General features: G+C 42.5%; 2 protein-coding genes across 4 annotated transcripts in view; one reads left to right on the top strand and one right to left on the bottom strand.

The window, feature by feature from the left end:
* Positions 1 to 21,301: 21,301 nt before the first annotated feature.
* On the top strand, positions 21,302 to 39,201 carry LOC124016181. Its single transcript, XM_046331718.1, has 8 exons — positions 21,302 to 22,233; positions 33,161 to 33,257; positions 34,032 to 34,109; positions 34,670 to 34,863; positions 35,077 to 35,199; positions 35,240 to 36,113; positions 36,204 to 36,369; positions 36,617 to 39,201. Exons 1-7 carry the CDS (start codon positions 22,165 to 22,167, stop codon positions 36,347 to 36,349), a joined length of 1,581 nt encoding a protein of 526 aa, XP_046187674.1. The 5' UTR covers positions 21,302 to 22,164; the 3' UTR covers positions 36,350 to 36,369; positions 36,617 to 39,201.
* A 21,046-nt stretch (positions 39,202 to 60,247) lies between these two features.
* LOC124016205 (interleukin-3 receptor class 2 subunit beta-like) overlaps positions 60,248 to 72,089 on the bottom strand; it is a 22,402-nt gene continuing 10,560 nt past the window's right edge. For all 3 annotated transcript variants that reach the window (XM_046331745.1, XM_046331747.1, XM_046331746.1), the window contains exons 6-14: positions 69,220 to 69,364; positions 67,392 to 67,527; positions 67,063 to 67,217; positions 64,951 to 65,078; positions 64,542 to 64,725; positions 63,275 to 63,371; positions 62,560 to 62,629; positions 61,833 to 61,942; positions 60,248 to 61,719 (exon numbers count right to left, since the gene is read on the bottom strand). In XM_046331745.1, the coding sequence (XP_046187701.1) occupies positions 60,963 to 61,719; positions 61,833 to 61,942; positions 62,560 to 62,629; positions 63,275 to 63,371; positions 64,542 to 64,725; positions 64,951 to 65,078; positions 67,063 to 67,217; positions 67,392 to 67,527; positions 69,220 to 69,364 (1,782 nt within the window). In that variant the 3' untranslated portion in view covers positions 60,248 to 60,962. The remainder of the gene's footprint in view (positions 61,720 to 61,832; positions 61,943 to 62,559; positions 62,630 to 63,274; positions 63,372 to 64,541; positions 64,726 to 64,950; positions 65,079 to 67,062; positions 67,218 to 67,391; positions 67,528 to 69,219; positions 69,365 to 72,089) is intronic.

The raw sequence follows: 72,089 nt of genomic DNA, 5'->3' as shown, positions 1-72,089 counted from the left end.
TGCTAAAGCAGTGAGTAAAACAAACTTAGGAAGGAGGCTTCTGATGTTGACATGCATGAAACCAAGGCTTTTTCGATCACAGAAGTCAATAAATGAGGGGGCCTGGGGACATGCAGGGCCTGGGTTTACCTCCACATCACCTGCGGAACAGAGGAGGAGTAGAATGAGGGTGCGGCTAAAGGCTATCAAAACTGGTCGCCTAGAGCATTGGGGACAGAGAATAAAAGGAGCAGATTTCTGGGCATGGTACAATATATTCAGGGCATAATGCGCAGACAGGGGTATGGTGGGGTGCGGGTACAGCGGAGGTAAGCCCAGGCACTGGGTGATGATGAGAGAGGTTGTATCACTGGACATGCTGGTTGTAATGGGTGAGATCACTGCATCTGTGGGAGGTGGGACGAAGGAGGTATCAGGGGTATGAAGAGTGGAGCTAGGGGCTCCATTGTAAACTAAAACAATGATAACTAACCTGAACAACAGTATACAAGGCATATTGACATTTGAGAGAGACATACAGCGAGGTATACAGTAATCACAGGTGTTGAATTGGGAGAGCTAGCTAAAACAGTAGCTAAAACAGTAGGTGAGACAACAACAGCTAATCAGCTAGCACAACAACAGCAGGTAAAATGGCGTTGACTAGGCAGGGAGGTTCGGATTAACTACACACAGAGCCTGAGTGCGGCTGGGGCCGACAGATAAAACATAAACAAGCAGAATGGAGTACCGTGATTAATGGACAGTCCAGCATGCATCAGCTATGTAGCCAAGTGATCAGTGTCCAGGGGGCAGCGGTGGATGGGGCAGGGAAGCTAGACTGGCGAGTATTATCCAGGTTAAAAAACTGGCTGGCTGTGCAGAAGGTAAAAGGTAAAAGCCGCTAGCAGTGGCTAACAATGACTAAATAGCTTGTAGCTAGTTAGCTGGTTAGCTTCTGGAGGTTCTTGAGTGTGTTCTAAAAATAAAAAATAATAGCGATTCCGTATCACATTGGGTGAGGCAAGTTACCGGAAGGTATAAACGAATTAAAAATCGAAAAAAGATTGAAAGTAAATATGGGTCCAGTGAGTGGTTGGGACGCGGCGATTCAGACGGTTAGCAGGCCTGTGCTAACAAGCTAACAGTTAGTAGGCCGGGGCTAAACAAGGTAGCAGTTAGCGGACCGGGGCTAAACAAGCTAGCAGTTAGCAGGCCGAATTAGCAAGCAAAGAGATAGCAAGGGCTAGAAAGTTAGCCTTTGGGGGACGTCGCGATGGGGTGAGTCTGTTTATGCCTCTTCATGCGGTGACATCGATAGACCGGTCGTGGGTCCGGATATTGTAGCCCAGGAGTATGCTTCGGTGGTAGCACAGGAGCTCTGGCCGGGCTAGCTTCAAGCTAAGTGGGTGGAAACGCTAGCCAGGAGTAATCATCCGGGGTTGCGGTTAGTTAGTTAGCTAGTTGTGAAGATCCAGCTGAAAATGTTCCGTTTGCGGTGGATAAAACAAAATAGGTCCGTTATGCTCTGGTTAGAGTCGCGTTGTTCGAACTGGCGAGAGCTTTCCAAGCTAAAGGTTAGCTGATGACCGGTTAGCTGAAGACCGCTAGCAATGGTTTGCTGACTGATAGCTGGTAGTTAGCTGGCTAGCTTCAGTTGAGGCGTTCCGGATCCGAAGTACTTTAGGAAAAAAAAGCAGATCCGCGCTACATTGGGTGAGACAGGTTGCAGGAGAGTATTTAGAAGTTGAGGTTTAGCTAAATGTTTTAAAAGATATGCGAAGAAAAATATGCTTAAAAAACGATATATACAAGGGACACGACACGACAACACGTCTGACCGCTACGCCATCTTGAATTCACATCACCTGGTTTCAATGATGCTTCTAGAGACAATATCTCTCTCATCATCACTCAATGCCTAGGTTTACCTCCACTGTATTCACATCCTACCATACCTTTGTCTGTACCTTATACCTTGAAGCTATTTATATCGCCCCCAGAAACCTCCTTTTACTCTCTGTTCCGGATGTCCTAGACGACCAATTCTCAAGGCTTTTAGCCGTACCCTTATCCTACTCCTCCTCTGTTCCTCTGGTGATGTAGAGGTGAACCCAGGCCCTGCAGTGCCTAGCTCCACTCTTATTCCTCAGGAGCTCTCTTTTACATTTACATTTACATTTAAGTCATTTAGCAGACGCTCTTATCCAGAGCGACTTACAAATTGGTGCATTCACCTTATGACATCGAGTGGAACAGTCACTTTACAATAGTGCATCTAAATCTTAAAGGGGGGGGGGTGTGAGAGGGATTACTTATCCTATCCTATCCTTTTGATGACTTCTGTAACCGTAATAGCCTTGGTTTCATGCATGTTAACATTAGAAGCCTCCTCCCTAAGTTTGTTTTATTCACTGCTTTAGCACACTCTGCCAACCCGGATGTTCTAGCCATGTCTGAATCCTGGCTTAGGAAGACCACCAAAAACTCTGAAATCTCCATCCCTAACTACAAAATTTTCAGACAAGATAGAATGGCCAAAGGGGGCGGTGTTGCAATCTACTGCAGAGTTCTGCCTACTATCCAGGTCTGTACCCAAACTATTTGAACTTCTTCTTTTAAAATCCAACTCTCTAAAAACAAGTCTCTCTGGTGAATCTCTGATCCACTTCTACGCAGACGACACCATTCTGTATACTTCTGGCCCTTCTTTGGACACTGTGTTAACAACCCTCCAGACGAACTTCAATGCCATACAACTCTCCTTCCATGGCCTCCAACTGCTCTTAAATACAAGTAAAACTAAATGCATGCTCCTCAACCGATCGCTGCCTGCACCTGCCCGCCCGTCCAGCATTACTACTCTGGACGGTTCTGACTTAGAATATGTGGACAACTACAAATACCTAGGTGTCTGGTTAGGCTGTAAACTCTCCTTCCAGACTCACATCAAACATCTCCAATCCAAAGTTAAATCTAGAATTGGCTTCCTACTTTGCAACAAAGCATCCTTCACTCATGTTGCCAAACATACCCTCGTAAAACTGACCATCCTACCGATCCTCGACTTTGGCGATGTCATTTACAAAATAGCCTCCAATACCCTACTCAATAAATTGGATGCAGTCTATCACAGTGCAATCCGTTTTGTCACCAAAGCCCCATATACTACCCACCACTGCGACCTGTACGCTCTCGTTGGCTGGCCCTCGCTTTATACTCGTCGCCAAACCCACTGGCTCCAGGTCATCTACAAGACCCTGCTAGGTAAAGTCCCCCCTTATCTCAGATCGCTGGTCACGATAGTAGCACCCACCTGTAGCACGCGCTCCAGCAGGTATATCTCTCTGGTCACCCCCCAAACCAATTCTTCCTTTGGTCACCTCTCGTTCCAGTTCTCTGCTGCCAATGACTGGAACGAACTACAAAAATCTCTGAAACTGGAAACACTTATCTCCCTCACTAGCTTTAAGCACCAGCTGTCAGAGCAGCTCACAGATTACTGCACCTGTACATAGCCCATCTATAATTTAGCCCAACCATCTACCTCTTCCCCTACTGTATTTATTTATTTTGCTCCTTTGCACCCCATTATTTTTATTTCTATACTGCGCATTTTCCCACTGCAAATCTACCATTCCAGTGTTTTACTTGCTATATTGTATTTACTTTGCCACCATGGCCTTTTTTTGCCTTTACCTCCCTTATCTCACCTCATTTGCTCACATCATATATAGACTTATTTTTCTACTGTATTATTGACTGTATGTTTGTTTTACTCCATTTGTAACTCTGTGTTGTTGTATGTGTCGAACTGCTTTGCTTTATCTTGGCCAAGTCACAATTGTAAATGAGAACTTGTTCTCAACTTGCCTACCTGGTTAAATAAACGTAAAATAAAATACAAAAAAATATATAAAATATATTTTTTAAACCCACTTTTCAGCGAAAAATAAAAAACAACATTCATCTTGGGCTGTGAGAATGCATATGATTATAATGCTAAATAAAAATGAACAATATATTGAAACTTGGTAGGCTTTCAGTTTGAAATTGGTTTCAACGTAATCACAGACCCAGCCTCCAGGAATCTAGACCAATAGAAATAGTATTACCGGTACTCCACAGAACATTGACTTAAGTGAGAATGTCCGTTCTAATAATGATATTTCTATGCCTAGACGTCCGGCCTTAGAGTGATCTCTCATCTGAAAGGAATACCAGATGAGGGACTATGACACTGACAGTGTCATCAGGAAGCTGCACTCTAAACAGGAAGGACAGCGGTGGGGAGAGTGGAGTTGGGGGGGGGGTGTAAGGGAAGAGCCTTCAGACTGACCAGTAGAATACACACCTGTGTCCGTCCCTGTTTCTATTTCTGTGGCGTTCCCTCCCAGTCAGGCTGTCTCCTGGTCTCCTCTACACACTCTCTCTCTTTAACTGTTTGGGTAGTTTTGATGTACATTTACATTTATTGAGGTTTGTGTTTATCTCCGACAATGCCTGTATGTTGCTCAGACCTGGGAGGTTGGGTGAAGGTTGATCATAAGTAGGGGGAAGGTTGGGAGGAGGTCAATGGGAGGTTGAGTGGAATTTTAGGGAATGTTGAAAAGGAGGTTGATGATAGGTTGAAATAATGTTGGAGGGATTTTGTTTGGGAGATGGGGGGGCAGTGAGGTAATGTATTTCCTGTCAAAGGAACAGTCTGTATAGGATATTAATATACTGTGGTACATTGTGGAAGCCCCCCCCCTCCCCCCTTCAACCAAGATAGGGAGGAAAGGCAGTCAGAGGATATACTGTACAGTCGTGTCCAAAAGTTTTGAGAATGACACAAATATTAATTTTCACAAAGTCTGCTGCCTCAGTTTGTATGATGGCAATTTGCATATACTCCCGAATGTTATGAAGAGTGATCAGATGAATTGAAATGAATTGTAAAGTCCTTCTTTGCCATGCAAATGAACTGAATCCCCCAAAAACATTTCCACTGCATTTACAGCCCTGCCAAAAAAGGACCAGCTGACATCATGTCAGTGATTCTCTCGTTAACACAGGTGTGAGTGTTGATGAGGACAAGGCTGGAGATCACTCTGTCATACTGATTGAGTTCGAATAACAGACTGGAAGCTTCAGAAGGAGGGTGGTGCTTGGAATCATTGTTCTTCCTCAGTCAATCATGGTTACCGACAAGGAAATAAGTGCAGTCATCATTGCTTTGCACAAAAGGGCTTCACAGGCAAGGATATTGCTGCCAGTAAGATTGCACCTAAATCAACCATTTATCGGATCATCAAGAACTTCAAGGAGAGCGGTTCAATTGTTGTGAAGAAGGCTTCAGGGTGCCCAAGAAAGTCGATTCAGCTGCGGGATTAGGGCACCACCAGTACAGAGCTTGCTCAGGAATGGCAGCAGGCAGGTGTGAGTGCATCTGCACGCACATTGAGGCAAAGACTTTTGGAGGATGGCCTGGTGTCAAGAAGGGCAGCAAAGAAGCCACTTCTCTCCAGGAAAAACATCAGGGACCGACTGATATTCTGCAAAAAGTACAGGGATTGGACTGCTGAAGACTGGGGTAAAGTCATTTTCTCTGATGAATCCCCTTTCCGATTGTTTGGGGCATCCGGAAAAAAGCTTGTCCGGAGAAGACAAGGTGAGCGCTATCATCAGTCCTGTGTCATGCCAACAGTAAAGCATCCTGAGACCATTCATGTGTGGGGTTGCTTCTCAGCCAAGGGAGTGGGCTCACTCACAATTTTAACCTAAGTACACAGCAAAGAAATAAAGAATGGTACCAACACATCCTCCGAGAGCAACTTCTCCCAACCATCCAAGAACAGTTTGGTGACGAACATGCCTTTTCCAGCTTGATGGAGCACCTTGCCATAAGGCAAAAGTGATAACTAAGTGGCTCGGGGAACAAAACATCAATATTTTGGGTCCATGGCCAGGAAATTCCCCAGACCTTAATACCGTTGAGAACTTGTGATCAATCCTCAAGAGGCGGGTGGACAAACAAATTCCCACAAATTCTGACAAACTCCAAGCGTTGATTATGCAAGAATGCCAGGGTGGATTGCAGAGGTCTTGAAAAAGAAGGGTCACTACAAAATATTGACTCTTTACTTCAACTTCAAGTAAATTGTCAATAAAAGCCTTGACACTTATGAAATGCTTGTAATTATACTTCAGTAGTAGCATCTGACAAAAATATCTAAAGACACTGAAGCAGCAAATTTTGTGGAAATTCATATTTGTGTCATTCTCAAAACTTTTGGCCATGACTGTATACTGTACAAGTACTCAGGACAGGTAGTCAAAGGAGGGCTGATATATGTACAATATAAAATTATTACATTGTTGTGGTCCATTCTGTATTTCTGTATAATTCTGTATTTAGAAACCCAATACAGTAACAGTCCCTATTGCACAGATTAAATGTCAGTCTTTAGTAAGGCATGATCTAATCCAAAACCAGTGTTGACATCAGTATAGGGAGGAAAGTGGACACCATCAGCAAACAGAACACGTTGACATCCTGAGACAGCCATGACTTGTCATTTACCCTGCAGATCATTGAGGCTTAATATGTTGAGCAGGAAAATGGGGATAACAAGTATTGGCATCATTTCCTTGTCATATCCTTCCTTTCCTAAGGACCCAATGATCAGTTCAATGGATGGTGGGTGGAGTGCGGGCATGTGCAAGACCACAGGATCATAGTGCAGGCATACGTGTAGCTTGGGAAAATGCCATTTACAGTGGGGCAAAAAAGTATTTAGTCAGCCACCAACTGTGCAAGTTCTCCCACTTAAAAAGATGAGAGAGGCCTGTAATTTTCATCATAGGTACACTTCAACTATGACAGACAAAATGAGGGAAAAAAATCCAGAAAATCACATTGTAGGATTTTTAATGCATTTATTTGCAAATTATGGTGGAAAATAAGTATTTGGTCAATAACAAAAGTTTCTCAATACTTTGTTATATACCCTTTGTTGGCAATGACAGATGTCAAACGTTTTCTGTAAGTCTTCACAAGGTTTTCACACACGGTTGCTGGTATTTTGTCCCATTCCTCCATGCAGATCTCCTCTAGAGCAGTGATGTTTTGGGGCTGTTGCTGGGAAACACAGACTTTCAACTCCCTCCAAAGAATTTCTATGGGGTTGAGATCTGGAGACAGGCTAGGCCACTCCAGGACCTTGAAATGCGTCTTACGAAGCCACTCCTTCGTTGCCCGGGCGGTGTGTTTGGGATCATTGTCATGCTGAAAGACCCAGCCACGTTTCATCTTCAATGCCCTTGCTGATGGAAGGAGGTTTTCACTCAAAATCTCACGATACATGGCCCCATTCATTCTTTCCTTTACATGGATCAGTCGTCCTGGTCCCTTTGCAGAAAAACAGCCCCAAAGCATGATGTTTCCACCCCCATGCTTCACAGTAGGTATGGTGTTCTTTGGATGCAACTCAGCATTCTTTGTCCTCCAAACACGACGAGTTGAGTTTTCACCAAAAAGTTATATTTTGGTTTCATCTGACCATATGACATTCTCACAATCTTCTTCTGGATCATCCAAATGCTCTCTAGCAAACTTCAGATGGGCCTGGACATGTACTGGCTTAAGCAGGGGGACACGTCTGGCACTGCAGGATTTGAGTCCCTGGCGGCATAGTGTGTTACTCATGGTAGGCTTTGTTACTTTGATCCCAGCTCTCTGCAGGTCATTCAATAGGTCCCCCTGTGTGGTTCTGGGATTTTTGCTCACCGTTCTTGTGATCATTTTGACCCCACGGGGTGAGATCTTGCATGGAGCCCCAGATCGAGGGAGATTATCAGTGGTCTTGTATGTCTTCCATTTCCTAATAATTGCTCCCACGGTTGATTTCTTCAAACCAAGCTGCTTACCTATTGCAGATTCAATCTTCCCAGCCTGGTGCAGGTCTACAATTTTGTTTCTGGTGTCCTTTGACAGTTCTTTGGTCTTGGCCATAGTGGAGTTTGGAGTGTGACTGTTTGAGGTTGTGGACAGGTGTTTTTTATACTGATAACAAGTTCAAACAGGTACCATTAATACAGGTAACGAGTGGAGGACAGAGGAGCCTCTTAAAGAAGAAGTTACAGGTCTGTGAGAGCCAGAAATCGTGCTTGTTTGTAGGTGACCAAATACTTATTTTCTGCCATAATTTGCAAATAAATTCATTAAAAATCCTACAATATGATTTTCTGGATTTTTTTTCTTCAAATTTTGTCTATCATAGTTGAAGTGTACCTATGATGAAAATTACAGGCCTCTCTCATCTTTTTAAGTGGGAGAACATGCACAATTGGTGGCTGACTAAATACTTTTTTGCCCCACTGTATATCTTTCATCTCTCAAGGGGGGAACATTGTAGTTTGTACCATCACTCATTCATATATCTTTATGTACATATTCTTTATCCCCTTACACTTGTGTCTATAAGGTAGTAGTTTTGGAATTGTTAGCTAGATTACTTGTTGGTTATTACTGCATTGTCAGAACTAGAGGCACAAGCATTTCGCTACACTCGCATTAACATCTGCTAACCATGTGTATGTGACAAATACATTTGATTTGATTTGATTTGATTTGTAGATGAGGGGGAGTACATCAACTGTAGGCCAGGGTTTAGTAGAATACTTAGTAGATGGCTGCAACGCTGGCAATACAGAAAATAATCACACTGTACAATCCTGATGAGACAAATCTTAAGCTATAGCCTCTCATCTTGCAGCTTGAGTGGAGTGTGTGCCTGTATTTGGTTTCCAGGGAGGGATAGACATGGAAATGGAGGAGCAGGTACAGTATAGTATGCATCTGATGAGAGAGGGATTTCCCCACAGACAAGAACAGCACTCAGAGGAGTGGAGGACAGAAGAGCCTCTTAAAGAAGAAGTTACAGGTCTGTGAGAGCCAGAAATCTTGCTTGTTTGTTTTTCATTTTCTCTGTCATAGTTGAAGTGTACCTATGATGAAAATTACAGGCCTCTCTCATCTTTTTAAGTGGCAGACCTTGCACAATTGGTGGCTGACTAAATACGTTTTTGCCCCACTGTACATTAGCCAGCATACAGGGAGGCATGAAGATAGAAAAACGTTCAGGAGATTAAAAAGTTGCAAATTACTTTGGGCAATTAAGCCTGCAAATATTAGAGGAGCTTGACTCTTGGTTCATATCCAGAATAATGAATTTGGAAAGGGGAGACTTGTGTCGAAATAACATGCATACCTTCCGGTCTGCGAGCATCTGTTTGAGTTCCTGTCTCATTTCTGCAAATATATCCTTTACGGTCTCTCTCTCTGTCTTTTTTAGTTCTTATTATCCCTCTCTATTTGCCTGTCTGGTAGCCTAATCCTTCACTCCTTCTCCTCTATGCATTACTACAGACACTGTACATTCCAGTAATGCCTGCCTCTCTTCTCTCTCTCTCTCCCTCCCCCACTCTCTATTTCTCACTCCCCCCTCTTTTGCGCTCTTTCTTTCTCACTCTCTTTCTCCCTCTCTCACTCCCTCTCCTAGACGCAGTCGTTCTCTTGGCTCTATTTTACAGTATTCTGCAGAAACATGACTACCTGGACCGTCAAAAATGTCATGTGTGCCACATTAACCCGCTCCGTCACACTCTTCACATCAGCACACACAGCAACTTCACCTCTCCATCGCTGACCAGGAGAACATACTCAGTCAAATGAATGACTGGTAGACACCCTGAAATCCTTTACTGGTGCCTTTTAAAGAAAAAAATAGTATCCGAGTGTTTTGCTATTTAGTAGTGCTAAACATTTCTGTAAACTACAGTACATGTAGGTGCATCCATGTGTAACGTAAATGGACAAGTCATGGACAAGTGAATTCACCATAATGTACAGTTCAGTTTGCCAAGGCCTCTGAAGAGTGATGGAATACATATACAGTGTCTTCAGAAAGTATTCACACCTCTTGACTTTTCCACATGTTGTTGAATTACAGCATTAATTTAAAATGGATTACACATGTAGATGTTGTGTCACTGGCATACACGCAATACCCCACAATGTCAATGTGGAATTATGTTTTGAGAAAAGTTTTTGAAATGAATCAAACGGTTAAAGCTGAAGTGTCTTGAGTCCATATGTATTCAACCTCTTTAATATGGCAATCCTAAATAAGTTCATTAGTAAAAAATGTGCTTAACAAGTCACATAATAAGTTGTGTGGACTCACTCTGTGTGTAATAAGAGTGTTTAACGTGATTTTTGAGTGACTATCTCATCTCTGTACCTCAATTATCTGTAAGGTTCCTCAATCGAGCAGTGAATTTCAAACACAGATTCACCCACAAAGACCAGAAAGATTTTCCAATGCCTCGCAAAGAAAGGCGCCTATAAGTAAATGGGTAAACCTTTAAAAAGCAGACATTTAATATCCCTTTGAGCAGTAATTAACTAGACTTTGGATGGCGTATCAATGCACCTAGTCACTACAAATATACAGGCATCCTTCCTTACTCAGTTGCCGGTAAGGAAGGAAACAAAGTGAAAGAAAAGGAGGTAGCCTGTACAGAATAAAAAATATTCCAAAACATGCATCCTGTTTGCAATAAGGCACTAAAGTAAAGCTGCAAAAAATGTTGGAAACAAATGACCTTTATGTCCTGAATACAAAGCGTTATGTTTGAGGCAAATCCAATGCAACACATCACTGAGTACCACTCTTCAGATATTCAAGCATATTGGTGGCTAAATCATGTTGTGGGAATGCTTGTCATCGGCAAGGACTAGGGAATAGAGCTAGTGCATTGGCAAAATCCTAGAGGAAAACCTGGTTCAGTCTGCTTTCCAACAGACACTGGGAGACAAATTCCCCTTTCAGCAGGACAATAACCTAAAATACAAGACCTGAAAATGGCTGTCTAGCAATGATCAACAACCAACTTGACAGAGCTTGAAGACTTTTTTAAAGAATAATGTGCAAATATAGCACAATCCAGGTGTGCAATGCTCTTAGAGACTTACCTAGAATGACACACAGCAGTAATCACTGCCAAAAGTGATGCTAACATGTATTGACTCAGTGGTGTGAATACTTATGTAAATTAGATACAGTGCATTCGGAAAGCATTCAGACCCCTTTAACGTTTCCACATTTTGTTACGTTACAGCCTTATTCTAAAATTGATTAAATAGTTTTTTCCCTCATCAATCTACACATTACCCTATAATAACAAAGCAAAAACAGGTTTTTAGAATTTTTAGCAAATTTATAAAAACTGAAATATCACTAGTATATTAGTATTCAGACCCTTTACTCAGTACTTTGTTGAAGCACCTTTGACAGCGATTACAGCCTTGAGAGTTCTTGGGTATGACGGTACAAGTGGGCACAACTGTATTTGGGGAGTTTCTCCTGCGTTGTCTTGGCTGTGTGCTTAGGGTCATTGTAGGGGCAGCAGGTAGCCTAGTGGTTAGAGCGTTGGACTAGTAACCAGAATGTAGCAAGATCGAATCCCTGAGCTGACAAGGTAAAAATCTGTTGTTCTGCCCCTGAACAAAGCAGTTAACACACTGTTCCTAGGCTGTCATTGAAAATAAGATTTTGTTCTTAACTGACTTGCCTAGTTAAATAACGGTGAAATACAAAATTGTCCCAGTCTGAGGTTCTGAGCGCTCTGGAGCAGGTTTTCATTAAGGATCTCTTTGTATTTTGCTCCGTTCATCTTTGCCTCAATCCTGACTAGTCTTTCAGTCCCTGCCGCTGAAAAACATCCCCACAGCATGATGCTGCCAGCACCATGCTTCACCGAAGGGATGGTGCCAGGTTTCCTCCAGACGTGACGCTTCGCATTCAGGCCAAAGAGTTGGTTTCATCAGACCAGAGAATCTTGTTTCTGAGAGTCTTTAGGTGCCTTTTGGCAAACTCCAAGCAGGCTGTGCCTTTTACTGAGGAGTGGCTTCTGTCTGTCTGGCCACTCTACCATAAAGGCCTGATTGATGGAGTGCTGCAGAGATGGTTGTCCTTCTGGAAGGATCTCCCATCTCCACAGAGGAACTCTAGAGCTTTGTCAGTGTGTGTAGATCGCTGAGGAAACATTTTTATTTAATCAATTGATTAAATAATGTGGAAAAAGTCCAGGGGTCTGAATACTTTCCGGATGCACTGTATTTCTGTATTTCATTTTCATTACATTTGCAAAAAATGTCTAAAAACATTTTTTCACATTGGCATTATGGGGTATCGTGTGTAGATGGGTAAAGACAAAGAAATCCAGTCCATCCATTTTGAATTCAGGCTGTAACAGGAGTAAATTTGTAAGTCGCTCTGGATAAGAGCGTCTGCTAAATGACTTAAATGTAAATGTAAATGTAAATCAAGGGCTATGAATACTTTATGAAGGAACTGTAGTTCTGCTGTTAGCTGCCTACTGCTGCTGTGCAGTAATACTTAATCATATGAGCATTTTGTCTGTTTCATAAGAATCATGCATGTAGACCACATTCGTCTATAGCAGTAGTTAACTCACCTGGGGCGAGACGCAAACTATTGCCTGCCAAAGTAATCTGTGCACTATCCTAAAGAGCTCTAGACTTGGAATATTTCTTCTTGGATGCAAATAAGGCTTTGGCTTGGGTTCAATTGACAACCTGCCCATCTTCTCTCAACGTATACAGAAAACACATCCACATAAGAATTGGTTTTGTCTCAGCAGGGAATTCTAGCCGAATAATTTTTTATTCTCGTTTTTATCAAGATAGCCACATTCCTCCATCCAGCGAGGGAACCTGAGCCATGTGAACAGTAATGGTGGTGCTAACATAAAAGGTTGAGCTAATGAATCCCCGCTTTCCATTTGGTGTATTTGATACTCTGTTATCAGCAGGCTAGGCACGTGCAGTGGTAAACCTAGCCCCAAAACTAATGGAGGATCCGTCTGTGGAGGTCCACAAGGCTCCCTACTGAGACATTCTGTCAGTTGGAGCTGGACTGGTCGTGGATCAAGGGCAAGATGGAACAGCATAAGCATGGAATAGGCCAGATATCACCTAGAATCGATTTTTAAATGCTTTATTTAACCTTTATTTAACTAGGCAAGTCAGTTAAGAACAATTTTTATTTACAATGACAGCTTACCCCGGCCAAACCCTAACCCGGGCGATGCTGGACCAATTGTGTACCGCCCTATGGGACTCCCAATCAAGGCCGGTGGTCATAGCCTGGAATCGAACCAGGGTCTATAGTGACACCTCTAGCACTGAGATGAAGTGCCTGAGAGTGCTGCGCCACTCGGGAGCCCCAAAATGAATGATATGGCCTGGAATAGGGATAGTATAAACAGGATATGAACAAGTTTTCCATGTGGATATAGATAACACATGGAACAAGGCGATATCCCAAAGTGGCATTGTAGTCCACATATCTGAATATATTGAAGGGGTCAGGTGCTGCTGATACTTGTGTCAGTGAACTGCTTCATTTTTTACACCAACATTGAAAATAGGCTCCAATTTGTGAACAGTGCCACAGCCTTCACACCCTGTCCTTCATATTCATCTGAGCTCAGTGCAGCATTTCTAGTGTTGATTCGGGTGTTAAATGAATTCTGAATGTGTTCAATTAACACTAATTTGTTTTTTGTTTTTAACTGTTAATAACAAGTGCTATTATTTCCCAGGATGCTCTATTGCAGTTTGATTTTTAGAATTGTTTGTTTCCGTATCTATGTTTTTGCATGCACATTGATTGATTAATTAATCGTACTCAAATATAAATAACATACATTTTTCTAAACTAATCCAATCTGTTACTTGGACTTATTTTAAATGCTTTAGGTAGTCTCATATATTCAGTCATTCTGAATGCAGGTTGTGGGTGAATACAAATTCCAAATGTTGAATATCCCCACTCTGGAATCCAATAGGAATTATACATCACTTTGCAAGCCAGCATAATGTGACTTGCAGGCCTGATATTGCCTATAAACCATGAGTTTCAGGCAACTGTATTTGGGTAAAAATAGGCCCTCAAAATAAGGCCTAATTAAATATGTGTTTTATTGTACTAAATAATATACTTTTAATGATAACATATTCACTTAGGATCTCAATTGGTGGACACAGGCCTGCAAATGAAAACATTGTCTTTGTTCACTAACAAATACAGTCATGGTGTTAAATCTACAGTTCACTCGAAAGACCAGGCACTCTGGGAAATATGAAAATTAGGCTATACACTAAGCAGTGTGTTAATTTAACAAATCAAAAGTATGGACCTGTATAGACACTGGATCAGTGTTAAATTTAACACTCCGTTTTGATTTAACACTGGATAATTTGCAATGTGGAAGGTACAGTAGGGCAAAAAAGTATTGTCAGCCACCAATTGTGCAAGTTCTCCCACTTAAAAAGATGAGAGAGGCCTGTAATTTTCATCATAGGTACACTTCAACTATGACAGACAAAATGAGAGAAAAAAATCCAGAAAATCACATTGTAGGATTTTTTTTTCTTTATTTGCAAATTATGGTGGAAAATAAGTATTTGGTCAATAACAAAAGTTTATCTCAATACTTTGTTATATACCCTTTGTTGGCAATGACAGAGGTCAAATGTTTTCTGTAAGTCTTCACAAGGTTTTCACACACTGTTGCTGGTATTTTGGCCCATTCCTCCATGCAGATCTCCTCCAGAGCAGTGATGTTTTGGGGCTGTTGCTGGGCAACACGGACTTTCAACTCCCTCCGTGTGGTTCTGGGATTTTTGCTCACCGTTCTTGTGATCATTTTGATCCCACGCGGTGAGATCTTGCGTGGAGCCCCAGATCGAGGGAGATTATCCGTGGTCTTTGTATGTCTTCCATTTCCTAATAATTGCTCCCACAGTTGATTTCTTCAAACCAAGCTGCTTACCTATTGCAGATTCAGTCTTCCCAGCCTGGTGCAGGTCTACAATTTTGTTTCTGGTATCCTTTGACAGCTCTTTGGTCTTGGCCATAGTGGAGTTTGGAGTGTGACTGTTTGAGGTTATGGACAGGTGTCTTTTATACTGATAACAAGTTCAAACAGGTACCATTAATACAGGTAACGAGTGGAGGACAGAGGAGCCTCTTAAAGAAGAAGTTACAGGTCTGTGAGAGCCAGAAATCTTGCTTGTTTGTAGGTGACCAAATACTTATTTTCTGCCATAATTTGCAAATAAATTCATTAAAAATCCTACAATATGATTTTCTGGATTTTTAAAATAATTTTGTCTATCATAGTTGAAGTGTACCTATGATGAAAATTACAGGCCTCTCTCATCTTTTTAAGTGGGAGAACATGCACAATTGGTGGCTGACTAAATACTTTTTTGCCCCACTGTTTATCTTTCATCTCTCAAGGTGGGAACATTGTAGTTTGTACCATCACTCATTCATATATCTTTATGTTCATATTCTTTATCCTCTTACACTTGTGTCTATAAGGTAGTAGTTTTGGAATTGTTAGCTAGAGTACTTGTTGGTTATTACTGCATTGTCAGAACTAGAAGCACAAGCATTTCGCTACACTCGCATTAACATCTGCTAACCATGTGTATGTGACAAATACATTTGATTTGATTTGATTTGTAGATGAGGGGGAGTACATCAACTGTAGGCCAGGGTTTAGTAGAATACTAGTAGATGGCTGCAATGCTGGCAATACAGAAAATAATCACACTGTACAATCCTGATGAGACAAATCTTAAGCTATAGCCTCTCATCTTGCAGCTTGAGTGGAGTGTGTGCCTGTATTTGGTTTCCAGGGAGGGATAGACATGGACATGGAGGAGCAGGTACAGTATAGTATGCATCTGATGAGAGAGGGATTTCCCCACAGACAAGACCAGCACTCAGATCAAACAGAGGATCCTACATCTGTCCGCGTCACAGAGACACCTGGGACCATAACAATTCACATCAAAACCATGAAGGGGAGAGAGAGGCATAAATCATCCTCTACAGAAGTGACAACTTAATAACCACATCACATTCATACTGTATGGAGCATGGACACACATATTCCTACAAAACACACACACACGTTCATACCAACATACACGTACAGTACATTCTTATACCTCTTGCCACATACAGATACGTAACACACAACATAAAACAGAAAGGTAAACGTTTGTATGCGTGCATGAAACAACGATGGATAGTTTTATAAGAGGGATAGTTTTATACACAGCAGATAAATGAACAGCATTCAGCTACATTAAATCTGCAATGTTGAACACCTTTGCACACTCACTGGCCTTGTCTAGATCCCATTTCCTCCAAACAGAGAGAGCTTTATCGGCCATTGAGAAATGACAGCACTCGCTAAAATATTTGAAGGCTTTTTCCGAGATCCAAAGGGGGTCAAGGGTTCCCGGGCTAACTTTCCATTGCTCTTGGTATTTACTTTGATTCCCTTTTTCCCATCGTGGCTAGAGTGGTTAAATAGCTAGCACACTGTATTAAAACGCCTCAATACAAATGTCCTTAATATCAACATAAATATGAATGTTGCTAAGCATTAAAAGCTACCCTGTTTTGGGTTTGTTTACTTTTTTTCCGTCAGAGTGGGGAGGTTGGTGTTGGTGTGTAGATTGTTGTTGGCAGTGGATCCTCGGGCCAGTTCAGAGTTGAGTTAAGGTCAGTCCTCCTGCCTAATTATGGTCCATTAACCTTTGGTGTTGTTCTTACCTCCAGCCCTAACATATGCCTCGACTCGTATTCCACTTCAGTCCCCCCATTCCCCTCTTAAACCTCTACTCTGACCCCCCACTAGAACCCAAATACTACTTCTTCCCCAACGGAGACTTTTGAGGGTCAAAGGATGATGTCCTCCCTCTCAGACGAGATGGTCTACACAAACAGATGTTAACAGATGTTACAGCTGTTACTGTATGATACGGTTCAGTAATTAAATGACTATCGTGGTTATCTTGTCTCTCTTATTTCTCTCTATTTTACACTCTTCTTTCTCGCTCTCCCTCGCTCGCTCTCTCTAACTCACTCGTCCTCTCTCTTTCTCTCTTTCTCTTGCGTTCGTTCCGTCATTATCATGACTAATACTTCCACCAGTGACTTGACTCATAATGGATATGCCATACAGCTCGTGGCCTTGGATAAATGTGTGAACGTTATGTACATAGGACTACATACACACACATATACACATATATATATAGCTCAACAGCTCAGTTTCCTCCATCGATTGCAGGGAGAACAGACACAATGGCTTCATATTATTCATCAGGCTTTAATTAGGCACCTTCCGGCAGCAGCCCTACTGGTGGTCATGTGTGGTCAGCAGAGACTATGGAACTAGTCTATATTCTTTCAACGCAACCTCCGAAGGAAATGGAGAACTTGGCCATAACTGCAGGCACCACATATTATGGAGTGTGTTTCCATTGTAATTATGGAGTGTGGTGCTGTCTGGAGTTTGGCATGCTTTCTTTCTGAGGAAGTATAAGGTGACTCCCTACATACTGTATGAAACTGAATTTAAATATAACATAATTATAAAGCTCATATAAGTTTGTCCTGAGCCCATGTTTAAGGACAATGATCACGATGTGATACGAGAGCAAAGGTCCATAAAGGCAGAGAGCATGAAAGAGGCTGGAGGGAGAATAGAGTTCAGCCTTGACACAGTTTAGCTCATCCAAACGAGCTCATCCAAACTTCACCTCTGGCCCTCTCTTTAAAACCACAATGTTTCACTGAACAGTTTTTCAATCGGGACCGATTCCTCTAACACCCACACAGCTTCTATGAGCCTCAGCGCAAAATGCCAAACACAGTCACATCTCTGTCTTTGAGCAATGAACATTTCCTCCCTGACCGCAATGTGGTTTTGTCCCTGGCAATTTACAGCAAAGCACTGTATTATTTTCCCATTATATTAATGACATACTTATCTGCTAACAAGTGATGTGGTGTTTCTCAACCCCATTGCTGAAGCTCACTCTTGTGAGCTAGTTCTTTTGGCTGTGACTTCTTCCTCTCTCTTTTCTGCCTTTTCTTTTTCTCTCCTCTTTTTTCCGCTTTCCCTTTCTACAGTATAACAAAAACTGTAAAACAAGTGACACATGTTTTAATTTGCAATAATAGAGATGTATCAACAAATCGAATCAACTTGTAAGCATTGCATCCAGTCCATAATGTTGGCTCGCTATTTTGGGGTTTAAGTCTAAGTGAGTCTACGTTTGCTGAGTCACAGGCAGTATTGCCCAGAAATGTTCCATAAACATGAGCAGATACTGTAGGAAAGGTTATAATATCTGAGACACCCCATAATATAGCCCATAATGTCAAAATGGAGTTGTGTTTTTAGAATTGTTTTACAAATTATTTAAAAATGAAAAGATGAAATGTCTTGAGTCAATAAGAATTCAACCCCTTTGTTATTGCAAGCCTAAATAAGTTCAGGAGTAAAAATGTACTTAACAAGTCACATAATAAGTTGCATGGATGCACTCTGTATGCCATAATAGTGTTTAACATTATTTTTGAATGACTACCTCATCTCTGTACCCCACATATACAATTATCTGTAAGGTCTCTTAGTCAAGCAGTGAATTTCAAACACAGATTCAACCACAAAGACCAGGGATGTTTTCCAATGGCTCACAAAGAATGGCACCTATTGGTAGATGGGTAAAAATAAAATAAAAAGCAGACATTGAATATCCCTTTGAGCATGGTAAAAGTTATTAATTACACTTTGGATTGTGAATCAATACACGCAGTCACTACAAAGATACAGGCGTTCTTCTGAACTCAGTTGCCTGAGAGGAAGGACACTGCTCAGGGATTTCATCATGAGGGCAATGGTGACTTTACTACTCTGTGACAGGATAAAACTGAGGATGTATCAACAACATTGTAGTTACTCCACAATATGAACCGAAATGACAGATTGAAAAGAAGGAATCCTGTACAGAATAAAAATATTCCAAAACATTCATCCTGTTGCAATAAAGCACTAAAGTAGAACTGAAAAAAATGTGGCAAAGTGTTATGTTTGGGGAAAATCCAAAGGCAACACTTCCCTGAGTACCACTCTTCATATTTTCAAGCATATTGGATGCTGCATCATGTTATGGATATGCTTGTCATCGACAAGGTCTAGGGAGGATTTTAGGATAAAAATGAACGGAAAAGAGTTAGGCACATGAAAATCCTTGAGGAAAACTTTTACCCGTAGAGAACAGCCTACTCAGATGAATGGTGCTCATTTAATGAAGTTAGACCAAAGTTGAATCAATGTATGCAAGGTCACATAATGATAGTATTCTACATAACATAACCAAAAATAATAGCATAGTATAACGTTACTGTAAGACAAAAACACCACCGCAATTTTCTTTCATGTTGCCAAAAGTAGGCTATGCTACAGTTTGTCAGTGGTGTAAAGTGCTTAAGTAAAAATACTTTAGAGTACTACTTAAGTAGTTTTTTGGGGTATCTGTACTTTACTATTTATATTTTAGATTACTTTTACTTTAATACATTCATAAAGAAAATAATGTACTTTTTACTCTTTACACTTTCCCTGACGCCCAAAAGTACTCGTTACATTTTGAATGCTTAGCTGGACAGGAAAAGTGTCAAATGCATGCACTTATCAAGAGAACATCCCTGCTCATCCCTACTGCCTCTAATTTGGCGGACTCACTAAACACAAATGCTTAATTTGTAAATTATGTCAGTGTTGGAGTGTGCCTCTGACTATCCGTTAAATTTAAAAAACAAGAAAATCATGCATCTGGTTTGTCTAATATATATATTTTTTATACCTAAGTATATTTCAAATCAAATATTCAAGTAGCATTTTACTGGGTGACTTTCACTTTTATTTGAGTCATTTTCTGTATAAAGGTATCTTTACTTTTACTCAAGTATGACAATTGGGTAATTTTTCCACCACTGCAGTTTGTTAACACCACCGGCTCTAAAATTCACCCACTGTACAGTACATGATTCCAAACAACATTGTAGGCTACTTTGAAACAACAGTGTATAACTCAAGAAGTTATAAGTTCATATCCCCATGAAACTGATAGAGATCAAATGATTGGTATGCAGATTCTGCATGGATGTTTAATGGTAAAACTTGAAGAAATATCTTTCACATCTTTTGAATGAGGTGGTGTTTTTGTCTTACTGCAAAGTTATACTGTGCTATTACATTCTTTTGTGTAGAATACTATCGTTATGGTTCTGTTATGTAGAATGGTTCTGTTATGTAGAATACTATCGTTATGTGATCGTGCAGACATGGATTCAGCTTTGATCTAACTTTATTAAACAAGCACCATTCGCCTGAGTAGCCTGTTCTCACCGCATAAAGTAGAGAACATACACATGTGCAGAACATGATCTGCACATGTGCAGAAGATTCAGGATATTTAGTCTGCCAGAGTTGTACCGATTAACTAAGAATAAATATTGCATTTATAATAATAATTAGAAAAAAATGTTCTCTTGCTTCAGAGGATTTGCTTTGATTTTGTTGCCTGTATGCTTTAAGTCTGGCCTATTTATTTGAATATTCACAAATACAGTAAGTGAACTGCTACTGTATGTTATGCAGCATTTTTTACAGTAATATTCCAAAATACACAAAGTATAAATTTTTCCCACAATGCAATGTAATTTATGGTAATATACTATTTTCAGTTTATGTTACTGCTGATTATACAGTAATTAACCATGACATTAACAGGATTTGTTTTACAGTACTTACAAACATCTGTGCTAACAGGCTATTAAAAGTATGCTGAAATCGCAATTTCCTGGTTGCTAAAATTCGAATTAGTTCACCTAATTTCAGTTTATTTGACAAACAAGCAAGTGTAGAGTAGTGTAGAGAATCTTTGTACCATCTAAACCGCTGTGAAACATATTTTCCATAACCAAAAATATTGTATTTTCAGATGTTTGAAGTTGGTGTACAAAACCGAAAGTAAAAGATGCAAAAACGAAACTTAAGAACGGAACGCTTAGAAATAGGGCACGTAGAACATATCTACCGCTTCTTAAACTTGCTTTCAATGAGAATGACAGATCTATAACACACATTTCTGTGTGAATTTGGTTGGGTCGCCCAAAAAAATACATATTGCAGCTTTTAACACATGATTGCAGACATAACCTCTTGCAATAACTCATACGAGACTTCTCCTTTAAGTCCTTTCCCTCAAGACGTAGTAGCCCAGTCAGTCATTTTTGTATAGGTCCTGCCTTCAGGGGGCGGGAGAGATACTGTACAAACTCTAGGAAATCAGCTCTCCTGTCCCATGCGCCAGCGGCGTAATCAGGAGGGAACAGGGCTGACGCGCACCGCGCCACAGAGAGCTTTGGCTATTGATAAGCCTGTGACGAAGGAGCGGACAGCAAACTCCCATTGTATGCTACCACACTTGTGCTGCGCTTAGAGGCGCACCGTGCGTTATAAGGAGAGAATAACCTCATGTAAGGCTACAACGCGTGGAAAAGGAACATAAAAAGGGATTTTAATCAACTTGAAAAGTGTTGATGTCTCGAGGGATAACCTAGCATTAGCCTATACTAATGTGTAAATAACATTTGACTGATCTAGTCTATAATATTGTTTGGAAGCTTTGTTTTATGTATGCAAGTAATTTAAATTGGTCAGAAGATGTTTTTCTCATTACATTGATTTTTTTTTGGATAATGTTTGAAGTTTATTTTAAAGCCATCGGCTATAACATTTGATGTTTTAATTTCACACTAGGACTTTTACTGACTCGAATTGTGTGATACCAAACTATCTGAGACTATCATCCTGACCGCAGGAGATTGTGTTTGGAACACACCACAAAAAGATCTTTGGGGATTTAATACATCAATTCAAGATGGACCAAATCATCTTTAAAAAAGTCGCCTTACTCCCCTAGTCCCCTGACAGTGGAATTTCGAGCTCGGTGGACGTTCTAAGTGGGAAGCGTATAATTGAGTAGGCAACAATTGCTAATTGACTGGATATACTTTGCTGAGACAAGCGTGGGTGTCCGTCTGCTCGCAACGCCAGGAGTTCCAATTCCACAGAGCGAGCCGCTGTCCCTGCGCTTAGTGCTGAGGGAGAGACTCGTGCTGTTTCCATAAATGCTTGGTCTATCGCGGAGAATCCAGCCTGGGCAGCAAGATGAGCTCGTGGGTTTGGGTTCAGCTGCTCGCGTTGTTTGCGACATGTCTGCGGTCGGGCAGCGCAGAGGTATGTGACGGAGTCAATTAATTAAAAATGTAGGTCTACTTGCCCATTCAACAGGTTGTTGTCAAATATATGTTTTTCTGTTTAGTTCATTTTCTTTGTTTCATTTCACTGTGAATGTTAATATTAGGTACCATTATTGAGCATATTTCATACCAGGGCCCAATTATTGACCATTGTTGAATTTCAGGATCATTGTATTTTAACAACGTTTGCACTGGGGCTTGTGTGCTCTCTAAACAAAAGGCACCAAGGTGTTACATTCAATATTGTTTTGTACAAAATAAATGTGAACCAGGCCCCTCGCCCTTCCACTTAGTGTACTGGCCTACAACCACATGTGCACTTGTAATTATGAAAGTATATAGCAATTAAGCTGCGTCTTGTAAGTTAAACTGCTCATCATCTAAACCACACCTTATGCCAGCTCATCTCATGGCTTTAATGCATCTATATTAAATATATTTTGAAATGGTCCTGAGTTTCACTTCAGGCTGTGAGGGCCTCGTGGCGAGGACATCCGATTGGGCCCTGCTTGGCAAGGTAACCATAGAACAGTTACAGCACATGGCAGACCCATCTACAGAACATAAACTTCTTATCGTCCAGAATCCCAAAGTGAAAATAAGAATCTTTCTCCATTAACCTGCATTTTCTGTGGTACGCTTGGGGCACATGCTCTGATGATGCGCTCATTCGTTGGGCCCCATAACTCCCTAACGCTTGTCCACATGCTCATGATCAACATGGGCCCCTCTCCAGATGTCTAAACTCATAAACCTGTCGATAAACATCATTTGAGTGGAAGGTGGAGGCCATGTAAAATCTCACCAGACCCATCCTGAAGCATGCCTGGGAGCTAAGCAAGACCAAATGTGTGTGTGTGTCCACGGGATATTCGACAGGCTAGCAATAGGATGAGCGCTTGTCACAGCAACACAACTATAAATCGTTCTAATCATGCTATGGCTGACTATTGTCTTGAGTCATTGAAAAGAATAGGAAAACATTTTTTAACTCAAGGAGAGAGGGGCTTCGTCTCGACTGCTAGAGTTGATTCTATGTACTTTGTATCGTAGCATACACAGCAAGTATACTAAAAGTTCCTTTCCCAGGATATGTCCTGCATATGACACATCCATTGCATGGTGAATTATACCATGGTGAGTCCTGTCCCCATATGGTTATCTTTGAGAGGCGATATAATTAAAGTATGAGGGTCTCATTTTGATAGGCTTGAGAAGAGGCTAAAGAGGCCATAACTTTAATATAATAATATGCACAGAGTGTACAAAACACTAAGGACACCTGCTCTTTCCATGACATAGACTGACCAGGCGAATCCAGGTGAAAGCTATAATCCCTTATTGATGTCACTTTGTTAAATCAATTTCAATCAGTGTCGATGAAGGGAAGGAAACAGGTTGAAGGAGGATTTTTAAGCCTTGAGACAATTGAGACCTGGATTGTATATATGTGCCATTCAGAGGGTGAATGGACAATACAAAATATTTAAGTGCCTTTGAACGGGGTATGTTAGTAGGTGCCAGGAGCACTGGTTTGTGTCAAGAACTGCAACTCTGCTGAGTGTGTATCAATAATGGTCCCCCACCCAAGGACATCCAGCCAACTTCACAACTGTGGGAAGCATTGGAGTCAACATGGGCCATTATCCCCGTGGAACGCTTTCAACACATTGTAGAGTCCATGTCCCACCGAATTGAGGCTGTTCTGAGAGCAAAAGACGGGAGGGGGTGGGGGGGGGTGCAACTCAATGTTAGGAAGGTGTTCTTAATGTTTTGTACACTCAGTATATATGCCATTTTGTGGACACCTTTATCCAAAACAACTTACAGTCATGCATGCATACATTTGACATACTACTGGTCCCAAGATTTTAACCGACTATCCTGGCATTGCAAGCACTATACTCTACCAGCTGAGCTACATTGGACCATCTTTGGGACATTCATAGGAATTGGCAGTAGTGGCTGTGGGAAGGGACTTTAGTGAAACGAAGCTCTGACTATGTGGGTCATGACAATATACACACTCAGTCTTCAGTTATGGGAAATGAATGTTTAAACAGGGTGAAATTCGGCGCACCCCTTCTTTGCTGGGTTTCCTTGAATGCAATTCAGTTGCTTTCATGCTATCAGATCTATGACTTCCTCTAGTGTGTCTTTTTCCCAGAGCTGCCAGTGGTGTGTGGTGTCCACCACATTTGTCATGTCAAAGACTAGGCTTTTGGAGGCAGCCTTGGAGGGACGCAAAAAAACATCCCAAATCATATGAATTGCCCAGATGACAGGTTGTTGGAGGTGTCAGTAAGGATTGATTAGAAGGTATTGTTAGTATAGTTGAAGTAGTTCTCTGTCATCTATACATCCTCCCATCCAGTGGTCCATTGCAGTGTACATGCCTATTGCTAGTTATCATATGAGGTGTCTTTGAGGTATACCATCAGGGAATTCCCTCAATCATCTATATCAAATGAATTTCTGAAGCCCTTTTTACATCAGCCAATGTCACAAAGTGATATACAGAAACCCAGGCTAAAACCCCAAACAGCAAGCAATGCAGATGTAGAAGAACCTAGGAAGAAACCTAGAGAGGAACCAGGCTCTGAGGGGTGGCCAGTCCTCTTCTGGCTGTGCCGGGTGGAGATTATAACAGTACATCGCCAAGATGTTCAAATGTTCATAGATGACCAGCAGGGTCAAATAATAATACAGTGGTTGTAGAGGGTGCAACAGGTCAGCACCTCAGGAGTAAATGTCTGTTGGCTTTTCATAACCGATCATTCAGAGTTAGAAACAGCAGGTGCGGTTGAGAGAGAGTCGAAAACAGCAGGCCCGGGTCATAGTAGCAAGTCCGGTGAACAGGTCAGGGTTCCATAGTCGCAGGCAGAACAGTTGAAACAGGAGCAGCAGCAGGTGGACAGCAAGGAGTCATCAGGCCAAGTAGTCCTGAGGCACTGTCCTCTGAGAGAAGAGGGAAGAGAGAGAAAGAGGGAACATACTTAAATTCACACAGGACACCGGATAAGACAGGAGAAATACTCCAGATATAACAGACTGATCTTAGCCACCCAATACAAACTATTGCAGCATAAATACTGGAGGCTGAGACAGGAGGGCTCGGGAGACACTGTGGCCCCGTCCAAAAATACACCCGGACAGGGCCAACCTGACAGGATATAACCCCACCCACTTTGCCAAAGTACAGCCGCCACACCCCACACCACTAGAGGGATATCTTCAAACCACCAACTTACTACCCTGAGACAAGGGACAGTATAACCCACAAAGATCACCCCCACTGCACAAATTCGAGGGGTGCGCCAACCCGGACACTCAAGTGGGTTGAGTGGGTTACCATCCACCACTCAAATAGGTTACTATCCACCACTGCGACCAGTGTGCTCTCGTTGGCTGGCTCTCATTTACATATTTGTCACCAAACCCACTGGCTCCAGGTCATCTATAAGTCTTTGCTAGGTAAAGTCCCACCTATCTCAGCTCAATGGTCACCATAGCAACACCCACCCGAAGCACGTGTTCCAGCAGGTATATTTCACTGGTCATCCCCAAAGCCAACACTTCCTTTGTCCGCCTTTCCTTACAGTTCTCTGCTGCCAATGACTGGAACGAATTGAAAAAAAAAAAATCACTGAAACTGGAGTCTTATATCTCCCTCTAACTTTAAGCATCAGCTGTCAGAGCAGCTTGTACCTGTACACAGCCAATCTGTAAATAGCACACCCAACTACCCTCATCCCCATATTGTTATTTATGCTCTTGCTCAGAAATTCTAGGGACAGTAAGGAGGCCTGCATCTTGTGACTGCAGCGTACATGTAGACCAAATTGGAAAGATAGGTAGGAGCAAGCCCATGTAATGCTTTGTAGTTTAGCAGTAAAATCTTGAAATCAGCCCTAGCCTTAACAGGAAGCCAGTGTAGAGCGACTAGCACTGGAGTAATATAATCACATTTTTGGATTCTAATTAAGATTCTAGCAGCTGTGTTAAGCACGAACTGAAGGTTATTTAGTGCTTCAACCATGTAGCCGGAAAGTAGAGCATTGCAGTAGTCTAATCTAGAAGTGACAAAAGCATGGATGAATTTTTCTGCATAATCTTTGGACAGAAAGTTTCAGAATTTTGCAATGTTACGTAGATGGATATGTTCAGACATGTCTTGATATGTTCATCAAAAGAGAGATCAGCGTCCAGAGTAACACAGAGGTCCTTCACCGTTTCATTTGAGACTCAGCCCCGGTAATATTATTAATTGTCAGATCCAACAGAAGATATCTTTGTTTCTTGGGACTTAGAACTAGCATCTCTGTTTTGTCCGAGTTTAAAAGTAAAACATTTGCCGCCATCCACTTCCTTATGTCTGAAACACAGGCTTCCAGGGAGGGCAATTTGGGGGCTTCAACATGTTTCATCAAAATGTACAGCTGTGTATTGTCTGCATAGCAGTGAAAGTTAACATTATGTTTCCGAATGACTTCACCAAGAGGTAAAATATATAGTGAAAACAATAGTGGTCCTAAAACAGAACCTTGAGGAACACCAAAATCTACAGGTGATTTGTCAGAGGACAAACCATCCACAGAGACAAACTGATATCTTTCCGACAGATAAGATCTAAACTAAGCCAGAACTTGTCCGTGTTGACCAATTTGGGTTTCCAATCTCTCCAAAACAATGTGGTGATCAATGGTATCAGAAGCAGCACTAAGGTCTAGGAGCATGATGACACCATTAAAAGGTAATTTACCACCTTCACGAATGCAGTCTCAGTGCTATGATGGGGTCTAAAACCAGACTGAAGCATTCCGTAAACATTGTTTGTCTTCAGGAAGGCAGTGACTTGCTGCACAACAGCTTTTCCCCAAAAAATTGAGAGGAATGGGAGATTTGATATAGGCCAATAGTTTTTATATTTTCTTGGTCAAGATTTGGCTTTTTCAAGAGAGGCTTTATTACTGCCACTTTTAGTGAGTTTGGTACACATCTGGTGGATAGGGAGCCGTTTATTATGTTCAACATAGGAGGGCCAAGCACAGGAAGCATCTCTTTCAGTAGTGTAGTTGGAATAGGGTCCAGTATGCAGGATTTGAGGCCATGACTATTTTCATCAATGTGTCAAGAGATATAATATGAAAAAACTTGAGTGTCTTGTTCCTAGTAGGTCCTTGCAGTGTTGTGCAGACTCAGGACAACTGAGCATTGGAGAAATACGCAACTTTAAAGAGGAGTCCGTAATTTGCTTTGTAATGATCATGATATTTTTGTCAAAGAAGTTCATGAATTTAATCACTGCTGAAGTGAAAGCCATCCTCTCTTGGGGAATGCTTCTTTTTAGTTAGCTTTGCAACAGTATCAAAAATACATTTTGGATTGTCATTAATTCTCCTCAATTAAGTTGGAAAATAGGATGATTGAGCAGCAGTGAAGGCTCTTTTTTGATACTGCACGGTACTCTCTTTCCAAGCTATCGGAAGACTTCCAGTTTGTTGTAGCGCCATTTCCCTTCCAATTTTCTGGAAGCTTGCTTCAGGGCTCGGGTATTTTCTGTATACCAGGGAGCTAGTTTCTTATGACAAATGTTTTTTGTGTTTAGGAGTGCGACTGCATCTAGGGTATTACGCAAGGTTACATAGAGTTCCTCAGTCAGGTGGTTAACCGATTTTTGTACTCTGACGTCCTTGGGTAGGTGGAGGGAGTCTGGAAGGGCATCTAGGAATCTTTGGGTTGTCTGAGAATTTATAGCACGGCTTTTGATGATCCTTGGTTGGGGTCTGAGCAGATTATTTCTTGCGATTGCAAACGTAATAAAATGGTGGTCTGATAGCCCAGGATTACGAGGAACAACATTAAGATCCACAATATTTATTCCACGGGACAAAATTAGGTCCAGAGTATGACTGTGGCAGTGAGTAGGTCTCTAGACATGTTGGACAAAACCAAAGCCTTTTGGAGTGGGTCTGTGGACTTTTCCACGTGAATATTAAAGTCACCAAAAATGTAAATGTTATCTGCCATGACTACAAGGTTCGATAGGAATTCAGGGAACTCAATGAGGAACGCTGTATATGGCCCAGGAGCCCTGGAAACAGTAGCTATAAAAAGTGATTGAGTAGGCTGCATAGATTTCATGACTAGAAGCTCAAAAGACAAAAATGCTGTAATTTTGTTTTTGTAAATTGAAATTTACTATCGTAAATGCACTCTCTCATTGTGGAGCTTGAGGAGTTAGAGCCCTTCCTATGTTCATAGATAAGATGAGAGCACCCCTCCAGCTAGGATGGAGTCAGTTACTCCTCAGCAGGCCAGGCTTGGTCCTGTTTGTGGGTGAGTCCCAGAAAGAGGGCCAATTATCTACAAATTCTATATTTTGGGAGGGGCAGAAAACAGTTTTCAACCAGCGATTGAGTTGTGAGACTGCTGTAGAGCGCATCACTCCCCCTAACTGGGAGAGAGCCTGAGACAATTACTCGATGCCAACACATCTCTCTATCTACACGCTGAAGCTATGTTGCGCTTGGTGACCTCTGACTGTTTCATCCTAACATCGTTGGTGCCGACCTGAATAACAATATCCAAATACTCTCTACACTCACCAGTTTTAGCCTTAGCCAGCACCATCTTCAGATTAGCCTTAACGTTGGTAGTCCCTGCCCCTGGTAAACAGTGTATGATAGTTGGATGATTATTTTTAAATCTAATACTGCGGGTTATAATGGAGTCTCCAATGACTAGGGTTTTCAATTTGTCAGAGCTAAATGGTGGGGTGCTTTGGCGTCTCAGACCCTGTAACAGGTGGAGGAGAGACTAGAGAAGGCTCGGCCTATGACTCCGGATCGTTGCTTAATAGGGAGAACCGGTTGAAAGTTTCTACATTTACATTTACATTTAAGTCATTTAGCAGACGCTCTTATCCAGAGCGACTTACAAATTGGTGCATTCACCTTATGACATCCAGTGGAACAACCACTTTACAATAGTGCATCTAAATATTTTAAGGGGGGAGGGGGTGAGAAGGATTACTTTATCCTATCCTAGGTATTCCTTAAAGAGGTGGGGTTTCAGGTGTCTCCGGAAGGTGGTGATTGACTCCGCTGTCCTGGCGTCGTGAGGGAGTTTGTTCCACCATTGGGGAGCCAGAGCAGCGAACAGTTTTGACTGAGCTGAGCGGGAACTGTACTTCCTCAGTGGTAGGGAGGCGAGCAGGCCAGAGGTGGATGAACGCAGTGCCCTTATTTGGGTGTAGGGCCTGATCAGAGCCTGGAGGTACTGAGGTGCCGTTCCTCTCACAGCTCCGTAGGCAAGCACCATGGTCTTGTAGCGGATGCGAGCTTCAACTGGAAGCCAGTGGAGAGAGCGGAGGAGCGGGGTGACGTGAGAGAACTTGGGAAGGTTGAACACTAGACGGGCTGCGGCGTTCTGGATGAGTTGTAGGGGTTTAATGGCACAGGCAGGGAGCCCAGCCAACAGCGAGTTGCAGTAATCCAGACTGGAGATGACAAGTGCCTGGATTAGGACCTGCGCCGCTTCCTGTGTGAGGCAGGGTCGTACTCTGCGGATGTTGTAGAGCATGAACCTACAGGAACGGGCCACCGCCTTGATGTTAGTTGAGAACGACAGTTTGTTGTCCAGGATCACGCCAAGGTTCTTAGCGCTCTGGGAGGAGGACACAATGGAGTTGTCAACCGTGATGGCGAGATCATGGAACGGGCAGTCCTTCCCGGGAGGAAGAGCAGCTCCGTCTTGCCGAAGTTCAGCTTGAGGTGGTGATCCGTCATCCACACTGATATGTCTGCCAGACATGCAGAGATGCGATTCGCCACCTGGTCATCAGAAGGGGGAAAGGAGAAGATTAATTGTGTGTCGTCTGCATAGCAATGATAGGAGAGACCATGTGAGGTTATGACAGAGCCAAGTGACTTGGTGTATAGCGAGAATAGGAGAGGGCCTAGAACAGAGCCCTGGGGGACACCAGTGGTGAGAGCGCGTGGTGAGGAGACAGATTCTCGCCACGCCACCTGGTAGGAGCGACCTGTCAGGTAGGATGCAATCCAAGCGTGGGCCGCGCCGGAGATGCCCAACTCGGAGAGGGTGGAGAGGAGGATCTGATGGTTCACAGTATCGAAGGCAGCCGATAGGTCTAGAAGGATGAGAGCAGAGGAGAGAGAGTTAGCTTTAGCGGTGCGAAGCGCCTCCGTGATACAGAGAAGAGCAGTCTCAGTTGAATGACTAGTCTTTTCTGTCAGCTGAATGAGCGACACCGGTTGAGCATTCCTACAGCATTTCCCTCCAGAAGCCATGAGATAATTTTCCAGCTGCAGGGACTGTGCAAGGGGATTTATACTACTATCTGTACTTATTGGTGGCACAGATGCTGTTTCATCCTTTCCTACACTTAAATTACCCTTGCGTCTGAAGCTGGGCTTGCAGCACGGCCATCTTCACCATAAGGCGATAGTTCTCCTGTATATTATGAGCACAGCGACTACAATTAGAAGGCATAATGTTAATGTTACTACTTAGCTTTGGCTGGTGGAGGTCGTATAGAACCATGTCCAGATAAAAAAAAAAATCAATAAAAGTTGATTGAAAAAAGTCCAGCTAGGGAAAAAAATATATATATTAAACAAGAATGAAAAAGTAAAAACAACTAGCAGCACGTAAACAAGTCCACAAGTGTGTCCCGGAAATGAAATAGATTCATGTGTCCTAACTCACTTGCCGAAGAGAAAGGAAACCGCTCAGTCATGTATATATATCCCACAGAATGGAGTCTGGCTGTATAATGTAATGTCTGAATATGTTTGTGTGTGTTCCTATAAACATATGCATGAATCATGTGCTCATAGGCATGGTTTTAGGGATTGCATGTGAGAATGTGAGAATGTGCAGTGTGCACATGTTCACCCGTATGTGTGTGTGTGTGTGTGTGTGTACACTTGCATATATACACTTGCATGCTGGCAGGCAGAAAAACTAGACCCATAATTATGTATCATTACTCCTTACCTCTCTACTCCTATAGCCTGTACCTGACATTCCTCAGCTCAACCCACTTCCCATGAAACATCACTAGGGCTTTTCCCAGATGGCACTGTATTCTCTGTTTAGTGCACTACTTAAGTCCGATAGGGGTCTGGTCAAAATTAGTGCACTACAGTATGTATGAAATACGATGCCAGTTGAGATGCAACCTAGGCCTGTCTCTGTTCAGAGAGATGGAGATCTACTGTATGAATGCTCTAAAATAAGTGCCTGTCTCAGCCTGTGTGATCTGCAAAATGACCATAGATTTTAGAAGACACTGACTGTTCAAGAACTTCCACGTGACTCAGTCAGATGCTTATTTGTGTGTGTGTGTGTGTGCGCGTGTGCAAGCGTGCATGTGATTTAGAGTTTTGATTTAGAGTTCACCAAATTAGGACCAGAGTAACTCCTGGACTCCTATGGTATTATAGGGTAAATGTTATGATTTTCTGTTTACATCAGGTTTGTTTAGCAGTTGCACGGGGTAAAGTGTTTATTTCATTTTTCCTGCTCAGACACAAATCGCCATGACAGTGGCCACCCTATGAACAAAGGCCCAGACCATAGTGTGCAGCCAGCACAATTTGAATGCGCCCCAAATGCCACCCTATTCACTTTAGAGGGCACTACTTTTGACCAGGGCCCATATGGCTCTGGTCAAAAGTAGTGCATTAAGGAAGTAGGTGCTTTTAGGGCCTCAGACCTTAGACTGGGGCCAAGGAGAGGAAATCACTGGGATGGCTCCTCAGGGGCATCACTACATAAATAGAGATGTTAATTTAACTCATGGCATTTTCCTTTTGTATGACTTGACTTTGTGCAGTGCCCAACAACAATGGGGAAAAGTCAATGGTATGTACATGAATAGTGTGTGAATGCCGTTCACGGATGGCTTCTTCCTCCTCAAAGCTCTCCCCAAAGGGCTTATTCTCACAAGAAACTGAATGAATTAATGCAACAGACAGAGGTCGTTCGGCTTGTGTTAGCTCCCTGAATTAATGCCTAGACATTAGCTCAACAGGCTAACCCAGTTTTGTGGTGTGCAGGAGACCCATGATTCGAACCCAATAGGTCAAACAGTGGTAGACCCAGCTAGCAAGAGTTAATATCTCCATCGATGCAACTTCTCCTTTCTTCCATCCACCCCTCCATTATTCCCCCTGATGTCCATCTCTCTGTTCTGATCCACCTCTCCTCCTCCTCCTCTCAATCACTCCATCCCCCACTACTTCCTGAACCCTTCCTGACTCCTGTGACCCCTAAGTATTAGCAGATGAGGTGACACAAGGCCAATAGTCATTCACCCCCTCTTAGTGGCCATTGTGAATCCAAGCAGCCATTTCCTTCATCCTCTTGTTTCATTTATGATTAGGGGGGGTAAGTCGGGTTACCCCCTAACCAGAGAAAACGTATAGAGTAAAAAGCACATTTTCTTTAGGAATGTAGTGAAGTAAAAGTAAATCATTTCAGAAATAGTAAAGTAAAATACAGATACCCCCACAAATTACTTAAGTAGTACTTTAAAGTATTTTTACTTAAAAAAAATGTAGAAATAAAAAAAGTACTTATTTAACTAGGCAAGTCAATTAAGAACAAATTCTTATTTACAATGACAGCCTACACCGGCCAAACCCGGACGACTATGGGACTCCCAATCACGGCCGGATGTGTAGTGTAGGGTGTCTGTAGTGACGCCTTTAGCACTTAAGATGCAGTGCTTTAGACCGCTGCGCCACTTGGGAGCTTACATGTACCACTGCTGTTGTCCCTTTGCTTCCGTATCTACACAGAATAAATTGGGAAGCTGAGAAAATATCGGATTTTGGAGAATCTAGTTTTATTCCTGTCTCATCTCTTTCTCTCAGGGGGATCCTCTCCCTCCAGGTTTGGTGGAGCTGGTTAGGAGCAACCCTATCTCTTCCATAGAGGACCTGCAGCTGCTGCTGCTCAGTGACTCCGTAGGTAAATATCTCTAACGTTGTACTATACTGATACTCATCAACATGCCTATGCCATTTAGCAGAGTTTGTTTACAAAGAGACCTACTGTCATAGGTGCATGTATTTTAACGTATGGGTTGCCCCGGGATTCAAACCCACATCCTGGTTTCCGAAGCCTAATACCCTATCAACTGAGCTGTACAGGATCACAAGCAAACCAGACACACTGGTCACGCCAAGAGATGGAGGCTCTCTCAGACTAACCCGACCAACAGAGACTGAGGGAAAATAATGAAAACGTTGTCACATGATGCCTAGATTTCATTCCCAACAGGGACAGGTGAAAATCACACACAGTAAATACTACAGAATCTCAGACTGACTAACAGACAAACCGTCAGACCCACAGGGGCACAGAGGGCAGAAAGACTTCTTAAATAGATACACATATTGCCCAGATTTGATTCCCATCATTGAATAGCGAACATCACACACAGTAAACAGTATATACAAACTCAACGAGATAAGAGAAACAAAGAGTGAAGTAATCAACGCCTCAAGGTACAAAAACATCCAAACAGGTTATGACAGAAACAAATTCCCACACAGACATATATTACAGGGAAGTTAAACATAAACAATGCTTCAAACTCTCTCATAAACACACACATGCACCATACACAGACGCGTGCGAGCACACACACGCACAGAGTAAAAGTCATAACAATAAACAATTGAAGTAATGAGTTGATTCAATCTGTAAACTAATATTGGAGTGTATTGTTTTTTTTCTCAGATGAGGATATTTCGGAAGATTTTTTGCCCAGTGGACAACACTCCAACAACACTAGCAACCGACTACCAAGGAGTCTGGGTGAGTTTGCACCTTCCTCATATTTCTCTGACACTAGGCTATAGTTCCACATATTTCCGTCACTCATGTTGACTTGGGTGGTTTTGGACAGCTGTATCTAATCCAAACTGAGTTGCGCAATGCCTATTTTAGCAAAGAAACATTTAAAGTATGTCACCAATTCATTAGTTATTTGCTGAACAAACACAAATACGACGTGCAACTCCAAGTTACACTCCAAATAGTTCAGCTGCAGCAAGTACAGTATGGAGACTCATGCATACATTTCAATAGCATGTGATTTCTTTAAACAGCATAAGTAATATAAACAGTTTAAGTATAATTAGTGTAAACTAAATGTTTTCTACATTTTGAGGCCTATGTGCTGGCTGTTTTGTAGGCACTGAGCAGTGTAGAGGGTATGCTTTTAACATTAAGCCTGAAGCTAACTCCAGCACATTTACAATTATGTGTCTGATATGTTGATTAATGTACACTGTTCCATCTTATGAAACCTTTAAGTTATATGTGACTTTAAAAAAAAGACGTTTTAAATGGTCTGTTTGTCTTTGTTGTCTCAGACGCCCAGCCGGCTCAGCAGGCGCTATGTAAGGTGAGGACAGAGGTGATGGAGGTGACCCGTGCCATGTTGGACCGCAGCAACGCCAACTTCATGTTATGGCCTCCCTGTGTAGAGGTACAGCGATGCTCCGGCTGCTGCAACACCAAGAGCCTGCAGTGTGTCCCCGTGCTGACGCACACCAGGCACCTACAGGTACATATACACCACCCCCCCATCTCAACCCATGTCCCCTACCCTGACACTATTGCCCAGGTTGTTTCTGTAGAGAATGTCCACAGCTAACTTAGGCCTACCTGGTCAAATAAAAGGTTAGTCATTACATGAAAAAAAAATATTAAAGGCAGTTTAGTCATTTTGAATTCTGCACTTCCTCGGAGCTAATCTCCTCCACCTCCTCCTCACTAGGTGATGAAGATCCAATACGTGGAGAAGCGGCCCAACTACTCCAAGGCCGTCGTCTCGGTCCACGACCATGTGGAGTGTCGCTGCCAGCCCGCCCCTCGCCCCCCCGGTCGTCCCCAGGAAGAAGTCCACGCCCCGCAGACAGCAGAAAGACAACAAAGGAGAGGGGCATCCAGCCAAGGCCAGATCCAAGGAGGAGCTGCACCACAGAGATGAGCTGAAGCACAACCAGAGGATCCAGCTGGAAGACCTGCTGGACCAGCACTGGAACCCCAAGGACACCTCCTCAGACGCAGGGGCGGGGAAAGGAGGCTATGGGCTAGACCATGACAAGATGGATCCTCAGTGGGTACTTAACGCCACCAACCAGCTGGGAGCTAAGGAGTGGACCGAACGTCGACATCACGATGACATGGAGGAGGGGAGAGACAGTAGTAGTGTCAACGGCACTACAACCGCAATGGACATCGACATGGCACAACTTGACCACGAGAAGAGAGACGGGGTCGAGACACGAGGGGACACACTATTTAAAATCACTGAGGGTAATGTCAGTAGGGGAGATAGGCAGCAGGGAAGTCTGAGTCTCAGTGAGGGGGTAGACCAGGAGACACATAGACAACCCACACAAACACAGAGTCCCTCGCTACGCACCAACACATCAAAGCAACAGCGACATGGGACCAACTCCTCCTCAGAAGAAACCAAAAGCAGAGAGGGAGCCAATCAAAGAATGGAACAGCGATTCTATCCTACAGAGGAAACCAATCAGAGGCCCGAGAGCAGATTCCCTCCCCTTGAGGAAGCCGATCAAAGACGTAAAGACAATGAGACCCCCGATTCAGAGAGGAGGCTCCAGCACGCTCTCCAACTGGAACAGGAGAAGCTGGAGCTGTTGTTACTCCACAGGAGACTGGACGATGAGAAGGTGAGACTGCACCTGAGACGGGAGCAACAGAAACAACAGCAAGAAGAAGAGGATCAGAAGTACCCTCGGCCTAATCATAAACATCAATCTCAAACCACCACACAAAGAACAGGTAGACAGAGAACATTGTGAGCTAGCATGTGTTTTGGACTTATGTTTCTCAGTTTAAATTGTATTCCAAACTGCATTCTTGTTCTCCCAGACACAGTGTCGCCCACTTCAACGCGAGCGCCCTCAGACCTGGCTGGTCTCCGGCCACCTGCTCAGCCCGGCCCACCTAGGAAGAGAATGAGGAAGAACAACCGCAAGCGCATCAGCAAGGCTGCAATGAGAGCAATGCTAATGTAGAACCTACAATCTCTCTGCAGGTAAGAGAGTTTCTATCCGTTCTAACATAAATACTTCCAAACCCATTCAAATACTTTCCAAGTACTTTCAAATACCAACACTTTAAAATACTTTTTTGGAGAAAGTATTTACACACAGTTTTCAAATCCTTTCCTAATCCTTTCAAATACTTTCCAAAGAAAAGTGTATATTCATATACAAAAACTACGAGCCTGGTCTAGAATGTAACCATTTAAAAATATATATCTGTTTCTCCTTCTCATCCAGGGAGTCAGGTGCTCGGTCTTTGTTCTGGACAATCCAGTGGCGACACCAAGCAGTTAATTCCTTTCTTATGAGTTTATATTCATGTGTCAGTAACCTGCCCATCCTATGACCGTGAGTTATTCCCTAATAGTACTAATGATTGTCTGGTGAACCCAAAACAACCCTTGGACAGAAAGAAATATGGGACAAGAAGAATGGGATGTAAATACATACGAGGCTGAAGTGATCCATCAACATTTGTCTGATCCGTCAAAAGATGATCTCCTTTTAACAGCAAGATGTTCCCCCAGTTGGATCAAGAACAGTGGAACGTTGGAAGAGAATATTCAAACAACATTAGGACTTTGGGAGATATCATTGGAACACTGGAAGACCGTTGGAACGTTCACAAGGATGTTGGACTGTTGCTGGACAGCGCCATTGGACCTCCCTCATGACTTTTCAACGGCGTAGTAAAACCACCCCGGTCCGTAGAGATCAAGTCAGTTAAAAACTCTTTGTATGCTCTTCCGAGGCATGGTTCATTATAACTCCCAAGAAGTGGACTGATCACGCTTGTCAACGAGAGGAGAGAGAGATTAAAAAAATATATATCTGTCCAAATCTCCCATTTTTCTATGAGCAGGAGATGCTGAAAATACGTGTTTTTGTTTGAAAGTATATTTCAAAAGTACATATTTCAAAAATGTTGCTCACTGGGTTCCGACATGGAAGAATACATTTTATTTTTCCAACTAGAAAGGATACACTGGTAGAGGACCAGGAAAATACCATGGCGGGCAGATACTACAGGAACAATGGGAAATAAATGATGACATTTATATGAGCTAGGACTGTTGGAATGACTGGTAGTCTTGACTGATGCGAGCAGTATCCCTACATTGTACTTACGCCGCTCTATATGTCTCATCTCGTCAATGTCTCATCTCGTTTTCTATAAAGATATTTAATTGTATTTAATTTGATCTGAAACACTGGAATTCCATGCACAGGTTTGCATTCTCATGTTCAGCTGAGGCTTCCACACTTCTTTCGGAGAGTGTGGTTAAAGACGCAAGGTGCTATACAGGGGTTGCATTACACCTTTATGTCCGCCTTTAACATTATTTATTCCTTATATCACATAAGTCTCCTGTGTTCATTATCAATAGGATTACTACATATGAAGCATTTTGGGGGTTGAATATCGACCCCTCTTCAGGTCTCAATATAATTTGAGCTGTCAGCCTTTGTGCACACAGGCCATAGCCTAGATTCAATCAGATCAAGCATTATCTGACGATAGCAGACAGCCGCATAGCGGATGTTTTGCCGGTTTTAGAGGAGGATTGGCGCCGCCAAATTGGCTCAAAGTCAGAAAATAAAGTGTAGTCTATATAGAAATAATTACACTCAAATTAAAAACGAATTAAACATTAGGATTTCTATCATCCTATTCAAGGTGTAGATTACAACTCAGTGTTCCAACTTGTAAACAAGGCTGCAAAGCATTTCTGTTAATGAGACTTTAGGTATATTGCCGGGAGCCACTTACGGATTTGACAGCCCTAAATCGCCAAAACAACCGGCTAAAGCGAACACGGATCTGATTGAATTGAGACCAATGTACCTACAATGAAAAGCTTTGAAAAGGGAAAAGGTGTTGTCTGTTGCCTGCCATTCACTGTCTGTATGATAGACAAGTTATGGTAATGACTTTGTGTCGTTGTATAACTTTGTGTGTCAATGTGGGTGTGCATGTGCATGTGTATGTGCAGGTCTGTGCTCAACCGTGTGTAGAATTTGAGTGTGTATGCCCGTTTGAGTAATTGTAAGTATGTGAACAGAATCATATTTATGTGTTTGATCACTAACACAATCCATAAGTCAGGTAGTGCCTTATTCACAATGCTCATTGCTAACCAGTCCATGTCTGCATAGGGAACAGTAGAGAATCAGACCTTGTGTATCCTGAGTCTGTGTTTTACTTTATTTAATAAAGGCAGACAGACAGAGCAAGGGTACTGGAATAGGAGACATTGTCATTTTTAACACGGAGAATTATGCACTATGCATTCTCTCTGTCAGTTTGTGACAGCACACACAAACACGCCCCAGACTGAGACCGCAGTATTGTGACCCAGCTAAAGCAGGGATTGTGGAGAAATCATACAGTGTGACAGTAATCCTAGTTAACACCCCTTTGCTAAAAAATGTTGACATTTAATATTGATTAACAGTAAGTTGTCCTAAAAAAAAGGGTTCGAGCTTTGTTTATTAGTATCCTATGGATTTTACAAGGAAGTTGTGTAAAACTATTTGGTGAACAATCTAACACTACAATTTGAAGAAAAGAAGTGCCCTGATAAAAGTTTCAGATAATAAAATCAGCATGGGTTAGATGTGTCAAGCAAAGAAGCTCAGTGCTTGTATGTGGAACCTAACTACCAGCCAAATATAGAAAATGTGGCATATTCCATAATGCCTTCTTTCAACTGTAATTAGTTATTGTCTATTTTGTTTTGAGTTATCAAAAAATGAATGTTGTGATAATTGCCACTTAATTCTATTTTGATATGATTATAAAAAAAACATGTGAGAAAGTGTACTTGGCTGTGAGCTTATATCCTGCTTTTTGTGTTGTGAAGTAAGAGAAGCTACTCACTGGGTGCAGACGTCAGTTCAACGTCTAGTTTTGATTTACATTTTGGTTGAGTTGTCCACTAAGGTAATTCAAGTTCAAATGTTTAATGTCACGTGCACAAGTACAGTGAAATGCATCTCTTGCAAGCTCCAAGCCCAACAATGCAGTAATCAATATCCATAGCTGTCAAGTGTGCTCCCTCTCCGGCCTCTAGGTCACCAGGCTGCTCGTTATGGCGCACACCTGTCATCATCGTTACGTGCATTATGACACTCACCTGGACTCCATCACGTCCTTGATAACCTGCCCTATATACAGTTGAAGTCAGAAGTTTACATACACCTTAGCCAAATACATTTAAACTCCGTTTCAAAATTCCTGACATTTAATCCTAGTAAATATTCCCTGTTTTAGGTCAGTTAGGATCACCACTTTATTTTAAGAATGTGAAATGTCAGAACAATAGTAGAGACAATGATTTATTTAATCTTTTATTTCTTTCATCACATTCCCAGTGGGTCAAAAGTTTACATACACCCAATTAGTACTTGGTAGCATTGCCTTTAAATGGTTTAACTTGGGTCAAACTTTTTGGGTAGCATTCCACAAGCTTCCCACAATAAGTTGGGTGAATTTTAGCCCATTCCTCCTGACAGAGCGGGTGTAACTGAGTCAGGTTTGTGGGCCTCCTTGATCGCACACGCTTTTTCAATTCTACCCACACATTTTCTATCTGGTTGAGGGTCAGGGCTTTTGTGATGGCCATTCCAATACCTTGACTTTGTTGTCCTTAAGCCATTTTGCACCAACTTTGGAAGTATGCTTGGGGTCATTGTCCATTTGGAAGACCCATTTGAAACCAAGCTTCAACTTCCTGACTGATGTCTTGAGATGTTGCTTCAATATATCCACATCATTTTCCTTTCTCATACTGCCATCTATTTTGTAAAGTGCACCAGTCCCTCCTGCAGCAAAGCACCCCCACAACATGATGCTGCCACCTCCATGTTTCACACATGGTGTTCTTCGGCTTGCAAGCCTCCTCCTTTTTCCTCCCAACATGATGGTCATTATGGCCAAACAGTTCTATTTTTGTTTCATCAGACCAGAGGACATTTCTCCAAAAGGATATGGCGGATTTGGAGCAGTGGCTTCTTCCTTGCTGAGCGGCCTTTCAGGTTATGTCGATATAACACTCATTTTACTGTGGATATAGACACTTTATTTCCTCCAGCATCGTCACAAAATCGTTTGCTCTTTTTCTGGGACTGATTTGCACTTTTCGCATCAAAGTATGTTAATCTCTAGGAGACAGAACGCGTCTCCTTCCTGAGAGGTATGACGGCTGTGTGGTCCCATGGTGTTTATACTTGCGTAGTATTGTTTGTACAGATGGACGTGGTACCTTCAGGCATTTGGAAATTGCTCCCAAGGATGAATTAGACTTGTGGAGTTCTACAAAAAATCTGAGCTCTTGGCTGATTTCTTATGATTTTCTCATGATATCAAGCAAAGAGGCAGTAAGGTTGATGGTAGGCCTTGAAATACATCCATAGGTACACCTCCAAGTGACTCAAATGATTTCAATTGGCCGATCGGAAGCTTCTAAAGCTTTTCCAAGCTGTTTAAAACGGTTTAAAGGCACAGTCAACTAATTGTATATAAACTTCTGAACCACTGGAATTGTGATACAGTGATACAAGTGATACAGTGAAATAATCTGTCTGTAAACAATTGTTGGAAAAATGACTAGCGTCAGGCACAAAGTTGATGTCCTAACCGACTTGCCAAAACTATAGTTTGTTAACAAGACATTTGTGGAGTGGTTGAATAACGAGTTTTAATGACTCCAACATAAGTGTATGTAAACTTCCGACTTCAACTGTATGTCACTCCCTTTGGTGTCTTCCCCAGTAGTCATTGTTCCTATTTCATGCCGGTGCACTGTTCGTGTTTCTTGTTTTGTTCATTTATTTATTATATGTATTCACTCCCTGAACTTGCTTCCCGACGCTCAGCGCACATCGTTACAATAGCTAGGTTTCCATCCAATTTGGCAACAGATTTTCATGTACTGAATAACAATTTAAAGTTCAATGTGTTTCCATCACATTTCAACTCTCCCGATAGTTGTCACAAAAACTGTTGCTTTAAAATAGCAAATGTGTGCAATTGGGTCTTGGCACGTGCGCTCTAGCTAACAACTTGCAGATACAATGTGGGTAGGCTGTGCGGGTAAGCTAGTCAACATGATGAGGTTGTTATGGATATGAGTGAGACTATTTAAACATTTTTAAACGGTAGTCAAGCATCAATCCCCATGTCACCAGAATAAGACCGTCGATATTTATTGGAAAGGAGCATCAAAATCACTGTACACTTTCACCACCCTGTGAAGTTCATCAATTTTACAGACACAAAAAATATCCCACCCTATCGAACGGACAAATGATATGTCGATATTTATAAAACTGTACCAAAACAACCTGTTTCCATCACAGCTGTCATGATTTTTTTTTAAAATATGGTATGACTTTACTCCAGAGGAGGATGGTGGGAGGAGCTATAGGAGGGTAGGCTCATTGTATGGCTGGAATGGAATAAATGGAAGGCATATCAAACACATCAAACATATCATTATAAATAAGAATGTGTTCTTAACTGACTTGCCTAGTTAAAAAGTTTAAATAAGGAAAAAAATATAGAAACCATATTCCATTCCAGACATTACAACGAGCTCGTCCTCCTATAGCTCCTAATATAGAAACCACCACTTTACTCCCCACTTTACTCAAACTATGGATGGAAACGTGGTTAGAAACGTGGTTAGTGTAGCACTAAAAATAACATAAAGTAGAACAAAAACACAGAAGAAATAAGAATAAGAAATAAGATAAGAAGCTATTTACAGGGTCAGTTCCAATACCATATTTACAATGTGCAGGGATACTGGAGTGAGAGGTACATATGTACAGGGGTAAGGGGACTAGGGATCAGGATTTATAATAAAGTAGCATTAGTGTAAATTATGATTGTATGTGAGTGTGTGTGCCTGTGTGTGGAGTCAGTACAACAGTGTGTGCATGTTACGTGTGTGTTGGAGTGTACGTGAGTGTGTAGAGACCTGTGAGTATGCATAGAGACAAATATTTATATTTTTTAATACAAGGGTCAACACAGATAATCTGTGTAGACATTCAGTTAGCTATTTAGCAGCCTTATGGCTTGGGGATCAGCGCCGTGTATTCAGGGTAGCCAGGGTTCCCCCCAGAAAATTGAGGGAACAAAAAGTTGTTCTCCGGTTTTGTGAAACAAAGGTGTGGTTGAATTTATACTGCCACTGTGTGTTCTTCTTGTCTCAGCCTTAGGCATATATCACGGTCGCAAGGCATATGAATTAACAGGTTATAGAGAAAACACAATTATCAAATCAAATGTATTTGTCAAATGCGCCGAATACAACAGACCTTACAGTGAAATGCTTACCTTACAAGCCCTTAACCAACAATGCAGTTTTAAGAAAAAATACCCCCCAAAAAGCAATTAAAGTAACAATTCATAAAAGAGCAGTGGTAAAATAACAATAGCGAGGCTATATACAGGGGGTGCCGGTACAGGGTCAATGTGCGGCGGCACCGGTTAGTCGAGGTTATTGAGGTAATATGTAAATGTTGTGACTATGCATAGATATTAACAGAGAGTAGCAGCAGCATAAATGGGGGTGGGGGCAGTGCAAATAGACTGGGTAGCCATTTGATTAGATGTTCAGGAGTCTTATGGCTTGAGGGTAGATGCTGTTTAGAAGCCTCTTAGACCTAGACTTGGCCCTCCGGTACCGCTTGCCGTGCGGTAGCAAAGAGAACACTCAATGACTAGAGTGTCTGGAGTCTGACAATTTTTAGGGCCTTCCTCATGGCAGGAAGCTTGTCCCCGGTGATGTACTTGGTCGTACGCAGTACCCTCTGTAGTGCCTTGCTGTCGGAAGCTGAGCAATCACCATACCAGCAGTGATGCAATCCGTCAGGATGCTCTCAATGGTGCAGCTGTAGAACCTTTTGAGGATCTGACGATCCATGACAAATCTTTTCAGTCTCCTGAGGGGGAATAGGTTTTGTTGTGCCCTGTTCACGACTGTCTTGGTGTGCTTGGACCATGTTAGTTTGTTGATGATATGGACACCAAGGAACTTGAAGCTCTCAACCTGCTCCACTACAGCCCCGTCGATGAGATTGAGGGTGTGCTCGGTCCTCCTTTTCCTGTAGTCCCCAATCATCTCCTTTGTCTTGATCACATTGAGGGAGAGGTTGTTGTCCTTGCACCACACGGTCATGTCTCTGACCTCCTCCCTATAGGCTGTATCGTCGTTGTCGGGGATCAGGCCTACCACTGTTGTGTCATCGTCAAACTTAATGATGGGGTTGGAGTCGTGCCTGGCCGTGCAGTCATGAGTTAACAGGGAGTACAGGAGGGGACTGAGCACGCACCCCTGAGGGGCCCCTGTGTTGAGGATCAGCGTGGCAGATTTGTTGTTACCTACCCTTACCACCTGAGGGCGGCCCGTCAGAAAGTCCAGTATCTAGTTGCAGAGGGAGGTGTTTAGTCCCAGGGTCCTTAGCTTAGTGATGAGCTTTGAGGGCACTATGTTGTTGAAAGCTGAGCTGTAGTCAATGAATTGCATTGTCACATAGGTGTTCCTTTTGTCCAGGTGTGAAAGGGCAGTGTGGAGTGCAATAGAGATTGCATCATCTGTGGATCTGTTGGGTTGGTGTGCAAATTGGAGTGAGTCTAGGGTTTCTATGATAATGGTGTTGATTTGAGCCATGACCAGCCTTTCAAAGCACTTCATGGCCACAGACATGAGTGCTACGGGTCGTTAGTCATTCAGGCAAGTTACCATATTACAGCATATGTAATATGGCTTTTCTTTCTGGCTTGGCTTCCCAGTGATTTTACCCACGCACTGCTAATGTTGGGAATAGAAGCTGTCCAGAAGCTTGTCGGTGTCAGACTTGATGCACCGGTACCGCTTGCCATGCAGAAGCAAAGACAACAGTTTGTGGCTTGGGTGGCTTTCTGGGCCTCCCTTTCACATTGCCTGATATAGATGTCCTGGATGGCAAGAACCTCAGCCCCAGTGATGTGCTGGGCTATCTGCATAACCCTCTGTAGTGCCACGTGATCAAGAGTGGTGCTGTTGTCATACCAAGCAGTGATGCATCCAGTCAGCTGCTTAACCTTTTGAAGATTTGAGGGCCAATGAAAAAAAAATGTTTCAACTTCCTGAGGGGGAAGAGGCTCTGTTGCGCCTTCTTCACGACTGTGCGCATGGACCATTTGAAGTCCTTAGTGATCTCGACCCTTTCCACTGTAGCCCTGTTGATGTGGATGGGGTAGTCCACGATTGTCTCTTTGTTTGATGATTTTTCGCAAATCCCATTTGTTTTCCATGTTGATTCAATGTCATCATATAGATCTTTTGGGTTGAAATGACGTGGAAACAAAATTGATTTAACCAGTTTTTGCGCAGTAGGATACTTTAAATAATTTTGTGAAGTCATATCTATCCGTTTCCAAAATAGAATAGAACAAGCTGATAGGCCAGAACCAGTGGAGGTCACTCCAATTTTCCACTGTCACATTCTAAACCAATCAGTTCCATACATTTTTTTAGAACTTTGTTTTTGAGAGTTGACAAGAGTTCCCTTAAACGAAACAAGACATTTTTGTCTGTGAGCCAACAATAGGGCAAACAAGGTGAGGCAGAACGATCAGAATGTCTTACAGAGAAGTGAGAGAAAAACAGACTTACGGATTCGAAAAGCAACTCGTGTTTTTTCTCACAGCAAGTCATCAACAACAGGTGAGTATGAACCAGCCGGGGGAAAACTGCTACAAGGATTTACACACGACGAGCAGCACGCTATGTAAACTGCACTTTGATTCTCTTGACAGTGTTTTGGCGCGGGAGTCTCTTGCTGATGCAGTGCCGAGGCGAAAATGCAGCAGATGCTCATTCCAAGCAACTGCGGTGGGGACACACATGAACTCTGGGACACCTCTTCATTCTGTGGTTTACTCTGCACACTTACCCTATGCTCGACTTCTGGAACTCACAAACTCAGCTGTAAAACTGCATCTCAGCCTTTGCCACATGCAGCAGTGCAGGCCTGCATTGGCACATAGCACATATACTATTGCTGCCCCTGCAAACACATGCATGTGGACAACAATTCCATAGCTGTCAAGTAGTCTAAGCTATCAATTCAATTAGAGAATGGTCCCCATGATAATACAACGCTCATTTTTTATATTATCTCAAAATGTTCCACTTCATCGTGACTGATTATGGCATTTGAACACAACAGCTGTCCCTCTTGTATATTGGGCTTGGGCACACAAAACATAGCTTTATGTTTTTCTCAACAAGACATCATACAGCAGGCCCCAGAATCCTATGCACAAGGCCCATGGCCCTACCATCAACCTCACATCCCCATACTACTTTTAAACAGCACACCATCTCAACATTCAGCACAGAGGTGGGAGGATATATTCAAGGAAAGGATGGTGAAGTTGTCCAACCCCCACAAACATCAAACAACAAATGGGGATAGCACAGAGGGGGGCCTGTTGACTGCCCCCATAGTCCCCATAGTCCCCCAGTAGATTGGGTTCATCCACCATGGCAATGGGTGTCTGTGTGGGACCAGGGACCATGACTAAGGAGACATGGTTCGCAGATGACTACACTGATCTGGGTCATCGGATCAGGGCAACAACCATCCCAACTCTGAACATTCACTTCCTGTGCCATGTGAGATATCTTATCCTCTTTCTCAGTTTGTGGGGACGGTTCAACCTTCCAACTCTGTTTCTCTTCTGCCCTTTCTCCATTGCTATTCAATGGTGACTTGAGTGGAGCAGGTGATTGTGGCATAGACAGGATAGGTGATAGATCCCATGGTTCTGCTGGTGATAGCACTCTTAGATAGCACTCTTAGAAAACTGTGAAGACACCAGGAGATGTCTATGTTTGGGCATGATATATACAGTACTCTGCAAGCAGACACACACACACACACACACACACACACACACACACACACACACACACACACACACACACACACACACACACACACACACACACACACACACGCACACGCAACATTGGTTTTAGAGGTGTGAGGGACATAACCTTGCTGCCTGGGGGTCCTCCCTAAAGCTAAACCATTTTGGGGTCACTTTTTGTGTAAATAAGAATATAATATGTTTCTAAACACTTCTACGTGAATGTGGATGCTACCATGATTCTGGATAATCCTGAATGAATCGTGAATAATGATGAGTGGGAAAGTTTTAGACACACAAATATCATACCCCCCAAAAAAAATGCTAGCTTCCCCTGTTATTGTAATTGTAATGGTGAGAGGTTAGCATGTCTTGGGGGTATGTTATTTGTGCGTCTAACTTTCTCACCTATAATTATTCACGATTCATTCAGGATTATCCGTAATCATGGTAGCATCCACATTAATGTAGAAGTGTTTAGAAACATTCTATTCTTATTTTTGATAAAAGTGACTCCAAAATGACAATATGTCATTTCTATTTGGCACAAAATAATCTAAAACACAATCTAAAACACATCCAACAAATTTGTAGAGTCACAAGCTTGATGTAGTCATTGTGTGCTATGAATGTGGGACCAAATACTTGTTACTACACATACAAGTGAATTTGTCCAAATACTTCTGCTCCCCTAAAATGAGGGGACAATGTACAAAAACTGGTCTAATTTCTAAAATGTCCACCCGATATGGATGAAAATACGCTCAAATTAAAGCTGACCGTCTGCACTTTAACCTCATAGTTTGGTTTTAAATCCACACTTTTGGTGTATAGAGCCAAAAGAAGAAGAAAACATGCTTCACTGTCCCAATAACTACGGAGGGCACTGTAATTCATATCATAGGCCTAGAGCTCTATCATACTGTAGAGCTCTTTTTACTTGCACACAATATAGCTGGATCAACCCATCTTGCCCCTAGGGTTCCACCACCCTGCAGCCCCCCAACACACCTCACTCAGCTTTAGGATTTTAGTGAAACATTCATTATTCGTTTCAGGTGTGTTAGGCCTCTGTCTAGAGTGACAACTAGTACGGCAGAACCCCAGGGCCGGGACTGGGCAGCCCAGAAGCTCGGGATTGCCTAAATCGGTATCTCCCCTGACGTGGGCATGTTTGCAATACAGAATCCTTTTGTCGTACAGTATCCCATGTAACGCATCCAGACCTTATGAAAGTTACACTGTATACCTTTAATCTGTAATTAAATCAAATCTAGTGATACATAACTTGAAATTTCTGACATCCATTGTGACATAGTGGAAGGCTAACCAACATTACAATGAATGGCAATGCATTTCTTAGCCACTATAAATGCTAGGTTACACAGTTTCTTCAGATAAGTCTCCAGGATCAACATTTCCAAGCAAACAAAAACATTCAGAAGGAAGAATCTGTAAAAATGCTGAGATAAAAGAACATACTCTTTGCCAGAATACAGCCAACCTTCACAAGAGCATAATATATGCAAATATGTCCTCTTGTGTTTTACACCTCCAGCAGAGACATTACATTTCAGAGTCCATGATATTCCGTTTCACTGGCATCTAGTACGTTCTATGGATGGTCTTAAACCGCAGTAATTTATGACTGAGATTATATGAACATGACTGGGCATTCAAACACATCTGTTTCCATTCATCTTCATCAAGAGTGTCTCCCAGGTCTTCCACACATTTTTGTTTTACATGTCCTGTGTCATCGGGAAAAGCCTCCATCAACCCTTCATACAGTTTGGAAATCAACTTTAGAGGTTTGTCAGACTGCCTTAATACAGTTTCAATCTCTGAAGCTTCTGGCTTTGCCAGTGTTTGCTGCACAAAGTGAATAAAGTGTTGCATCTGCAAAAGTTAATCTCATCACAGACTGGACTTCCCTGGTTGCCTGACCCTGCAGAGACCCCAGTCACCATCTGATCCTTCTCAGATGAGGCACGACAAAGAATTACCTTGGTGTACATTTATACATAAAACTATCCAAGAATAGAATAAATGCTTCAATAATCGAAATTGCCATTATTCCAAGATCCCCGACCCGAGACAGTAGCCCACCCATCAACTCAAGATCAAACTTTGTATCCCATTCACTGGTTGTTATAATATACTGCAACATTCACCTGAGCTTCGAAGACTGGTCTTACCTGGCTGTCTGACCCTGCTGGGACACCTATCATCATCTGATCCTGCTAAGACATGATGAGCATAGTGTTGTGTACCGACTGTACACCATGACAATGAAGCCTGTAGAGCTGTTTATACCATGTTACTATGAAAAGTAGGGAATTAGCTACGGGAACGGACATATCAATAACATTACATTGTTATACTGACAACAACAACAAAAATCACATTGCGCTGTCAAAATACATCAGAATATCTTCAATCATTTGGCCGCTGGTTTCATCATTTGATTCAGGTCTAGACTAGTGTGATTGAGGCAAAAATAATAGCTACAGTTAGTGAGCTAGCTACCTAGCTAACGTTAGCCAACTTTTTGCTAGCTCTAAAGGTATATCAACTGGCAAAAACTAGCCAAGTTAATTTACTTCTGTTGAAACAGAACAAAACAAGGGCTACAAAACATTTCCATACCCATAACAGCTGTTAGATATTGGTTCCTGACAGATAGCTAGAGGCTAGAGCTGAACTGGCTGTGGTAGCTGCAGTACTAGCTAGCTAGCTAGTTCATTCACTTCAGAGAGAACTTCAGTCGAAGGGGGATGAAACATGTAGCTAATGCATTAGTTAACGTTTCATGTCAGTCACACTACAAACTCAGCACTGTGAAAATATATATATATATATATATATATATATATATATATATATATATATATTCTGTTAAGTCAAGTAGCAGTTACCTTGCCAGCTACAGCAATCAAATAAAGAGCAGCCAGTTTCTGCTCTGCTTGCTTTTACAACTCAGAGAAAAAACACACACAAACAGCTGCCTCTATTCACACGCTCTGTGGTGTCTGCACGGTCCTAAATCCAGCCGGCTGGTACTACCAAACAGCCCACCCGATCGCTCTGAGGCGTCCGCATGTCCTAAATCACACCAATGCCTCTTTTTGTATCACAGTGCAATTATAAAACTGGGGGGGGGGACAAAAATGCAATTTCAGAATGTGTGTGTGTGGGGGAGGGGTCATGTTTCCCCCATCCCCAGTGAAAGTTGTTTCCCTGCACACACACACAAGGAAGAAATCATGCCTGAATAAGATAACAGGAAGAGCCCTTGTGCTGCAGGGAAAGATAAAGATCATATCCATTGTGTGGGTGTGTCTGCCCCTGTGCGACTGTGTGAGTCGTGTGTCCCAGTACTAAATGAAGACTACAGATGACCTGTAGCCTACTGTTGCTTACTTAATTGGGAGAGTCCCCAATGTCTCATTGACAAAGCTTGTGTCAAAACCTAGGAGGCTCATGGTTCTCACCACCTTCCATAGACTTACACAGTAATTATGACAACTTCCGAAGGACGCCCTCCAACCTATCAGAGCTCTTGCTCTAAACTACATCTAGGTAGCACTGCACTGCATAAAATGTGGTGAGGAGAGAAAGACAATAGTTAAACAATTTTGAACAAATACATTTCTTTAAAAAATGAAGGAGTAGCAAGAGTGAGAGAGGCTGCAGTCCCAATTCAAAGTCGACAGCCCTCGGGCCTAAACCCTCAGTCCTTGAATTACATTTTACATCGTCACATCCGAGTGTACCTTAAATGTCCCTTGCCCAAGCAAGGGAGAGTGATGATCAGAGGCGCAACATCCTTGGTGGAAATCTTGAAATTCAGCTTAAAAACAATCAACCTAAAGTTATTAATATACCCTGCAAGCTAACGTAGCTAGCTAGCACTCCTGTCAGGTACCTAGCCAGCTACAGCTGACTAGATAGTTTTATAGTTTGGTAATTTTTTCCAATATGTTTCAGAATTCCCCAATATATGTTTTTTACATTTATTTTTTATTTAACTTTGTTTTGAAGCTAGCTATGTTTTATAGGGTCCCCACTACTAGATTAAGCCAATTTCCCAACATTAAAATCAATGTCATCTATATATATTTTTGCAAGATAGCTTCATCATCTGACATGCCGATAAGGCAGTCGTGTTGATTAAATTTGACACTTCGCAGCCACTGGAGTATGACATGTGAGTACAGTTTGCATTCAATTGTGGGTCATATCAACCCCACAAGTGATCAAAGTTCTTAACCCTTAGATTAAATTGAGGAACGAGGGGACAGCGTTAGTAAATTGGACCTCCGATTAAGATGACAATTAAACTACATCCGGTTTCGGGAAAGTGTCTAGCGCGAGGGCTTTGGACTGCAACTAGAGAGCTAGCTATATTTCATATTTTTTACACTTTCACTTAAAGATACACTATGCTGAAATCGCTCCGCCATTTCCTGGTTGCTAAAATTCTAATAGTTTGCTTAATTTATGTTTATGTGACAAAACAAGCAGGTATAGTAAAGAGAATCATTGTACCTTCTAAACCTCTGTGAAATATTTTTTCCATGACCAAAAATATTGTATTTTCAACTGTTTGAAGCTGGTGTACAAATCAAAAGTAAAAGACGCAAAAACGAAACATAAGAACGGGAAGCATAGAAATAGCGAACCTAGAACAGATCTACCGCTCCTTAGACTTGTTTTTAATAATATTGACAGATCTAGAACATGCATTTCTATGTGAAATGTACATATTGCAGCGAGATAGCGATTGCAGCTAGCTAGTTTAGCCTACTCACACCCAGCTCAAACAGAGAGGGATGCTACGATAGCTAGCTAGATATGGCTCTTCCAAGTCAAGGTAAGGTTTTATTAATTTATTGCCACCGGGGCCCGTCAATGTAACTGCTAAACTGCTTGCTTTACACGGTTTGCTGTACACACATTAGTTCTAGTAGCTACAATATATATACAAAAGTATGTTTACACTTTTTCAAATTACTGGATTCGGCTATTACAGGTAACAGGAGTATAAAATCGAGCACACAGCCATGAAATCTCCATAGACAAACATTGGCAGTAGAATGGCCTTACTGAAGAGCTCAGTGACTTTCAACGTGAAACAGTAGGATGTAAAATTTCTGCCCTGCTAGAGCTGCCCCGGTCAACTGTAAGTGCTGTTATTGTGAAGTGGAAACATCTATGAGGAACAACGGCTCAGCCGTGAAGTGAACAGAACAGGACCTCCGAGGGCAGAAGCGTGTAGCGAGTAAAAATGGTCTGGTTTCGGTTGCAACACTCACTCCGAATACCAAACTGCCTCTGGAAGCAAAGTCAGCACAAGAACTGTTCATTGGGAACTTCATAAAATGGGTTTCCATGGCCGAGCAGCGGCACACAAGCCTAAGATCACAATGTGCAATGCCAAGCTAGCTGGAGTGGTGTAAAGCTCAGCAGCATTGGACTCTGGAGCAGAGGAAAAGCATTCTCTGGAGGGATGAATCACGCTTCAACATCTGGCAGTCCGACGGACAAATCTGGTTTAACAGATGCCAGGAGAATGTTACATGCCCGAATACTTAGTGCCAAATGTGAAGTTTGGTGGAGGAGGAATAAAGGCCCAGGGTTGTTTTTCATGGTTCGGGCTAGGCCCCTTAGTTCCATTGAAGGGAAATCTTAACACTACATCATACAATTACATTCTAGATGTAGATCTAGATTCTGTGCCTTCAACTTTGTGCCAACAGTTTGGGGAAGGCCCTTATCTGTTTCAGCATGACACTGCCCCCGTGAACAAATCAACGTCCATACAGAAATGGTTTGTCGAGATCGGTGTGGAAGAACTTGGCCGGCCTGCACAGAACCCTGACCTCAACCCCATCGAACACCTTTGCGATGAATTGGAATGCCAACTGCGAGCCAGGCCTAATCGCCCAACATCAGTGCCTGACTAATGCTCTTGTGTCTGAATGGAAGCAAGTCTCAACATTCCAACATCTAGTGGAAAACCTTCCCAGAAGAGTGGAGGCTGTTATAACAGCAAAAGGGGGACCAACTCCAAATTAATGCCTATGATTTTGGAATGAGATTCTCGATGAGCAGGTGCCCTGCTTTGTCTAGCGGTTAGCGGTTATGGTATAACATTTTGGCTTGGAAAACGTTTATTCGCCAGGTCGCAAAATAGCTCACAGATGCAAGAAGTAATCAGAAAATGAGCAGAGTGATCATGCTGTTTGTATGTGGCTGCTATGAAAGTGAACTATATTTGGGGATGATCAGGGGTGTATTCATTCCTCTGATTCTGTTGAAAATTGTTTCTTAAACAGAAGCAAATGGAATGAAACAGGGATGAACATACCTGAACTTGTGCAATAGAAACTCTCATTTGCAACTGTTTGGACTAATGATTATACCCTAGATCAGCTAGATGCAGGCAAGAGCATGCAAGGCAGTATTGAATGTGTCACTGTCTGTCACCTCGATTACTCAAATGTTTCTCTCGACCTATGTTGTAAATGTTCATTTGTAGGCTAGGTGGTAGCAACCTCATGATGGGTATGGGGAACATTTGAGTATCATGTAGTAGCCTAAACCTATTGATGTTCCATTGAGCTGGGTGAATGGAAAATAAATTAAAATCATCCAATATGCTGTAATAGAAATAAGGTCATGCTCATTAAAAAAATATCACCCTCCATAATCTTGAACAGCACTGACCGCCACTGCAGTGTAGGTATGTGTAGGCCTACGCTTCAGAACTGATCTAAAGACAGAGGTAGCATACTGTGCTTGGGTTTTCCTGTAGTTGCTATGGTGGGTAAAAACATGTCCGGTCTTGGCTCTTCTCGTTTTATGTTTTCGGTTGGCTTTGGAACTTGAAAGTGTTGTTTGGAATATTCAAGCCTAACGCTCCTCAATTGTGATCCTTTTTTAATTTGTATAAAGTCTTCGAGGGGGTGGGGGTGTCCTCTGTGGCACTACCTGGTGGCTCCCGCCTGTCAGCGGTGAGGGTGACCTAGACGAATTGATCCTGTCGAAAATAGAACAAAAGATTTTGATCAAGCCCCTGCATAAGTATCTGTGTGGCGCCACGCACCCCCTACACCTTCTTCACTTTTTATTTTCCTGTTCTTATTTACGACAAAGGATGGGGACAGACTGTACACAGAAAAGCCCCCAAATCCCCAGACCCAAATCCCCAGACATCACCGACTCTACGTCAACCCAAGTCTCTCTCTCTCTCTCGGAAAAAATGAATCACCTCTTTACCTCCAAGCCACGGTCAAGGCCGTTATCTCAATAAAAATAAAAAACACTACATGAGCACATTTGGGGGCAGTTTGACCGACACACATGCACACACACACATACACACAAACGTCTCTAAACTAAACCCCAGAAGACAGGATGCTGTACATTGCAAACAGGAAGTAGTACCTTGTGATGGGTTGAAAACACAGGAAGTTCGTATCATCATGCCTGAAATTCTTGCATTGTGTTCTCTGCGCAGACCAAGACACGCACAAGTACACACACACACAACACAAATGACGAACAACACCCACACTAAGGGCCACTGAGATATTAACCATGAATACATGGTACAGTAATTCTCATATACTGACAACAGTTCCCAAAGTGGTTAGTTGGATGAGCAGATACACACGGTCATACATTTGAGGATAAGTAATTCAGAACTGCAGACAGGAATATTTCCCACGAGCCAGGCTTTAGCTGCCAACAGACAGTCAGCCAAATTGCAATATTCAAATAACTGGAGACATAGCATAAGCAGAAACAGGCACGGGCTGGAGAGCAACCAAGATTTACATTAAAAAAAAAAAATCTAAATATGAACATACCAATATATTTTTCATAACTTCTCGCAAAACCGAGTAAGTGACACTGCCCAATTTCAATTCAACTACTTCAGTAAAATGAATTCTCTATAACCAGGTTTACATCCAAACCATTTAATGCAGATTAATTTCCTGACTGATAGCAACCAATGTCCAGTGAAGTCCACAAAGCATATTGCATGTACAGTAACATCATAAAAGTTACATGATCTACAACATGGTCAGCCAAGTTAATGATTTCGACATTTTCGGAGCACTTATTAACAACTATTGTTTTAGGACCACAGAGAGTCGCAAAACAGGAGCTGCCTCCCCCATTCCATCACCATTTCAAAATCATCAAATCTCTTCTGCTTAGTCTAATACAGTGACAATTAAAACATACAAACAACTATTTAGTCCAATCAAAGTAAACTGAATGTGATGTGGCTGTCCATGATTCTGATTTATGTGTGCATGTGTGTGCGTGCACATTCGTGCAAGTAGGCAAACATGTTGACTCACCCAACTTGTAGAGAAACGCCAATACCATCCTCCTCCCTTTCATGTTGACGAAACGGTCTGTCACTCTGTCATACAGTACACACTTTTATTTGTTGTTGTCCTTGGCTACCTGGCTAAAATGTTATCTCGCTAGCCTAACTTCCATTTATGGGCAACGTTAGCTAGTTAACATTAGCCTTCTACATCCTCTCGGGCCAGGGGGCACAACAATGTATGAATTAATGGTTTGATCAGAATCGCCATTATAATCATTGGCCAGCACTGATGATTAAGTTTTTAAAAATTTAAAAAGTTCAAAACCCTATCACCATCTATGTTAAATTTCGGAAAGGGCCACTTTTAGCTAGCTAGCTAGCCACCGAAGGACAACAATTCAAGTTTTTCTGTCAACGCTGATTGACGACTTTTTTATTCCTTTTTTTGTTGTCAAGGGCTCGCATGCGTTCTCCTGTAAAATACACATATCCTTTTGCGAGTTGAAGGAAATTATGAAACAGATTTCCCTTGACAGACATGAATACACGCTGCCTGACGCATGAAAAAAGTGACGACGGGCTGTTATAAATACCGACAGGCAATTTTTTCGTTGGACATTGAGATCTATTTGTGTCGGTATTGTATTATGTATTATGCGGGAAGTTGCGGTGGAAAAGCATTTATGCCCAAAATATTGGTATAATACCTATATCGAAGTAGGCTAAATTTGGGAGTCATGGGATGATATGTGTGGCCCTCCCTCCACGACTCGGGAAACCATGCAGTTTATTAGGCTACAGATTAAATAAATTGGTGAAAGTGCACGTGATGAGCTTGATGCTCCTTTCCAATAGATATCGAGGGTCTTATTCTGGTGACATGATGATCGATGTGGCTGCCATTTGACAAATAACAAGAATATCGCTCAACAGTTTTTGTGACGAAACCATCAGTAGAGATGAACATTCGGCGGTACATGGGAATTAAAATTTAAACGTTATTTTGATGTGCACTACTTTTATCTGCAATAAGTCCGTTTGATTTAAACATCTCTGGTGGGAAAATGAGCATATTATTTTATCCAGATTTTAGAATATTTGCATGAAAATCTGTCGCAAATTGGACTGAAAACCTATCTTCAATGTGCGGCCGAAATTGAACCCTATTCCTTATAGTGCTACATTTTTTTGATGTTCTGTAAACTACGTGATGTAGCCCTCATCTCTACTCCACTTTTTCAGGTTTTCTGGAATGATGCCAAGAAAAGCAAAAAACGGGTCCAATCGAGTAGCATTGTTGAGGCCCTTTGCTTCAATAGGAGCTAAAAGGAAGTAAAGTAAGGTGCCAACTTTATTGGTTAGGCTTGAATCCAGCCATGATATAAGGTGTAATGGGTAGGATCAAGTTCCCAAAAGAGCAAGATTCTAAAGAGACTGCATAATTCAGAGAAAGCAAGGTGACAAGAGAGTGAGCGAAAGTTAGATACTCTTACTCTAGCGTGAAGGTGGGTCAAGCACATCATAAAACATAAGTAATGGTTGAAAAAGAAAGGGGATAAAAAGGGAAGAGAGGAAAGAGGGAGTGCTGAGTGCCCTGACTAGAGGGATTATACATCTCTGATGGGGTGTATTGACAGCTGTTTCTCTCTCACTCCAGACGTATGTCAGAGAGAGGGGCCACAGAGACAAGGGTACACAAGAGGCTTGAATTATCCAAGCATGTACTGTACATTTTCTATAATATGTGTCTGTAGCAGTGGAGGCTGCTCCACTGGAATGGAGTGAATGGATGATACCCATGTGTTTGGTACCATTCCATTGATCCTAGTTATTTTCCCCCTCAATCTATACAGAGTACCCCATAATGACAAGGCAAAAACAGGTTTTTAATACTTTAAAAATGTATAAACAATTAAAAATGGAAATATCACATTTACATAAGTATTCAGAACCTTTGCTCAGTACTTTGTTAAAGCATCTTTGGCAGCGATCCTGACTTGTCTCCCAGTCCCTGCCACTGAAAAACATTCCCACAGCATGATGCTGCCTCCACCATGCTTCACCTTCGGGATGGTGACAGGATTCCTCCTCCTCTTTGGCATTAAGGCCAATCTTGGTTTCATCAGACCAGAGAATCTTGTTTCTAATGGCCTGTGAGTCCTTTAGGGGCCTTTTGGCAAACTCCAAGCAGACTGTTGTGCCTTTTACTGAGGAGTGGCTTCCGTCTGGCCATGCTACCATAAAGGCCCGATTGGTGGAGTGCAGCAGAGATGGTGGTCCTTCTGGAAGGTTCTCCCATCTCCACATAGGAACTCTGAAGCTCAGTAGAGTGACCATCAGGTTCTTGGTCACCTCTCTCACCAATGCACTTCTCCCCCGATTGCTCAGTTTGAACTTCTTCCATTTAAGAATGATGGAGGCCACTGTGTTCTTGGGGACCTTCAATGCTGCAGACATTTTTTGGTACCCTTCCCCAGATCTGTGCCTCGACACAATCCGGTATCGGAGCTCTATGGACAATTCCTTGGTTTTTGTTCTAACATGCATTGTCAACTGTGAGAACTTTTATAGACAGGTTTGTGCTTTTCCAAATCATGCCCAATCAATTGAATTTTACCGCAGGTGGACTCCAATCAAGTTGTAGAAACAGCTCAAGGATGATCAATGGAAACAGGATGCACCTGAGTTCCAATTTCAAGTTTCATAGCAAAGGGTCTGAATACTTCTGTAAATAGTTATTTAATCCATTTTAGAATAAGGATGTAACGTAACAAAATGTGGAAAAATGTGTATACTTTCTGAAGGTACTGTATGTGACATATAGGTCATATCCAAAGCCATAGTCATTTTATTCTTAAATGTATACATGTATACATTAACCTCTGATATTAACCTGATAATATTAGGATAGGCACAATGAGAATCGCTATACAGAAAAAACACGGGGTCATCATAGCACATCCATCTGGGGACATTTTTCTTGACCTGAATGGAGCATTTGGGGAAGGAAAGTGTGACAGAAAGCTTGTTTCACAACATAATCTATTTGTATGATCGCCTAGAAATAGGCCTACAGCACAAAATACAGGAAATACAGGAAAACAATTGGCACAATTTTTCATATATCAAACTACTTATCATATCTCATATAAAGCATAATATAAAATGTATATTATATTGAATATTTCAGAAATAAATAGGACTGACAAATCGTTAACACAAAGTTAAGGGCACCAGATGATCCAACAGGGCATATATAGTGTGCCAAAGACTAACATTTGCTCTGTGCTGGTGAAGAATTCAGAACTTTGGGGAGACTGGGATGGTTCTAACACTTTTAGCATTTTTGTCAATTTCTCAGAGATTGAGAAATGGAAGCCGTTCCTATCAATATGTGATAGGAACGGCTTCCATCTGTCTGATACCAATAGGTATAGGTGTTATCTCTCTAAATCAAACAGACAAGGAGTAAAATGCTACAATTTATGTCACCTCCCAGGTCAGTTGTAACAGGGCCTGGGGTGAAATGTAACAGTTTAAAAAAATACAGAAATCATGATATGCAACGAAATATTAAAAGCCTTACGGAGACCATGAGAACAACATTGCCACGTCCCCTTGACATACCCAAAATCTAACTGCCTGTAGCTCAGGACCTGAAGCAAGATATGTATATATGTATATTTGAAACGAAACACTTTGAAGTTTGTGGAAATGTGAAATTAATGTAGGAGAATATAACACATTAGATCTGGTAAAAGATAATACAATGAACAAAACATTTCACTGTAACAGCGACAGTAAATTGGACAGTGCAGTTAGATTAACAATAATTTAAACTTTCTGCCCATATCAGATATGTCTATGTCCTGGGAAATGTTCTTGCTACTTAAAATGTCATGCTAATCGCATTAGCGCACATTAGCTCAACCGTCCTATGGGACACACACACACACACACGCACGCACGCACACACACACACACACACACACACACACACACACACACACACACACACACACACACACACACACACACACACACACACACACACACACACACACACACACACACACACACACACACACACACACACACACACACACACACACACACACCGATCCCATAGAGGGTAACATTTTGTGCAGCAGAAATAATAAAATAATAATAAAAATCATAAAATGTGTATTATTTTTTTTACGTTCCATTAACTGGCCCTTCTCAACCACTACAACAACATCCGGACTAAACAACAACATCTGGACTAAACAACTGAATGTGGTGTCCCTTATGTAAAAAAAAAACTAATGAATTTCACAAGTGAACACGTGTGATCTTGTGTGATCACGTGTCATTTTCTGTGAAGTTAATGTGATAAAATGTGACAACGTGAGCATGTGAGACATTGAAGGGACATTTGATTATCTGACACAGGTTGCCATGGCAGGAGTTTGCCCTGGGTAAAAAGTCATTGCATTTGGTTTGGAACCGGGCTGCCTCCCGGGCGTGAACCAGGTGCCCCGCTAAACGCCCACGGCGAAGTTGGCTCAAAACAAAAGTGACATACTATAGATTAAGCAAGTGGATGTTCTCAAGACACTTGTTCTATCAGTCATCAGGACGTCACGATGGTCCCAGATGGTCCCAGATGATCCCAAACCATTATAATAAAGTAATGGTATGGTGATTTTAAAGTAAGTGGTAAGCTGTTCATCTAAAATATAACTCCACCTGGGATTTGACCTCATAACCACTGGATTTGAGGTGTGCTGAGCTTTCTTGCAGCACCAAAATGTATGGCAGCATTCCTCCTATGGCAATTTGCATGCCCAGCACCCAGACCTCCTTAGGCTAACCCTAACCCTTGCAGCCATGAGCTATCTTCAATTTTTAGCCACATGATCAAACTTTAGCATTGATAGCATACATATAATATATAATATCATAACACACTGGTTATAAACCTGATAAGTTTGATAAACGACAAAGCAGGTGATGCTATCTGCAAAATACATTTGGTCAATTTGTTTAATTTCTTTCCTCAAAATCATATTTTTTCCAATAAAATCGCCAGTCTATCACAGGGTCTTGCTTCTTCAGAATAAATAATGCACAGTGAGTCACATGATTCTGACTTGTTCCTGATTAGAGATATTGAGAGTGTCACAACTGTCCTGTGTGCGTATGGTCCTGCCATCCAGGACCTCTATACCAGGCGGTGTCAGAGGAAAACATTTGTCAAAGACTCCATCCACCCAAGTCACAGACTGTTCTCTCTGCTACCGCATGGCAAGCGGTACCAATGTACCAGGTCTGGAACCAACAGGATCCTGAACAGCTTCTACCCCCAAACCATAAGACTACTAAATAGTTAACCAAATAGCTAACCAGACTATCTGCATTGATCCTCTTTGCACTAACACTGTTGCTACTGTTTATTATCTATCCTGTTGCCTTGTCACTTTACCCCTACATATATGTACATATCTACCTCAATTACCTAATACCCTTGCACATCAACTCAGTGCTGGTACCCTGTGTATATAGCCAAGTTATCGTTACTCATTGTGTATTTATTCCTCGTGTTATTTTCTTTCTATATTTTTCTCTCTGCAATTGTTGGGAAGGGCCTGTAAATTAAGCACCTGTTGTTTAGTCTACACCTGTTGTTTACGGAACTTGTGACAAATTACATTTGATTTGGTTCTGTAACACAACACTTTGCAGCCCGTGGGCCGACCCCTGCTGTAGAACGACAGGAACAGCCACCGGCACTGACAGAGGCTTAAGGCTGCGCTCACCAACTCAACAGTGCCACCCTGTTACACATGTACCATCCATGTGATGTGGTGGAAACCTGGGATTCTGGCCCTGAGTCACTTTACCACCCAGAGGGGAATGGCTTACTGCACTATGCTTCTGTGTTTGTAGTTAGTCCTTACAGTAGAATCCATAGGCCACCTCTGAGTTCAACAGATACACAGTAAGTACAGTGTTGCCATCTGCTGGGCATTGTGAGTAATCAAGGGAGGCTATTGTATGAGGCGCCACAGTTTTCCCTCCTAGAAATAGAAGTGTTTCTCAATCTCAACCCAGTCTTCGGTGACCACAAATCACTAGTTTTACACGTGGTCCATTCCAACACCAACACACCTAATTGAACTAGCCCAACTAATAATCAAGCTCTTGTGATTAGTTGAGTCAGGTGTGTTAGTGTTAGAATGGATCAAATATTGAGAACAGTGGCCTATAGAGGCCCTCATGTCCTGAGCATGTATTCCAGCATTAGATTGGGTTAGCTAAGTGGCTAGCTGGGACAGTCTGACATAGGGATCCTCCTTGCACTGCTCCTCCTGCCTCCTCTCTCTCCTCCCTGCCTGCTGCTCTTGACTACCCCCTTTAGGTGGCCCAGAAGAATGCATATGGCCCCAGCCCTCAAGTGCCTGTAGAGCCGGGAGGAAGCAGTACCCAGAGGTATGAAGGGTAGGGTCCACTGGGGGCAAGGTGAAGGGGGTGGTGGTGGTGGGCATGTACGCTGGAGGAGGGCCTTCATTCTCACTGGGTGGTGAGCAGGTGGACATAGAGCTAGGTTGGGGTGGGAGGAGCTCTGACTTGGGCCATGCCATGATGACGACATTGTTGCCTTTGTTGCTACCAATGTTCTTACTGTCGTCCGTTGTTGATCTGGACAGGCCAGCACTGACTTGAGGCATCGCCACATAGCCCTCACTCGACTCCAAGGGGGATGGGGCAGACCTCTCCGAGGAGGAGGGAGAAGAGGGGTCAGAGTTGGAGAGAGTGTTGTCGGACTCCTCACAGGGAGGCTCCAGACTCAGAAACTCACTCGGCGCCGGTGAACTGTCACCACACAAGATGTAAGGGCCACTGAAGCTGAATCCGGATGAGTCTAGAGCAGGAGGGCAAGATCTGTCCACAGACAACAGAAGTATTGAGGAAAAGTTTGGGTCATACTTCTTCCACTCCTCCTTGGTAATGGAATGGAACAGTCCATTGGCCTTTACATCTGGGGTCAACCACAATGGATTATCTGAAGAGCTGCAACACAAGAGTGAGTTACGGCTTAGGGTTGAGCCAGGTCACCGTGTGTATGAGTATTATTTTATAAGTGTTGGATAGTGTAGAAGCATAAAGATATGAGCTCATTTTACCAGCAAAAGCAGAGCCTGATATCCTCCCTGCTCTCCAGTGTCTGTACGCTGCAGATGTAGGTATTTTCACTTCTCTCACTCTCGGGAAATAACAACCTATCAGGAGACTTCTGGGAAAGAGAGGACATACCATTATCTGTGAATGATGAACTATGAAAGATGGATGCATGGAGGCACGTGCAGATAGAGGTCTACCTGAGCCCGAGCCCGAGCACCTGCCCCTTTGCCCTTCCACACCCGTTTTCCCTCACACTCGCCCTTTTGGGTGGCGGTATATTTTTTGTATACCGTTTGTCGTTGTTGTTCTGAACCCATTGTCCCCAAGTCGTCGTGACATCGTCAAGTTCACTAACTAGCAGATGTACATCAATCGACATTCAGAGGCACTATAACTAGCTTGCTTACAATTTTGTAAATGAGTGTAAATAGGCCAATGCTAAAACATGTTTACATTTTCACTACAGAGGCTGTTAGTAGGTTATGCATTTCGAGATATGAATGGCCCCTTTTTTCATTTTGAGCACCAGCCCCCTGAAAAGGTCTGTGCACAGCCCTGGATACATACATTGTAATTTACAATGGTTATGAAAAATCATTTTTGTACACAGTCTAAGACCATTTTTATTATTATTGAGTGCAGTTGTCATATAGCTGAATAGTCCACAGTGAGATGCTTTGTGAATAATGCTGGATGAATACTCAGCCATTCAGATGTATTCAGACTGACCTTAATGACCTCTCCCAGTGCCTTGCTCTTAAGGGGTGACGGGACAGACACCTCCCACAAGACTAGCCTCCTACAGACAGAAAACGAATCAATCAATCAATGGATGGAAAAATGAACAAATAGAATGACAGGTAACTGCCAAAATAAAGGATAGGGTGTTGGACCACCATGAGCCAGAACAGCTTCAATGCACCTTGGCACAGATTCTACAAGTTTCTGGAATTATATTGGAGGGATGCGACACCATTCTTCCACAAGATATTACATCATTTGGAATTTTGTTGATGTTGGTGGAAAATGCTGTCTCAGGCGCCGCCCCAGAATTTCCCATAAGTGTTCAATTTGGGTTGAGATCTGGTGACTGAGAAGGCAATGGCATATGGTTTACATTTATTCCATGGTTTACATTGTTTTCATTCTCATTGTGACCACTCGTGGCCTGTGGATGGGTTATTGTCATCCTATAGGGGCATTGCCCATGTAACCAAAATAATTGTCTGCCCAGCATTTTTATACATGACCATAAGCATTAACTCAGAAACCACACCTGTGTGGAAACACCAGCTTTCAGAATACACTACTTTGTATTCCTCATTTACTCATGTGTTTCCATTATTTTCACAGTTACCTGTAATTTAACACTAGTAATAACACAAGGGGGCAAATTAGAATGATAGAAAAACAATAAAACAGTTGGAGAAGTCTGATTAGTCACCTGTGACAGGCTGGTATGGTAACATAGAGAGTGATGAAGACAATGGCCACCAGTACACTGATGAAGACGTAGAGGAAGGTGGTGATGGACCAGGAAGCTACCAGGAGATATGGGACAAAACATGCATATATGTAAGAGTGGAACATGTAGTTGAGGATGATTGATGAGTAATTGATTAGAAGTGTCTGGAAATTTCTGTCTGTTACATGAACTGATTGATTTGGTAGTTGCTTCAAGAGAACAAAGTCACATTTTATCAGCTCCTGTATGCAGCCTTCATCAAGTCTAGTCTTAATTTCTTCTCGTTTCACTCTCTGAACCCTCCAAAGAGCGTGTTACACACATTTCAGTATTATGGTAGTTCAATGATAAAACATCCAATTCATCCAAGCTCATTGTTCACATGAAAGCAAATATCATGACTTCAGATTAGACTAACACATGGAAGCAAAGGAAACGCTCTTCAATACATAATGAAAGTCTCTGTTTGTTTTTGAAAACCTTCTTCAAGGGATTTGAACTTTGGTGCTTTTTCATTCAGCATCACATTATAGTTTTTTGAGCTCCACTCTTTTGATATGGATCACATCCCCTCATTTTGTACTTGTTTTTGTTCAGACTGGTTATCTCTGATGATAAAATATGTTTTAACGTCTAGGATAATACAATCTCCCCTCAGTATGAGAAAGTTGATGTTATATTGTATTATAACATTTGCTTTTGAGGACTTTTTTAAAACAAACATTAGAAACATGTAAAAATATTTTTTGTTTGTTTAAAAAATAATAGAAATAGCTTGGTCCAAGTTTGTGCTCTTGCCAACTCCATTGCTGTCATCATCAAGCCATATATACAGTGCCTTGCAAAAGTATTCGGCACCCTTGAACTTTGCGACCTTTTTCCACATTTCAGGCTTCAAACAAAGATATAAAACTGTATTTTTTTGTGAAGAATCAACAACAAGTGGGACACAATCATGAAGTGGAACGACATTTATTGGATATTTCAAACTTTTTAACAAATCAAAAACTGAAAAATTGGGCGAGCAAAATGATATCTTTATGTTTGAAGCCTGAAATGTGGCAAAAGGTCGCAAAGTTCAAGGGGGCCGAATACTTTCGCAAGGCACTGTAGCAAATGACATGACAATGAATGACAAGGAGTTGGCATGATGGCAAAAACAGATGGCAAAAATAATCAGGCTAGAATAGAATAGACTATTATTAAAAACATGCTTCAACTAGGAGATACAATCTAGGTCCATTACCTGGTTGTGAGGTCCACTCCACTGGGTCGGTCCATTCGGAGGGGGGTCCTTCGAAAGTATCACCCCTTCCCGGGACCACCAGGGCTCTCACCTTAACCAGGTAGCACTCAGAGGGGCGCAGGGACCCCCCCAGGATGGATAGTGAGAGGGACCCCTGGGAGACATTGAGGAACCTAGTATCCTCCTGAAAAAGAAAAGGTTGGACAGAACCAAGTGAGACATCAGTCGTCATCAAATGATCTGTTCATGAGATGCTTAAAAAAGCAAGTCTATCTCGCTTGATGAGCGTTCTTTAGATGATGACCTAGAGATTATCAAATGTAATACTGAACATGAAAAGACATTGCTTTTGGATCATCCCACTTCCTGTGAAATTATAGCACAAAAATAGATCAAATACTTATCCTACCTGAGTGTCATTACTCCAATAGTGCACCTGATAGGTGAGTTCAAAATTTGATTTTGGCGGATTCCATTTTAGAATCCAGTTCCCATCTCTCGCTTCTATCTGCACGTGGAGTGGACGGTTTGGACGAACTGTATAGAGATACATCAAAAATCAGACATCAAGAATCTTTAAAGAGATTGAACTTGATCTTAAACAGGCTGATGTGATTATATTCAATCTCTCTCTATCCCAGTCTGCTGTTCCCACATGCTTCAAGATAGCCACCATTGTCCCTATACCCAAGAATGTAAAGGCAACGGAACTAAATTACTATCGCCCAGTAGTGCTCACTTCTGTCATCATTAAGTGCTTTGAGAGACTAGTCAAGGATCATATCACCTCCACCTTACTTGTCACCCTAGATCCACTTCAATTTGCTTACCACCCCAATAGGTCCACAGACGATGCAATCGCCATCACACTGCACACTGCACACTGCCCTATCCCATCTGGACAAGAGGAATACCTATGTAAGAATGCTGCTCAGCACTCAACACCATAGTATCCTCCAAGCTCATCATTAAGCTTGAGGCCCTGGGTCTGAACCCCGCCCCCCTGTGCAATTGGATCCTGGACTTCCTGATGGGCTGCCCCTAAATGGTGAAGGTAGAAAACAACACCTCAACACTGGGGCCCCACAAGGGTGCGTGCTCAGTCCCCTCCTGTACTCCCTGTTCACCCATGACTGCGTGGTCACGTGATCGACTTCAGGAAACAGCTGAGGGAGCATCTTCCTATCCACATCGACGGGACAGCAGTGAAGGTGGAAAGTTTCAAGTTCCTTGGCATACATATCACTGACAAACTGACATGGTCCACCCACACAGATAGTGTGGTGAAGAAGGAAAACTGACATGGTCCACCCACACGGATAGTGTGGTGAAGAAGGCAAACTGACATGGTCCACCCACACAGATAGTGTGGTGAAGAAGGCAAACTGACATGGTCCACCCACACAGATAGTGTGGTGAAGAAGGCAAACTGACATGGTCCACCCACACAGAGTGTGGTGAAGAAGGCAAACTGACATGGTCCACCCACACAGATAGTGTGGTGAAGAAGGCACAACAGCACCTCTTCAACCTCAGAAGGCTGAAAATAATGCACAATTGAGAGCATCCGGTCAGGCTGTATCACCGCCTGGTACGGTAACTGCAGCGCCCACAACCCCAGGGCTCTCCATAGGGTGGTTCTGTCTGCACAATACATCACCGGGGGCAAACTACCTGCCCTCCAGGACACCTACTGCACCCAATGTCACAGTACGGCCAAAAAGATCATCAAGGACAACAACCACCCGAGCCACTGCCTGTTCACCCTGCTATCATCCACAAGGCGAGGTCAGTACAGGTGCATCAAAGCTGGGGCCGAGAGACTGGAAAACAGCTTCTATCTCAAGATCATCAGACTGCTAAATAGCCATCACTAGCACAGAGAGGCTGCTGCCTACATACACAGACTTGAAATCATTGGCCACTTTAATAAATGGAATGCTAGTCACTTTAATAATGTCACTTTAATAATGTTTACATATTTTGCATTACTCATCTCATATGTATATACTGTATTCTATACTATCTACTGTATCTTAGTCTATCCCGCTCTGACATTGCTCGTCCACATATTTATATATTCTTAATTCCATTCCATTACTTAGATTTGTGTGTATTAGGTATTTGTTGTGAAATTGCTAAACACGTGTATGTGACCAATACAATCTGATTTGATTTACGAACGTATGTATTTTTTGCAGGACGTAACATATCATACGAAATGGACCGTTGTGCACAATTCCCTGGGCCAGTTTTGGCTCATGAGCACAAATTTCTTAACTACTGGCTAAAATGATACAAAACCTTCTAGCCTCACTTTTTTTTATGCTTCTGGAATCAGCAGAAAATTGTGCCTGTGATACCACAATACAAACTCCAGGTGGCAGCACTGATACACAATCACTGAGGCAGTATATTTTCTGGATTGCATCAAAACAAATATCATCATTAATTGAGTCTCAGCTATGAGATTTTATTCTCCTTCAAATATCACCCCTGTGTCGGAGTGAAAATGACTCACTGTTTTTATGTGTTTTAAACGTTTTGCTGTTGCATGTGGGGATGAGCTCCACCTCTAGCTGTTCTGAGTCTGGAACAGGGAAGGAGCAGCTGTATTTGAGCATTGGACCCCTGGACGAAGCGCTGACCATGGTGTTAACACAGCATTTCTGGGCTCTGGAGAGATGGCGAAAGGGATAGATAGAGAAGAGGGAGGACACTGCTGTGAAGGAGATTAGACATCCTTGAGACTGAAGTGAACTGTTTTGTCTCTGATCCATGGGCACACACACATGAACGCATGCTCAAATGCACACACACACAGTGCTTTGGCAGCAGATCCTAACTCACGGTGCAGTGTGGTTGCGTTTGCAGGACAGATGGAAGGTAAGGAACTGAGCCACGTCTCTCTTCACCTCCCAGCTGCATGTCACCACTTTCTCGTCATCCACCACACACTGCGCACTGGAGGGGCCTGGCACAGGGTCTGCGTGAGGGAGGGAAGGGAGGTGAGGGAAAGAGGGAGAGAGGGAGAAGAGAGAGACAGAGAGAGTCAATTAGGGAGGACGTGAGTGAACAAAAGTGGAGAAGACATTGATGCACGGCTGAGCAATGCTATTCCAAACACATGACATGATGAGATCACAATGCCCTGACACGTAAATCACACACAATGCTATGAAGTCACTCATAAGAATTTAATTACAAACTCATTACAATCCTATAAAACTAATAGATTAGGTTGAAGTATGTTTATGTACAATTAATTCGGAAAGTATTTAGACACCATTACTTTTTCCACATTTTGTTACGTTACAGCCTTATTCTAAAATTCATTAAATAGTTTATTTCTCCTCAATCAACACACAATACCCCATAATGACAAAGCACAAACAGGTTTAGACATTTTTGCAGACAAAAAAAAAAATTTAAAAATGAAATATCATATCTTCTTGTGTATGACGCTACAAGCTTGACACACCTGTATTTGAGGAGTTTCTCCCATTCTTCTCTGCAGATCCTCTCAAGCTCGGTCAGGTTGAATGGGCACAGCTATTTTCAGGTCTCTCCAGAGATGTTCGATTGGGTTCAAGTCCGGGCTCAAGGACGTTCAGAGACTTGTAGGGAAGCCACTCCTGCGTTATATTGGCTGTGTGCTCAGGGTTGTTGCCTTGTTGGAAAGTGAATCTTCATCCCAGTCTGAGGTCCTGAGTGCTCTGGAGCAGGGTTTCATATTTCCCTCGATCCTGACTAGTCTCCCTTTCCCTGCCGCTGAAAAACATCCCACAGCATAATGCTGCCACCAGAGTTCAATCTTGGTTTCATCAGACCAGAGACTTTTGTTTCTCATCATCTGAGAGTCCTTTAGGTGCCTTTTGACAAACTCCAAGCGGGCTGTCTTGTGCCTTTTACTGAGGAGTTGCTTCCGTCTGGCCACTCTACCATAAAGGTCTGATTGGTGGAGTGCTGCAGAGATGGTTGTCCTTCTGGAGGTCTCACCCATCTCCACATAGGAAATCTGAAGCTCTGTCAGAGTGACCATCGGGTTTCTGGTCACCTCCCTGACCAAGGCCCTTCTCTCCCGATTGATCAGTTTGGCCTGGGGGCCAGCTCTAGGAAGAGTCTTGGTGGTTCCAAACTTCTTCCAATTAAGAATGATGGAGGCCACTGTGTTCTTGGGGACCTTCAATGCGGAAGACATTTTTTGGTACCCTTCCCCAGATCTGTGCCTCGACACAATCCTGTCTCAGAGCTCTGCGGACAATTCCTTCAACCTTATGGCTTGGTTTTTGCTCTGATATGCACTGTCAACTGTTGGACCTTATATAGACAGGTGTGTGCCTTTCCAAATAATGTCCAATCAATTAAATTTACCTCAGGTGGACTCCAATGAATTTAAACATTTCAAGGATGATCAATGGAAACTGGATGCACCTGAGCTCAATTTCGAGTCTCATAGAAAAGGATCTGAATACTTATGTAATTAAGGTAATTATTTTTTTTTATTTTTTTACTGTTTTCACTTTGTCGTTATGGGGTATTTTGTGTAGATTAACGAGGGGAAAAAAATATTGAATCAGTTTTAGAATAAGGCTATAAACGTAACAAAGTGTGGAAAAAGTCAAGGGGTCTGAATACTTTCCGAAATCACTTTATATACAGTAGGATTGCCACTCACCGTCCTCAGTCATCCAGGTCACTAGAGAGCTCCACTCACTCCACAGTCCCGTCTTCCCCTTTGCCCTAACCTTGGCCTCATACTGGCAGCCAGGCACCTGAGCTTCAGGCTCCAAACTCAGCTGGGTGTCTTGAACCTTCACTGCCTGCACAGAGAGAAACAGACAAAGACTATGGATGAGTCCCAAAGGGGCCTCACAAGGCTCTGGTCTAAAGTTGTGTACTATAAAGGCAATAGGGTTCCATTTGGCACACACATTATGTGTGCATCTCAATTCACTAAAGTAGCTCTCCATTGGGCACATACATCAACTCAACGTCTATTCCACGTTGGTTCAACATAATTCCATTGAAATAACGTGGAAACAGATTGATTAAACCAGTGTGTGCCCAGTGGGTTCCTTTCTTTGTCTCATTCCCTACATATGCACTAGTGTGAAGCACCTGGTCTGGACATAATCTTTAAACTGCTTTCACTTGTCCGGTAGTTTCAAATTAGTGCAGATGAAAGGGTGGAAACCACTTCAGACTATTGAGACAGAGCCCTGATCTTTATCTGACTTGGTGGTATTGTTTTCTGTACTTCCGCCGTGTGACATCCTCTCAGTCTCAGATAGTGGCACGGTAATCTTTGGTGAGGATTTTGATGTGCAAGATGAGCGAAGCAGGAACATGGACGTCACCAGGACCTAGCTTTCGGCACGTTAGCCCCGAATGATTTTCGGTCAGCCCCGAATCTTTCGCGCTACTGCAATGGTGAAAAACAATGGTAGTTACAGTTCATATAAGGAAATCAGTCAATTATAATAAATTCCTTAGGCCCTAATCTATAGATTTCACATGACTGGGCAGTGGCGCAGCCATGGGTGAGCCTGGGAGGGCATAGGCCTACACACTGGGGAGCCAGGCCCAGCCAATCAGTAAGATTTTCACCCCACAAAGGGCTTTATTACAGACATAAATACTCCTCAGTTTCATCAGCTGTCCGGGTGGCTTGTCTCAGACAATGCCTCAGGTGAAGAAGCCGGTTGTGCAGGTCCTGGGCTGGCATGGTTACACGTGGTCTGCGGTTGTGAGGCCAGTTGGACGTACTGTCAAATTCTCTAAAATTATGTTGGAGGTGGCTTATAGTAGAAAACTTAACATTACATTTTTCTGGCTGAGTTTAACTCGATCTTCTCTAAAATTTGATTAATTCGGCCAGTTAGCCACACTTACTTATAACATTCAAGAAGATCGAATGTTCATGGGAAAATCCATATTCCCAAGAAACTGATTATCAAATGGTTGGCATGCATGCAGCATGGACGTTTAACCTGTAAAACGCAAAGAATTATACATTTACGATTGACAGTGATGATGGCCTAATTTATAATAAGGTAGGTCTAATTTGGTGTTTTAGGATTTTCTGAATGAAAGGTTTCATGTCGGTACCAACTTTCATTCAGAAATGGCTTAATAATAATTTATAAAATGGTGCTCCAGGAGGCTACCTAAAAAAAATAGCACTGGTTATAATAAATGTAAAGCAATCGCCATGTGTGGTCAACTGATCCCCCCAACACCATTTTGATTGGGACAGGTTCCTTGTGCTGCTTTGGGACAAGCATGGGAACTCATCTTGATAAATCAATCAATGTCAGATTTTTTGTTTTTACCGAATCTCTGTTTGGATGTTAGGTTACAATTATGCTGGGTATGTCATGTTTTGTCTTATATTGTCTTGTCATTTTGCTTTTCCTTCTGTTCGTTTTCCCCCTGCTGGTCTTTTTAGGTTCGTTCCCCTTTTTCTCTCTCCCTCCCTCTCTCTCTTCTCTCTGTCGTTCCGTTCCTGCTCCCAGCTGTTCCTATTCCCCTAATCAATCATTTAGTCTTCCCACACCTGTTCCCTATCTTTTCCCCTGATTAGAGTCCCTATTTCTCCCCTTGTTTTCCGTTTCTGCCCTGTTGGATCCTTGTTTATTGTTCACCGTGCTGTGTCTTTGTATCGCCCTGTCGTGTCGTGTTTCCCTCAGATGCTGCGTGGTGAGCAGGTGTCTGAGTCTGCTACGGTCAAGTGCCTTCCCGAGGCAACCTGCAGTTTATTATCGAGTCTCCAGTCAGTTCTCGTGATTACGAGTGAAATTGTTTTTATGCTTTATTTACCGCTCCGATTTGTCTAGGAGTATTGCTATTTCCTTAAACTGGATTAAAGACTCTGTTTTCGCCAAGTCGCTTTTGGGTCCTCATTCACCTGCATAACAGAAGGATCCGACCAAAGAATGGACCCAGCGACTACAGACGCTCGTAACACTGCCGTCGAGATCCAAGGAGCCATGCTCGGCAGACACGAGCAGGAATTGTCTGCTGCTCGTCATGCCATGGAGAACCTGGCCGCTCAGGTTTCCGACCTCTCTGGACAGTTCCAGAGTCTTCGTCTCGTGCCACCTGTTACTTCCTGGTCTGCCGAGCCTCCGGAACCTAGGGTTAATAACCCACCTTGCTACTCCGGGCAGCCCAAGGAGTGCCGCTCCTTTCTCACCCAGTGTGATATTGTGTTCTCTCTCCAACCCAACACATACTCTAGAGAGAGAGCTCGGGTTGCTTACGTCATTTCACTCCTTACTGGCCGGGCTCGAGAGTGGGGCACAGCTATCTGGGAGGCAAGGGCTGATTGTTCAAACAATTACCAGAACTTTAAAGAGGAGATGATTCGGGTTTTTGACCGTTCAGTTTTTGGTAGGGAGGCTTCTAGGGCCCTGGCTTTCCTATGCCAAGGTGATCGATCCATAACGGACTACTCTATAGAGTTTCGCACTCTTGCTGCCTCTAGTGACTGGAACGAGCCGGCGCTGCTCGCTCGTTTTCTGGAGGGACTCCACGCAGTGGTCA

Source organism: Oncorhynchus gorbuscha, linkage group LG26 (genome assembly GCF_021184085.1).
Source record: "Oncorhynchus gorbuscha isolate QuinsamMale2020 ecotype Even-year linkage group LG26, OgorEven_v1.0, whole genome shotgun sequence".
NCBI lineage: Eukaryota > Metazoa > Chordata > Actinopteri > Salmoniformes > Salmonidae > Oncorhynchus > Oncorhynchus gorbuscha.
Note: the sequence above shows the minus strand (reverse complement) of the source record. Positions and strands in the feature narration are given on the sequence as shown.

Bases quoted from the DNA above. Each gene is read 5' to 3' on its own strand.
- LOC124016181 (XM_046331718.1), top strand. From the start codon at position 22,165: ATGAGCTCGTGGGTTTGGGTTCAGCTGCTCGCGTTGTTTGCGACATGT. The intron at 33,258-34,031 runs GTAAATATCTCT...TTTTTTTCTCAG, and splicing joins GCTGCTCAGTGACTCCGTAG to ATGAGGATATTTCGGAAGAT. The intron at 34,110-34,669 runs GTGAGTTTGCAC...TTGTTGTCTCAG, and splicing joins CCGACTACCAAGGAGTCTGG to ACGCCCAGCCGGCTCAGCAG.